The sequence below is a fragment of the Chrysemys picta genome, chromosome 5, assembly GCF_011386835.1.
Source record: "Chrysemys picta bellii isolate R12L10 chromosome 5, ASM1138683v2, whole genome shotgun sequence".
NCBI lineage: Eukaryota > Metazoa > Chordata > Testudines > Emydidae > Chrysemys > Chrysemys picta.
In genome coordinates, this window is record NC_088795.1 from 123,705,994 (window position 1) to 123,778,082 (window position 72,089).

The 72,089-nt window shown below is 44.2% G+C and overlaps 1 protein-coding gene and 1 long non-coding RNA gene across 3 annotated transcripts; one reads left to right on the forward strand and one right to left on the reverse strand.

Annotated features, from left to right (window-relative positions):
- Positions 1-887: 887 nt before the first annotated feature.
- On the reverse strand, positions 888-12,421 carry LOC135983785 (uncharacterized). 2 transcript variants are annotated; one of them, XR_010601588.1, is made up of 4 exons: positions 12,061-12,421; positions 7,866-7,986; positions 7,546-7,771; positions 888-1,129 (listed from the first exon to the last, which is right to left on the reverse strand). It is a non-coding gene; the product is annotated as an uncharacterized LOC135983785 (long non-coding RNA). The 2 variants fall into 2 exon arrangements; XR_010601589.1 differs by lacking the exon at positions 12,061-12,421 and adding an exon at positions 11,589-11,676.
- Positions 12,422-12,815: 394 nt separating this feature from the next.
- On the forward strand, positions 12,816-22,993 carry TNIP2 (TNFAIP3 interacting protein 2). The gene is made up of 6 exons (XM_008175518.4): positions 12,816-13,509; positions 16,859-17,161; positions 19,825-19,914; positions 20,277-20,537; positions 20,977-21,096; positions 21,738-22,993. The coding sequence occupies exons 1-6, from the start codon at positions 13,012-13,014 to the stop codon at positions 22,020-22,022; spliced, it is 1,557 nt and encodes a 518-aa protein (XP_008173740.3). The 5' UTR covers positions 12,816-13,011; the 3' UTR covers positions 22,023-22,993.
- Positions 22,994-72,089: the final 49,096 nt, after the last annotated feature.

Here is a 72,089-nt window from a genome sequence, read left to right on the forward strand (position 1 = left end):
TTACGGGGGGGGAGGGCAAGGTAGAAGTTTCACATAGGGTGCAAAATATCCTTGCACTGGCCCTGACCCTGACAATAGATATTTTCTCAGGTTCATAGTGGGCCTCTACCATTTTAAATACAGAGTGCACCCAGTTGGCCTTGCAACTGCTCCCCGGGTCTTTACCAAAGTTTTTCTAGTCATAGTAGCCTATATCAGGCAAGGTGGCTTCATCGTCTTCCCCTGTCTCAACAACTAGTTTCTAAGGGCAGGTCTACACTACCCGCCTGAATCGGCGGGTAGAAATCGATCTCTTGGGGATCGAATTATCGTGTCTCGTCAGGATGCGACAATTGATCCCCGAATCGATGCTTGTACTCTATCAGCGGAGGTAGGAGTAAGCGCCGTCAATGAGGGAGCTGCGGAGGTTGATTTGCCGCCATCCTCACAGCAGGGTAAGTCAGCTCCGATACGTCGAATTCAGCTACGCTATTTGCGTAGCTGAATTTGCGTATCTTAAATCGACCTCCCCACCCCCACCCCCCACCCGTAGTGAGGATGTAGCCTATGGCACATCAGGAAGCCTACGAGTTGACTTGGTAATGTGTCAGCTACCGTCTTCCCTAGGGGTCAGCATAAACTTACAAAAGTATGTCCTCACTCTGACACAGATAGTAGACTTCATCAGCGCAACCCTAGATTCACTCATGACAAGAGCTTAGTTACGGATGGACACAGGGCCGGTGCAAGGATATTTTGCGCCCTAGGCAAAACTTCCACTTCGCGCCCCTCCCCCCATAACATTGGTGACAATTATTTGCTATTCAGAATTAACTACCAATGTCAGCATTTCATTACATAAGACTGAAAAAAGCACAAATGTGCAATGCAGCAGCTCATGAATATACCTCATGAAAAGCATCTGATAAGCTTGGAGAAATCCAGGAAACGCAGGCACAGTAACAGATGCATGTAAGTGCTGACTAATTCTCCAGGAGCAGTGTCCTCATAGCTCTGCGTGCTAGACTTAACACAAAGGAAATAGTCATCCAAGGACATTCTCAAAAACGTACAGGTCAAATTCTTACTCAGGCCAAATTTCTTTTGAAGTATTTCCTTGAGTAAGAACTGTGGGTTTTCATTCACAGTGCTGTAATGAGAGAGAGCAAATGAAGAGGTCATTCTGTAGGCAATCATTAGGCTTTTTTTATGATGAGATACAGTATTTAATTTTGAACATCTTTATGACATTTTATTCCAAATAAAGGAATCCTATGCAAGCAGTGGAATATCGAAAATATTATGATTCTTAGATTGTGTATCATTTTTTTTAAAGTGCACAGAGATAGCAGGAACAGCAGCAGTGGAATCATTCTCACCAGTTAGTTTTAAACTTGACCCAGGGGGAAAGTCCCCTGGACTTGAGTGGTTAGTTCATTATCCAGGCTCATTTAGGCCCCAATTCAGCAAGGATTTGCAAAACTTCCTTTTTTTTATAATCTAAATAAAGTAAATGCTGGCTTACTCCATCCTAATTGGCTGATTTGTAGTAAGTATAGTGGCAGATGGTCATAAGCAGAGACTTGAAGGAGAGGGTTCTGCCTTTACAGATTAGGTCAGGGAGAGCAGGAGTTCAGATTTGGCCCTGTTGGTACAATGTCGGATCTATGAAAGTGGGGAAGTAAAGAAGCGTATTGGAACTGACAGGCACCTTCCCCTGAGGAAAAAATGAAACTGCCTGGCCCAGTCACACGTTTTAATCATATAAAACTGTGGCAAATGAAATAGCATATTTTTATGAGACTGAAGATGACCCAATCACACTGTCAATTCACTGCCACCGAAACAAACGTTTAAATAAGTAATCCATTCCAGAGACTCTGAGGCCCATCTCAGGGTAAAAACTCTAATCTTGTGCAATGCTGCTATAAATGTCAGGGCCCTAACTTGAATCTTTGTAATGAACAGTATGTTACAGTTTGAGTAGGGGCTTTTCAAAATTGCTTAGTTTTGAAGGACGAGCAGTGATCTATCTGGGTCTTTCTGCTTTTTTTTTTTTTTTTTTTTTTTTTTTTTAAGAGATCTGGTCTACTGAAATGAACACAGAATACATTCTAAATGGAGGTGCTTACATCAGAGTCACATTACTAGGAAGACCAGACTACTCATGCACATAAAGATTTCCAGGATCAGCCTCTAGGACTGAAAAAAACTAGCTCTCTCCTTAGCAAGTACTAGGAACTGGAAAGTTTCAGTGTTGCTGTAATGTAGTTTTTAGGGGCCAAATTCCAGAGTCTTTATGCAGGCAAAGCTCATGCTGACTAAGAACTCCAGAATATGGGTCAAGATTTTCTTGTAAAATTTAACTGACTTAATTAGTTTACCAACTGTATACTTTTTTTAATTGCTGAATTCACCTTACAAAAACACTGAATGTCTCCAGTTCTCCACAGCTTTCTAGTGGGAAAGCTGATTCTGAGGCCATGTCTACACTACAAAATTATGTCGACCTAACTTACATCTGCATCCAGCCACTGCGGTTGTTAAATTGCTTGTGTGTGTGCACGCACTTGGCTCCTCAGAACAGTGCTTGTATTGATTGTATTGTCAGTGTGGGGCACTGTGGGATGGCTCCTGAAAGTCAGTAACAGTCGAGATAAGCAACACAGTGTCTATGCTGACTAATTACATCGACCGTGACTCTCTGGCACTTGGGGAATTGGTGTTACTAAATCAGCATAAAGAAGCACTTATATTGGTAGGATTCAAATTTAAGTGAAGACGCTTCCACGGCAAGGTTGACACAACTAACCCTGCAGCGTAGACCAGGCCTGAGTCCTACTTTGAATTCTGAAATTGTCAAGATGATAGCTTCCCATTTGATTGCTAACTGTAGTTTTACATTTTAAAATGATTTACTCTCCATTGTAATGAGACACAGAATATGTTTATAGTACAATGGAATTTTCCAGGTTTTCCCATCATTTATTATAAGCCTGTGTTGCTCTCCTTTGAATTCCTTCCAGTTGACTTATGCTTCTAGAGACTTCAGTACTAGGACTAAATGAAGCATTTTAGGTGTGACCTTATTACAGTTTGTAAAGAGGGACTATCCTCATTTGGTGCTGCCTCTCCAACATGCAGTCCCAGATTACATCTAGTATATCATATTGCAAACTCTTATCTAATTTGTTATCCACATTCACCCCTTCCATTGAATAGCAGTGGTTTGGATTTTCTCCAGATGTATCTTATATTTGTTACTGCTGAACCTTATTTTGTTATTTTTGACCTATTTTTCCAAACCTATTTTCCTTTATATGACCTCTTTGTCTTCCCTAGCATTGACAACACCTCCCAGTTTGGTATGATCTGCAAATTTTATTAGCATGCTTCTTAAGTGTGGTCATTTATATGCTAACATTAAGCACAATAGTCTTTGCCACCAACTTCTCCATCATAGTAACTGGGCTACAGAGAGATTGGGGATTTCCTTGTTCTTTTAATTCTTTGAATGTTCCTATTTTAATTCCCAGTCTTCCCACATTAGTAGCAACTGAAAAAAATTTCACCTTGGCACCACTTTTGTTTACCTACAACAGGCTTATATTGTGAAGACTGTGTACACAATAGAAGAGCTTGCAAATTAGAGAGGAAGAGTTAAAAAACATGACTGCTTATGCTGTGGCTTCATTAGGAATAAGAGGTGTTCTCTTAACTTGAATTAGCTAACTTGGGTAAAATCCTAGTGAAGGCACAGCAGTTTGTAGTTTTCACATGAATTATTAGCAGGTTGAGTGAAAGACTATAGACAAGACTCTAGAGCAGTGGTTCCCAAACTTTAACAACCTGTGAACCCCTTTCACCAAAATGTCAAGTCTCGCGAACCCCCTCCTAAAAACAAATATTTCCAGGGATCTTCTTTTTTACCTGAGTATAAATGATAAAAGCAGTGATCTTGGAAATATAAAATTTGTTTTTATGACATGCTTATTACACAGTATTATTAATTATTATTTATCATTACACTATTTATTATATTATGAAAATGGCACCACTCTTCCAAGATCTCACTTTCGTAGCTTGTATCACTTGGAATAAGCTTGTTATAAGACAAGGCTCCTATGTTTCATCAAGGAGTATCAGATGTAAAACAGCATGAAGGTATCTAAGAAGCCAACTCAGAGTTCCTCTTACACAAGCATTCAGATCTTGAGCAGTTCAGATAAACAACACACATTACAACAAAGCTTAAACTTGTTCTTCATAATAATTTTAAAAACAATACTAGCTGCCTATTTCATTTTAAAAACAGCCAAAAATATCCACCTCCCTTTCCATTTCTTATAAGGAGTCTTGAAATTTAAATCTCCTCAGTGTGACAGAGATGCTTGCTTTGATCTGCTTAGTTCTTGGAAGTCCAGGGGCTCCGGACTGCTGTTCCCAGGTTGCTGGTCCCTAGGAATAGCTCTGTCTGCCATTAGGGACTTTTTTCCTGAGAACCCCCTGTAACATTTTGTGAACCCCCAGGGGTTCACGAACCCCAGTTTGGAAACCACTGCTCTAGAGTATCTGGTATCTGAGGCCACCCAAGACAGTCTGCCCTAGGCAAAGCTTCAGTCTTCTATTCCCCCCCCACCTCATATCCCATTAGAAGTTCACAGCAGACTTTAGTGCCTCCCACACTGCTGCCACCCCCGAACCTCATACAGCTACACTGGAGGCTGACAGGGCAAACCACAACCTGGGACTGCAGAGGCCAGGGGCACTGGAATAGGGGGCACCAGGGGGCCATGGCCCTCCCACTTTTTACCGGCAGTAAGGGTGAGCAACTGGGGGAAGGGAGCAGAGAGGAGCAAGAGGGATCTTGGAGCGGGAGGGGGGAACAGACGGCACAGGAGCAGGGCCTCAGAGAAAAGGGGCTGTGTGAGGGCAGGAACTCAGTGTGGGGGGTGGAATGGGCAGCGTGAGGACAGAGCCTTGGGGGAAATGGTCAGTGTGAGGACAGGGCCTCAGGGGGTGGTGTGACACAGGGGTGGGGTGGGGTGGCGTGGGGATGGCTGCTGTTCCTGGGAGAGGCCGTTGGGCCCTGGTGAACAGACCTTATCAGATGGAAACAGTCCAACTCCTCCCAGCAGGAGGCAACTCCCAGCTTGTAGGGTCTGGTTAATGGGCACCTCCACCATCCCTGGCTGACTATTTTAAACAGTTCCAGGACCTTATCAAGAGGCTTGTGGATTCTTTGCAGATTCCCTTTGAGGAGGTTCAAGAACCACATCATAAGTTGGTTGACATCCTCAATACAGCTTCATCTGCCTACATCTCCCTACCTGTTATTGAGGCATGCCTGGACCCTGCAAAGATTATCTGGCACACCCTGGCCTCAATTCTTCCTACTTGCAAGAGAGTGGACAAAAAATATGTCCTCTCTGAGGATTCAGAATTCGTATTCCTCTCATCTTTGGTAGCTGAGGTGGTTAACGAATATGGAAGGCTGCATCACATTAAATCTACACCCTATGATAAAGATCATAAGTACCTCGATCAGTTTGGTAAAAAATCATATTTGTCAGTTACTTTACAATTCAGAATAACCAGCTACCAGACATTAATGGCAAAGTACAACCACACAAATTATACCGAGCAGAACTCCTTTACTGAACATCTACCAGCAGAACACAAAGCAATTGCAGGCAATTATTGCAGAAGGCCAACTGCTTGCCAGAACTTCTCCGCAGGCTTCTCTCGATACTGCTGATACTGCCACTCGTTAGATTTCTACAGCAGAAGGTATGAGCAGGGCCTCCTGGCTTCAGCTCTCAGAATTTCCAAAGGAGGTCCAGAACATGATCGAAGACCTTCCTTTTAATGTTACTAAACTGATGGCTGACAGCACGGGTGAATTTCTGCACATGTTAAAGGGCTCCAGGGCCACTTTATGTTCTCTGGGGATCTATACATCTACCCAAAAGAGAGAGTTTAGCAGGCCCCAGACAACACAGAGATCCCAGCCTGCCCAATTCTCAAGTTTGCACAGGTCATATGAACCTCAATGCCTGGGACAGAGGTTCCTGATGAGAAAACCACCCACCTCCCAACCCTCGACCTCACAACCTCCACCTTGAAGCACCAATTTGTATGGGGTAATCCAGGTTTTGAGCTGCCAAAAACTTTCATACCATCTGCAATGTTTCACCTGCCTTCCTCCCTTCGACAACCACCTTTACCACTTCTGGCAGGCTTGGAAGTCCATCACTATGGACAAGTGGGTTTTGGAGATCATCTCCACAGGGTACTCCATCCACTTCACTTCTCTTCTACCTGCCAACCTCTCTTCCCTGTCCCTCTTCAGAAACTCCTCCCATGAGAATCTGCTACAACAGGAAATAGACTCTCTTCTACACCTGGGTTCTATAGAACCAGTTCCCATGCAGCACAGAGGGAAGGAGTTTTATTCCAGACATTTCCTGGTTCCAAAAAAAGAGTGGCAGTTGGAGACCCCTCCTAGATTGAAGGCTATGTGACACCTTTGTGAAGGCACAAAAATTCAAAATGGTGGCACTTGCAGCAATAATTCCATCACTGGACCAAGGGGATTGATTCACAGCCCTCAACCTTCAGGATGCCTATTTCCATATAGCGATCCACCCGTCACACACAAAAAATTCCTATGTTTTACTCTCAGGCCCATTTTCAGTACAAGGAGTGCCCTTTTGGCCTGTCATCTGCCCCAGGATCTTTTCAAAGGTCATGTCAGTAGTAGTGGCACAGCTCCGCAGAAAAGGAATACGGGTGTTCCCTTACCTAGACAATTGGCTTCTGAAAGGTCACTCCCTGGGCCTAACTTCACGGGGCAACTTGCAAAGCCATAGATCTCGATCTCAAACTGGGCCTGCAATTGAGCATTCAAAAATCCACCTGGACCCTCTGCAAAAGTCAGAATTCATAGGAGCTCATCTTGATTCAGTAGCAACAAAAGCCTGCCTCCCAATGCAGATTCATGGCCCTGTCCAATGTAGTCAACCTAATCCAGATCAGCCCTCAAACACCAGTGAAGAACTGTCTTCAGCTGTTGGGGCATATAGCAGCTAATTCTTTTGTTATAGACCATGCAAGATTGTGAATGCAATGACTTAAACAGTGGCTCAGGACTGTTTATTCAGCAAACAGAGACAGTCTAACTACACTACTTTCCATACCCACCTTCATAAAGGAATCTTTAAATTGGTGGAAATACCCTCACAACGTTTGTGCAGGAGTCCCTTTCACCTGCCCTCCCCCAGCAGTTATCATAACAATGGATGCATCCCTGTTAGAATGGGGAGCACATCTGGACACCCACAGGGCCCAGGGCAGGTAGATGCCTCAAGAAACCACTCTGCATATCACCCTCCTGTGACTCAGGGAAGTCAAATATGCATGTCTCCAGTTTTTACCAGTAATCAGGGGCAAACACATAAAGGTCATGTCCTATATCAACCAGCAAGATTCCCCGCTCTTTAAGCCAAAGATGTCAAACTTTGGACTTAATGCATACACAATCAGATCATCATCACAGCAGCTTACCTCCCAGGAGTTCAGAACGTGACGGCAGACACACTCAGCAGGCACTTCTCTCAAGACCATGAGTGGGAGATAGATCTCATCATACTTCATCACTAATCTGGCAATGGGGCACCCAGTTCTGCTCTGGAGGTGGGCTGAACCACTGATCCTTGGGGGATGCCTTTCATCTTCAGTGGTCATAGGGTCTACTGTATGTGTTCCCCTCAGCTCCTCTACCAATGTCCTACTAAAAAAGGACAAAGCCAGAGTTATTCTAAGAGTCCCAACCTGGCCTAGACAAACATTGTTTCCTTACTTGATACAGCTGGCCATTCACTCACCAATCACTCTCCAGGTAGCTCATCTTCTCTCCCAGGAACGTGGGAAGATCCTTCATCCCAAGATCAGAGTTCTTTGCCTCCAGAGCATGGCTGGTCAATGGTTCATGGGATTAGAAATGACCTGTTCAGAGGAAGTAAAAAGAGTGCTATTACACAGCAGAAAAACATGTACGCATTACACTTACTTATAAAAATGGGCACGATTTGGTTGCTGGTGTGACCTCAAACACATTCCACTGACAACTTCATTCTGCTGCAGACATATTGGATTACATTCTAGAATTAAAAAACTTGGGGCTGTTGTTGAGGTTTTTAGCGTCCACCTGGAAGCCATCACGGGTTTCCATTCTCCAATAGAAGGTTATTCTGTATTTGTGCATCCATCAACGATGAGGTTCCTCAGGGGGCTCAGAAATCTCTTTCCACTAGTCAAACATCATACTCCGGTTTGGGACCTCAATCTGGTTCTTAAACATCTTACAAGCTCTATGTTTGAACTGATGGCTACCTGCTCACTCCTACATTTGTCAATGAAAACAGTGTTTCTGGTAGCCATCATGTCAGCTCAACAAGTTGGGGGAAATAGGGGCCCTTATGGCATACCCTCCTTTCATAATTTTCAAAGACAAGGTCACATTATGACCACACCCCAAGTTTTTACCAAAAATATCTTCTGAGTTCAGGGGTGCTGGAACAGAGGGTCCAGGGGGCCATGGCACCCTCATGGCCAGTAAAAAGTTAAGGGTGAGTGAGGGGAAGAGGGGGTGGAGAGGGGTGAGTGGGGGATGGGGGGGGAAGAGGTGGTGTGGAAGTGGGGCCTTAAGGGAAGAGGCAGTGCAGGAGCAGGATCTGGGGGGGAAGGGGCAGCACGAGGGTGGGGCTTTGGGGGGAAGGGGCTCAGGGCAAAGGGGCTGCATGGTGTGTGGGGTGGGGCCACGATTCCGGCACCTGTGCCCATAGCCATGTCCATAGCTTGAGCCAAAGCAATTGTAGCAGAGAGAGCTGACAGTACTATGAATCTCAAATGCCCTGATGGGAGTCCAGATGGCGACCAAGTGGTCTTTTTTTGGTACTGAGTCTGAAGAGGTAGATCTCTTCTTGCTGCCTTCTTGCTCCCCTGTCAGTACCAATGGTCTATCAGAGCCCAAAATTTTGGGGTCTCTAGGCTTAACAGAGCTCTTGGTACCCGAGGAATCAGCAGCCTCATGGGTACCAGGTCATAGACCAATAGGAGCCGAAGTGGCTGGAGTCACCAGCAACCTTGACTTCCACTGGCAACCTCCTACCATGAGAACTTGTGGTATGGTGTTTGGAAGACTTATGAGAGGTCTTTGGGGAGTGAGCCTTGGAGATGATACAGGTAGTTGATTTACTTGGAGACTGGCATACGGGGGGGGATCTCCCAGGCTGGATTATAGGCCAGGTGCAGTGAGCTCTCCATCATGAGGAGCTGAAATGTGATCTCCCTGTTTCTTCTGGCTCTAGATTTTAATGCCACACAGAAGTTGCACTTTTGGGAAATATGAGATTCTCCAAGGCAACAGAAGCACTGGGAGTGTCCGTCACTCATTGGGATTGCCTCCCGGCATGACAGACAACATTCAAAACTGGGAGAACCAGGTGCACCCTCCCACTAAAGTAAAACTCCCAGGGGAGAAACGATCTAAAAAACTATATATAAAAAGTTGCGGGAGATTAATTTTTTTTTTAAACTACTACAGCTAAAACTACTACTAAGTACCAACTACTATTAAGAACAAATATAATAAACTAACTACTAAAAGAGCTAAGGGGACAGAATTGAGCTAAAACTTAACGTGGGCAACTGCTAAGGCTCTGTCTCAGGTTGAGGCAGGAACCGAAGGCAGTTTGCCCATACAGTGCTATATAGCAACAGCACAGAGCAGAAGACTGAGTAACGCATGGGCGGGTCAAACAGATATCGCCAATGAGAGGTGGAGGGGGCAAGAGTGCACCCAGAATGGAGCCCTCACCAGGACACTACTTGAAGAAGAATTTGCAATTACCTCAACTTTTCAGTCCCATAATTTTTCATTGTCCCTGATCATGCTGCAGTAGAGATATTCTCAATGGTATTGAATAGTTTCCCTTGGACAAAATGGACTAAACATCAAACATTGTAATGCTGTGTATTGGGCAAATGCTTGGTATACAGTATGTATTAGTTACAGAAGTCTTCTGTGACCTTACATGTTGACAATACTTGTATAGCTAGTTGTGCCAATAAAGTATTTTTAAACATTACTTTTTTAATTAAGCTCAAGCTCCTTCCTGTCATTCTGTGAGGCAATTGAATGATGTGCTTCTGTTTTCATATAACGACTAACTTAAATCCCGTATGTCCCTTTTCACAGGGTCAAATGCTGAGGCTGTTAGTCTGATTTTACTGAGGGTATGTCAACACTACCGCTTATGTCGGTATAATTTATGTTGCTCAGAGGTGTGAATAAGCTACCCCCGGAAAGACATAAATTACACTGACGTAAGCACTGGTGTGGACAGCTTCTCCCCCTGCTCGTTGGGAGTGGATTGACGGGAGAGCTCTCTCCCATTGGCTTAGAGCTGTGCCACTGTAAGCTCTCTAGTGTAGCCATAGCTTTAGACTCACATGGAGGCCAATGATAGTCGGGCACATTGTCAGTATTATGGAGCCATGCAGTCATGGCTTTACAGTTAAGGTTGGAGTTTCTCAGTGTTTTACAAAGGAAGAGAGAGGCTGCTTTTTTGGCTTGGATTAGATTTATCAGGCCTGGTCAACACCGTTTGTGTACTGGTATAACAATTTTAGTTAAAAGTGTGGATTTTTTTTTAAACTGATGTTATACCATACAGCCCCTGAGAGCGAGCATATTTATACTGATCTAAAGGTGCCGTACATCTTGTATAGTTTATTCCCCTTCCTGCCTGGGAATAACGCGGAGTGGCCAAACTGTGGCTCACAAGCCACATGCGGCTCTTCTACAGTTAAAATCTGGCTCGCAGAATCCCTCATGTCCCCCCACTCTTCGCCTACTGGGAGTGGGGGAGTTTGGGGCTTCTGCCCTACAGGGGGGCTAGGGGCTTGTGCCACAGACGACTGGTGCCTGCTGGGAGCAGGGGGCACAATTTAAAGGTTTGGCCTACTAAAGTTGCCAACTTTCTAATCACACAAATACCAACACTCTTGCCCTGCCCCTTCTCTGAGGCCCCGCCCCCACTCCATTTCCCTCCCCTCCTCCCCCCCCCCGTTGCTCACTCTCCCCCACCCTCACGCAGGGCCGGCTTTAGGCCGATTTGCCCGATTCCTCCGAATCGGGCCCCGCGCCGGCGCCTTTTTAATTTTTACTCACCCGGCAGCCTTCCGGGTCTTTGGCAGCGGATCCTTCACTCGCTCCGGGTCTTCGGTGGCATTTCGGCGGTGGGTCCTTGAGTGCCATGAAGACCCGGAGCAAGTGAAGGACCCACTGCTGAAGTGCCACCGAAGATGCGGAGCGCCGCCGGGTGAGTATGAATCAGGCCCCGCACTTGCTAAAGTCGGCCCTTCCCTCACTCACTTTCACCAGGCTGGGGCAGGGGTTCAGATTGTGGGAGGGGGCTTTAGGCTGTGGCAGGGGGTTGGGGTGCAGGGTGCGAGCTCCGGGAGTTTAGGTGCAGGAGGAGTTCAGGACTGGGGGTTGGGGTATGGGAGGGGGTGAGGAGTGCAGGCTCTGGCCAGGCACTTACCTCAGGAGGCTCCTGGAAGGGGCCAGCATGTCTGGCTCCTAGGCTCACGGGCAGCCAGGCAGCTCTGCAAACTGCCCCTGCCTGCAGGCACTGCCCCCCACAGCTCCCATTGGCCGAGAACTGCCATTGGCTGTGGAGTCAGCACTCAGGGCAGGGGCGGCACACAGAGACCCCCCGGCCACCCCTGCGCCTAGGAGCCAGAGGGACGTGCTGATCACGTCCAGGACCTGGGTGGAACCAGGGCAGGTAGCGAGCCTGCCTTAGCCCCACCCACTGGACTTTTAGCAGCCTATTAAAATCTCCCGGATTGCTTTCAATAGCCACCGACCAGGAGATCAAGGCCGATTCCGGTAGCAGGCGAATTGATACACCGGTATAATGACACGGATACAACTCGTGCATGTGGATGAGCCATTTCATGAAACTCCTGGCGTCCTCAATTCTTTCCGAAGATGGTTGTCAATGTACTGACCTGCCTAGGCACAGCGATCACTAGCAAACGGTCCTAGCAAAGGGGCACCATGCCAGCCACTGCCCAGGGGCCTGGGGCACACCGCGGCTCCCCATAGGGCGATGCTCCGAGTCCCCACCCCTCCCGTACCGTTGCCAACCCTCCAGGATTGTCCTGGAGTCTCCAGGATTTAACGATTAATCTTGCCCCGATTAGGTCACGTGGTGCAACCTCCACAAACACAGCCAGCCCAAACTGGCAACCCTTCGGCCTCCCGCGGGGGCAGGGTCGCTGTCCCCGAGAGCCAGCACCCCCTGGCGGGGCACCGCCAGCCCTGGCCGCCCCGCGCGGGAAGGGGATGAGCGCAGCCCCAGCGAGCACTGGGCAGCCCAGCGCGCGCTGCCGGCTCCGCCCTCCCCCGCAGCCACGCTCACTGCGCCGGCGCAGACTCGCCCCGCCCCTCGCGTCTGCGCGTGCGCCCCAGGCCGGAGCCCGGCGCTGAGGGGAGGTGGGAAGAGGCGCCGCCTGGCTGCTGGCCGGTCCCCGGGGAACGGCCGGGAGCTGCCGCCTAGCGCCCGCTGCGGGGAAGCCCCGCCAGGAAATTCCCGGGGGCAGCTCCGGCTGGGACAGCGCGGGCCTTACGCAAGGCTGGGCTGCCCCCTCCCCCAGCAGCCCCCCCGAGCGGGATCCCAGACACCCCCCCCCCACGGGGGGGCTGGCTTCGCGCCTTCCCCCGCCCCGGGGTTCCCCTCCCCTCGCGCGGGGCTGCGGGCCCCGCCCCCGTGGGCGGCCCCTCCCTGCTGGCGGTGCCGAGCAGCCCCTGGCCGCCTGGCTGGACGATAAGAGGCGGTGGGGGCCGCGCCCAGCTAGCGCCGAAAGGCTCGTATCTGCGCCCGAGCGGCGGCGAGGAGACGGCTGAAGGGAGCGGAACTAACAGCACCTCGGCCCTTGCCTGGCTCCCCTTGGATTTATATGCAGCTGGGGGGGTTATTGTTCACGCTGCTGGAGGAAGAGAAGTGGCCGCGGGGTGATCCGTGCTCTCTTTCCCCCACCATGTGCTCAGTGAACGAGAGCAGCAGCACGGACCCCCTGGTAGCCCGGTGCAGGCAGCTGGAGGAGACCGTGGAGAAGCTGCACCTGGAGAACAAGAACCTAAAGAGCAAAGTGCCTCGGTACAAAGCCATCTGCAACCTGTATCACGAGTCCGGGCAGCAGCTGAAGCACCTTCAACTGCAGCTCTCCGCCAAGGAGGCGATGATCGGGGAGCTGAGGGCGAGCGTGGCCAAGTACCAGGCTGCCCAACTGGGAGCGGCACAGGAAGAGGAGCAGCAGCCGCCGCCACCTGGGGGAAAGTTTGTGGAACCTGCTAAATCTCTAGTGGAAAGTTTAATAGATCAGCTCGGCCAAATGAAGCAGCAGCTTAAAGACAGCGAGAGAATTTCAGCACAGAAGGTGGAAACTTTGAGCCAGGTAAAAACACAAATGTACCAAAATAACATTTGTATTTACAGAGAAGAGTGCCTTCCCCTGGCAGCCCCTTGCAAAGGGCTGAGCTCTATTCGGTCTTCAAAAAGTTGCACACTTGTGAGCTAGGACAGAATTTAACCCCAGTTCATATGAAAAAGAGCGTTATTTCTAAACACCCTCCCCCCTTAGTTTAGGTCACTAATTTAGATGCCTAAATATCGATTTAGGACCCTAACTTCGGATGCTCTAGATGGTGAATTTGGTTTAGATGACTTGCCCAGTGTCACACAACAAGCTGGTGAAGGAGCTTGGATTAGAGCCCAGAAGTCACGTTTGCCAAACCCTCTGCAACCACTAGGTAACCTGTCGTCTTTCAAGACAGCACCATTTAATATAACCAATGTATAATCACCATGCACTTCAGGGCACTGATTGAATTGTGGGAACATGTCATGTTAAGCAAAAAGTAGTTGCCAGAGATGTAGCATATAGAAATTGCAGAGACTAGGAAATCTAAATGGTATTTCTAAATGTAATCTGATATTTTTCATGCTGCTATCAAGATCAGATTTACAGCTAGCACACTAACTAGTGTATATCTTTATGTGATCTCACTAGTTTGCACAAAGAGTGGAAGAGATTATTGGAAAAGATGAGCTCAACATATTTTTTAAATATTTTATTGCAAGCAGTTATTTTTCACTCCATAACATAAATCCAGTGTCAACATTTTTTGATTAAAAGGCATTTAAATGGGATTTTTTAGTTCTTCCTTTTTCCTCCTTTATTTGTCTGCTGCTTGAACTGTTCATCAGCCCATCTGTACAAGAGACCTAGCATTTCAGTTGTAACAATTGCAACGAGTTGGCAATTAGTTGTGGGGGAAAGGGAGGAATCTCAACTTTCCTCCTTTCTGGTTAAAAACATCTTTCTAACACTCTGGAAAAAGTGTTTTTACTGTTAACTATTCATTTAAAATTAAATTGTTTACATTTTTTCTCTTTGTAATGAAGCAGTCTGGTGCGTTTGAAGGGCGTTCGTTCCAAACCAGAAAATATTGGAAACTGAAACAAATAGTCTTGTGACAAAGAAATCTCTTGACGTAATGCCAGTACAAGAATATTTCCCAAATGCTGCAGTTCTCTTTAGACCTGTTTAGGCTTTGAGACTTGTAATAAAACATGATCTCACTGTTCTATACAGTGTGCAACTTGGGATATGTCTAGGTATTTACAGCTCCTCAGCACTCTGCTGTCTGAGTACCTAGTGAGGCAGGTTGATGAATGTCTTATGCCATAAACTACTTAGGAAGTGCAACACCAGCCAACAAAGCATAACTAGAAATAGACTTTTGTGCTTCAAGTGGATTTTTAAGTCTGTCGAATCCTTTTAAAACATTCAGTATCTGTATTGGGTTTGATATAGTTGTGGGTTTGTTCTGAATCCCAGACACATTGTATTCTTTCCCTTAAATGCTCAAAGGCACCAATCTACAGTAAGTACATGGCAACATTTCATTTTCCAATTACTGCAGTTAACATTTAAAATGACAAGTGCTTTCTGCTGCAGCTTTAAAACTGCACTAGTCAGTATAAACTTTGATTTTAGAAATGAACATTTTAAACACAGTTTGTTACAGGGCTCTCGAGAGGTAACCTGTGTCACCATTGCCAAGCTAAAGGCCAAGATAATGCCCCTATACAGGTTTTTACACATGGGGCTTGGAAACTGAGTTTTTGCTCTGCTTTTCCATTGTATTCTTCCATTGGAGGATCAAGATTTGAGCTGAGGAACTAGCAGGGATATTGCATTGCAATCTTCCACCCCCACCCCTTCACCTCCAAAAAACAGGACATATTTTGCAAGATGTACTGTGGCTTTTGCCTCCATAACCTCCGGTCTACCCTGGGATCCAGGGCAACTTGTGGGTACAGTATGTCTAATGTGTGTGGGAGTGAACCTCCCAGCCTGGGTCCACAGACTTATGGTAGCAGGGCTTGTTCTAGCACTTTAAAAATAGCTGTATAGAAGGCACTTTGAAGTTGTGGCTTGGGCTCTGAAGCCCACCCCACTCCCTAGGCTTCAGAGCCTGCCTTGCAACTTCAAAGCACTGTCTAGACAGCTATTTTTTAGAGCACTAGCCTGATCTCTCTCTCCTCTTCCCCCCCCCAGCCCATGTCAGGGCTGGGAGGCTCACTCCTGCTTGCTCCAAAATGCTGTGTAGACATACTAGCAGATTCTGGGAAAAAGCCCATGGAACATCATTCTTTACAGCTGTTGTCCTCCAGTCTCTTTCACCCCCTAACAGTTTAAGTGGGAACATAGGAAGTTAGTGCTCACTGGGTCAGTGTTAATATACAGGTACTCTAAATTTCATTTACAATTTAAGTACACGATGATGCCAGAGATTGGCTGTCCTCTGGACCCCAATAAATCCAAACCACTCAGCGGGGCTTCCATGTGTTAAGGGAGGTAATATGTTACAGAGCTTCCAATTCCATGAAACTTTATTGGTACAATAAGATATATAAGCATTGCCAAAGTTAAGAAAATGCAGATCCCTCGGGTATTTGTCAGGCAGATATAACCCACCCGGGGATAGGGTTACACAGTCTGAGTGGGGTTTGTTCCTCTGTCATTACTGTTCCTGATCAAGTTACTGTGTAGAATACTATCTTTGCTATCTCTCAGGATCAGACATTCTATTTGCTTTGATGAAATTTATGGTCCCTAATAGCTTAAGGAAATTATTTTCTACCACCTTTATAAATTTGGGACACCTGGAGTAGAAGAGCCAAACAGAGGTCTTTCATTGCACCCTAAAAGTGATTGGCACACTACAAGCTGGCTATGCTGCCTGCATCAGAAGCATAAGTTATAGTGCATAAAATGTCATCCTTGTATAAGTATGTAGTATGTTTTTGAGAAAGTGGGATAACTGCCCCAATTAAATATTTTCCTTTAAAAAAAAAAAAAGCCTGTAGTGATTGTTTCCAACCTCTTATTTGATATTTCAGGACAATCTGCAGTTGATAGTGTATTGGCAAATCCTTTTCTGCATACCAACTATTTTCTGACCTAGGATATGTGCATAAGCATATGTTCATGAAAATGTAAAATGAGAACTGGAAAAGACATTGTAAATCAACACCACATTCAGGAAACTTGATGAAAATTTACTTTATATGAGTGGTTTTGTTTAACGGTAACAAAATATGGTATTAATGACATTCCTGAACAGTGGACTTAAGTTATTTTTAAACAATGATGAGAAAATTCACTTTTATAAACCTCTTGGCTTGAGAGTTCATTTTATGTTCTCAAATACATCAACTTTACCCCCAATATTTAGGAAGTGCAGAAGCTGAATCGGCAACTAGAAGAAAAAGACAGAGATATACAGCAGATAATAAGCCAGCCACAGTATGAAAAAGAGAGAGAAATCTTACGACTCCAGAGAAGCTTGGCAGAGAGAGAGAAAGTCCAGGCCACAAGTGAAGTACTGTGTCGTTCACTCACTGATGAAACTCACCAACTTCAACGTAGATTGGCATCCACAGCAGAAATGTGTCAGCAGCTGGCAAAATGTCTAGAAGAAAAGAGAAAAGACAGAGGGTATTTAGAGGAGCATAGTCAGACTGAAAGATCCAATCAGGTACACTTAATACATTTTCTGTCAATATGAATAATTTGGAGGGAGGGATGTTAAATTGTAAGCAACTGTTAATGCAATAGTTCTAAGAGTTATTTCTCACTTTCCCCAATCTCTTCAGCTAAGTGAAGAGGAAAGGAGAATCTTCTCACAAAACCTTAACTGTTGGCATTCGATACTGAGAGATGGAAGCAGTTTTTGATCATTTCTGTCCAAATGTCATGTACATTTTTGCCATCCCTCATCTATCTGTAGTAGTCAGAGCCTTTTTTGGTAGGTGCCGTAAGCATCCTTTCCCAAAGCATAGAATATCAGGGTTGGAAGGGACCTCAGGAGGTCTTCTAGTCCAACCCCCTGCTCAAAGCAGGACCAATCCCCAGACAGATTTTTACCCCAGTTCCCTAAATGGCCCCCCTCAAGGATTGAACTCACAACCCTGGGTTTAGCAGGCGAATGCTCAAACCACTGAGCTATCCTTCCCCCCTCATGAATATTATGTTTACACTCTTACTATTTGGTAAACCAGTGGAGACTAGAGCAGAGCACTAGAGGGTGCTGTGCTGTTGGTGGTGACATTCCTTGGACAGGAGACAAAAACGAGGCCCTTGGGGGTATGTCTGTGCCAGGGGTTCTCAAACTTCATTGCACCACGACCCCCTTCTGACAACAAAAATTACTACATGACCCACAGGGGGGAGGGGCGGAAAGCTCGAGCCTCACTGCCCTGTGTGGGGGAAACCAAAGCCCAAGGGCTTCTGCCCCAAGCTGGGGGGGCGGGGGGGGGAGACGGACCTGCAACCTGAGCCCTGCCACCGAGGGATGAAGCCGTAGGGCTTTGGCTTCAGCCCTGGGCAATGGGGCTTGGGCTTTGACTTCAGACCCGGGGTCCCAGCAAGCCTAATGCCAGCCCTGGCGACCATTAAAATGGGATCGCAACCCACTTTGGGGTCCTGACCCACAGTTTGAGAATCGCTGGTCTATGCAATTAGGCACTCGTGGCTGGCCTGTGCCAGTTGACTGAGGCTCATGGGGTGCAAGCTAAAGGGCTGTTTAATTGTGGGCTCTAGCGCTCTGAGATCTTTCCATCTCACAGCCTCCAGCTCAAGCCCAAATGCATACTCTGCTCTGTGAGCCCTAGTCAGCTGCCAGTGTCTAATTGCACTGTAGATGTATCCTTGGACCACAAAAATCAAGTTGGCTTAAATATAAGATTTTAAAAATTTGCATTAATTTTTTTCTGATTCATTGAGCTTTGGTGTGTGTGATCATTTCCCATTTAAAATTCAGCCCTGCACCCACCATATAGGCCTCACTCTTGCTGTTAGGTTGTGGAAGAGGATTCCTCTTTCTTGGGGAAGGATTAAAACACTGGCCAGGGAAACAGGAAACATGCAATTCCTTGCTCTGTCAGACTTGTGTGTGGCTGTGGATAAATTATTTCATTTCTGTGACTTAGATTTTCTACCTAAAGTGGAAATAATATAAAGCCACAAAGCCTTGTTCAGGTAAATTCCTTAGTGTTTGTGAGGTGCTTAGATACTACAGTGATAGCCAAGAAATACCTAGCAAGAATCCCCACTTCACTGATGGCCATCTGACTTCAGTTTCATTGAAAGCCTTGAGAGATGGCAGTCTTAAATAATAGTAAAAATTTGCAAGAGAAACCCTACTGTTCCCGAAATGAGGAACTACTTTAAAAAAAAATCAGTTGATTCATGACAGTATCATGAGTTGGCAACTCTTGATAATTGAAGATGCATTATAATCCCCATAAGAAATGGGGTATTAAACCAGATGCTGTGGTGACATTCTTTAATCATTTTGTTCATCAAGATTCTTCTTGAAGTTTAAAGCAGATGGAAGTAGTGCTCACTTCTTGTCCTACGCTGCTGTTACTGGATCTTTTAAAAGAGCTGTGAATTTCAGTGATCCCTGTGGAGAGTTTAAATTTGTAAAGTGCATTGGGAGCCTTTGGGATGAAAGATGCTCCAGTAATGTAAAATATTACTGTGTGAATAGACAGAGGCTGACTTGGATGGAAAGAAAAGCAGATTGTTTAATGGGACTTGAAATTTTCAGCAATGTGATGTTTTATGTGTCACAGAAATATCCATCTCTCTAAGTAGTAAATTTTCAGTCTAATAATTAGCTTACCTTGTACAGTGGGGACTTCCCTGTCAAAGAGAAATTCAGATGCGAGTCTGAGTTCATTCTAGGGAATTTTTTACAAAAATGCTTTATTACTCATGTACTTTGGGTGGTTTTTGAACTGATGACATTTCTTAAAAGTCCAAAGGCATGTAATTAAATCTAAAGCTCAAAACTTCTGGTCAAAAATTTATCAAGCAGCTTTATTATTTTTTGTTCTCATTTGCTTAAAGTCGCAGCAAGCCAAAGTGAATGAGTGTTTGTGGCTGCTGGTTGTTTGTTTTTGTGGTTTTTCAGGTGGGCTCTCTCTCTTACGTTAAAGCAAATTTAATTCCTTTGCTTAAAAAAAAAAAAGCTTACCAACAACTGATCTTATAATGAGCTAATCCAAAAACATGTTTGACTAGCTTAGGGAAGAAAAATGGAGGATGTTTGTGCTATTTTTAAAATGAAGCTGTGAATAATGTCTTCAAGGTTTGTGTTTTTTTAATCAAAGTAATGCTTACTTTGTCTGACAGCTACAATTTTCAGAGAATAAAACTTCACCTCAAACAATTATTTGCCAACTACAGGAGGAAAACAGGAAGTTACAACAAAAAGTGTTTCATGTAAGTACATTTTTTAGTTTGTAAAATAGGATTTGATTATACATTTTCAACTACAGTAAATTCCCACTAACAAACCCTAATTTAACTTAACCCTAATGGCATCTATATGCAGACCCTAAATAGTCTCAATAAAAAATATTAGCTAGCATGTAATCTTTGTTCCCTTGGCAAATACAACTCCTCAATACATAACCTAGCTGCCCCATTAACAACACAAAGAAATTGAGTCAGAATGTAACATGTTTAAGACTTCTGTTTCTGCCCTAACAACAGGTTAACATCCCTCACCGTAATCCTTCTCTGAAAGCTTTTGCTTGCAACACTTCATTTTAAGGTGTATATTTTAATCTTTTTATTTTCAGGTGGAAGACTTAAATACAAAGTGGCAGGCATATGATGCTAGTAGAGAAGAATATGTGAAACGACTCCACCTGCAGCTGAAAGAACTGAAGTCTCAACCCGAACAGCAAAGAAATTCAGAGCTGATGCAGAAGGAGATTTCTCGGTTGAACAAATTACTGGAAGAAAAAATGAATGAATGCATTAAAGTAAAGCGAGAGTTAGAGGATGTGAAGAAGGCTAAAGATGGAGATCGTGAACGTGTACAAATGCTGGAGCAACAGGTCATTAGATCTACTCTTTGATCAGATTTGCTTGATTTAGAAATTAAGATTTTCTCAGAAAAAGATGGGAAAACAAGTTCACTGAATCATTCCCTTTTTTAAGTTGATTTTTCTGATTTGGCACTTGGACATAGGGTGGCTGTACAGATTGCAAAGGTGGCAGCAGGACAAAGGGGCACACACACAAGTTCAAGTAAAATTCAGTATTGGAGGAATTCTGTGACAGCTTTATTTTCCTCCAACACAAAATATCAGTATTTTTGTAAATTCTGTATATCTAGTACTGTTAAGTGCAGACATACTGTAGAAAAGAATACCTGCATTCTGAGCCAATTTTTATGGAGTATTAATTTAAATATTAGATGGGCTAATCTATAATTCCTTTACCTGTAACTCACTCTCAGTAAATGGCTAAAATATTTAAATGATTCATTTTCAGGTCCTTGTTTACAAGGATGACTTCACATCTGAAAGAGCAGATCGAGAGCGTGCACAAAGTAAAATACAGGAACTTCAGGCAGAAGTTGCTTGTCTACAGCACCAGCTAACCAGGAGACAGGTAAAGAAATCTAGAAAGGCAAGATATTAAACCAAGTTGTTTTCATTAATAAGAGAAACTCAAGCTGAAAATCAGATGTACCCCAAGGAAACAAAAAACTCCAAAACATACCAATAAATCATGGACAGTTTTGTTCAAATATCTTAAATTCAGAGGTATCAAAGCTGTAACTGCTAAAAATCCCATACCCATATTTCAGAATTTCAGCTCTAGAGGAATTAGAAGTTGTCTTCTCCTATTTATATAATGCCTCCTATTAGCCCCAGTTTCCCTTCTGTGTTGAATCAGCACAACTGGAAATATTTCTTCTCATGGATTTAGACACGGTACCAGTTCAGTACAAACAGGGAATAGGTGGAACTCACTTGTTTTTTAATTTCAGTTATTGTTGTACATGTGATACTTGACCCCAGTCACTTATTTTATGTAGGTTTTATGGTTTGGAACTTGATCACCTTTCAGTCTCTGGCTCTGATTGCTTTGAGTTGCTGCTAAAAATCTTCATATGGAGTATGCATCAGCTTTTAGATTTTGTCAGCCTTATCAAAATATTGTCAATGCTAGAATTTTAGATTAACCCTTTTGGGCTCAAAGTTGGATTTTTCTGATACTGATTTTTTTTAATTATTTTAATTTTCTAGGAATCAAGAGAGACAACTGGTCATGTTAGAGTTCACACTGGGAATCAAAATCATCGTGTGTATGTACAGACAAATGTTGAACATCTACTGGGCAACAGCCAAGTCCAGTCAGGAGTGAGGAGAACAGGTTCACAATCTGAACAACCTGCTACACGCACAGACAGTGGGAGTTCAGGATCAGAGAGAAGAGGACAGGGTGAACTTCAGTGCCCTCATTGCATGAGGTTCTTCAATGATGAACTCAGTGATGAATTTCTCAGACATGTTGCTGAATGTTGTCAATAATCTGACCTGAGAAGTGCAATCAAATATCAAATCAACCACTACTTGATACTGAGAAAATGGCACTTTGAGATGTATACTACAGTACCAATTAATGTTGGTTATATTTTTAATATTTATCCTCCAGTTTGGATGTTTGACTGACTTATCTAAGCATAAATTCAGTGCTTAGTTTCAGCATCGAATCTCTCTGATTTGAGGACAGGTTAGTGAAAGAAGTTAATTGATTACTAATCTACAATAAGTAAGGGCAAAAAAAAATGAAGTAATTCATTTTAAATGGCCATAATGTGGGATGTTAGGAACCAGCACGATGAGAAATGTCTACCTCTTACTTCATTCCACCACCTGTTGGACTGCATAAGAGACTTCAACATAAATCAAGCCATTTTGCAATGAATGGAAATATACAAAATAACACTCCAACAAATGAGTGTAACAAATGCAAACCTGCTACAAGCCAAAAGTGCTGAAGAGCACAAAAGTTGTGGATGGGCTCAGAGCAGACAGACTTACAAGCAAAAGTCTGATTCTTTGTACTTGTGGCAATCCGAAATATTTATAAAGGGTAAAGAGTGACAGTATCTTAACTGGATTTGAAATCGGTATACCTTCCTTTTCACAGATACAGCCCTATAGGGAAGAGTGGCCAAAGGGAGGGGGGGGAAGCTTCACTGTGCCATATGTGGGGTACAGTTGAATAGAGGCATCTCACTTGTCACTACTTTGAGTCTTTTAGGCATTTTAATACAACAGAATGAAATCAATCATGTCTCTGTCTGACAGAGCTTTTATATATCACTTGCATTGAATGTGAGGAAAATGTTAAGGTACTAGTTACTCTGATCTCTCTTTTTGCACTGAAACATATTGCACAAGAAAGTGACTGTACATACGTGAATACAGATTGTATACAAATATTTTTAAATGGTCAAACTTTTATTTTTATAATAAAATAGTGGTGGTGTAGTTGCTTACTGGGTTAGTAATATATTTCAGTGAAAACTTCAGTGGAAAATAGTTTAAATGCAGCTGGACTTAATTTCTGGCTGACTGTTACAGCTTCCAATAAGAGTTCCACATTACTTTATACATAAGCTACTGTTATATGAAATAGATTCCTTATCGCACACTATTTTCTAAGAGTAAGTGTTAAGTAATTGGAGAGGAAGGACGAGCTTGGGCTTAAGGTGCTTGTTTGGGAAATAGGTTTTCTCCCAAGATCAATTCCTTCCATGCCACAGACTGAGGAACTTGCACAAGGTACTTACCTCCTCTGTGCCTCAGTTTCCCATCTGTAAAAGAGGGAAAATAGCATTCTCTGCCTCATAGAGCTCTTGAGACTAAAGAGTAAAGAATGTGAGGTGCTCAGCTACTGTGGCAGTGGGGGCCATATAAGAACCTAACAGATACATAGAGCTTGGGCTTGGAAAAAATGTACCTCACCCTGACAAGGCTGCAGTCTAAGTAAAGTGGGTAGGTGAAAAGCCCTGCACCACCAGGCTGTCTCCCAATTAAAGGAACATCATTCAGTACTGTATAGTGTGCATTTTGCATATCATCATTATCCTAGCTTCACTTCGTTCCTCTCCTCTCATCCCCATTTCCTTTAACAGGTCAGGATAGACAATGTCAGACAAGCTGTTTCTCCTTGCTGTAGTGTACTTGTCTGTCTTTTTGCTCTGCCCTGCTCCCAACATGTCCTATTAACTGCCGTCATATGCCCATCACAGTACTTGTAAATACTAGGTATCTCATAACTAGACAACTCGTAATAAGAGACTGAAGGGAAGGGGAGACACTGTCCAGATGAGATGCTGTCACAGGGCCCCTCTGTCACTATCCAGTGAACCACTGCCCAGTCAGTTCAGGTGGTTTCACAGTCAACCACACCCTGGGGTGTTTCTTTCACCAAGGGGTGTATTTATTCTCTTGCATAGTTATCCCATGCACTGTGGGCTTAAAGCAAGCATAGGTTTCCCTGCAGCCCTCACTCCACAGCCCAGGCTCACCCTGTGAGCTTCCTACTGAGCTGCCCTTGCTTCTTTTCCCTTTCCTTATATTCTCCCAGTTACCTTGTTAGCCCAGTGATTGCTGCCCAGGTGCTCACAGTCCTTCCAACAGAAAGTGTATAATTGGCCTCAGCTGGGCCTGCAGTCTTCAGGCTGCTGCAATGTCAGTGATTATTAAATGTAAATATTTATAGACTAATAGGTCAGTCTATGACTTATTCAAATGAAAAGCTTTATTGAGAGAGTAGAGATCTATTGTTTTCTTAAACTCAGATGTGTTTTGAGTTCGGCAGCAAACCACATTGAATTACATTGATCAGAGCCTTAATCTACTAAATACTTTTTTCGTGTCCTTCCGTCCACCAAAATAAAACCCGATATTTACCCAGAAAAATTAATATTTTTTTCCACCAATTTTCACCTCTTATTACTACACCACCACCAATAAATTCCCGGGAAAAACTAAATGAAATAAAAACTGAAAACAAAGGGCCCTACGCATAGGTCATTGCACCATTCAGTTCTGACAGGTCTGTCTGAATGGTCCCTCTAAGGCCATAATTTCAAGATCCCTCTCCTCCTCTGACTTACCATGCCCCTGGTTTGAGACTGGGGGGATGGGTTTGCCCACCAAGGCCTCCATGTCAGGGCCCTAGTCTCTCTTTCTCTTTCTCTCTCTCTCTCTCCTTCCAACTGGTTCTTTACCCTGTGTCTTGTCCAGCGATTGCTTCTCCTGGACACCTGTTCAAACGTTAGCAAAAAGGCATCAGGCTCATCACCTGGGCCATCTTACAAAGTCCTAGGCCCACTGTTTCATTTCCAGTCCCCTCCCTGGCACTCACTAACCTCTGCAGGAGCTGTTACTGTACCTTGGCCTGCTCCTTGACGAATTCTTGCAAAGTTTGTTGTTGCTCCACCTGCCAATTCAGAATCGCTCGCCTCTCTGTCTGCTGCATCTCCTGTTATTCCACCAGCCAGCACAGCATCTCATCCATGGTGCCCAGATCTCCTGCCTTTGCGCAGGTCCCACCTCAGATATTCTCAGCTGAAGGAGTTACTGCTCCTGGACGAGCCCCCACGGTCGCACAGTTGCCAACTTTCACGCGGTAAATAAGTACCCTGACTTCCACAATAAGCCAGAAATTAAGCTAATCCCATTTCAAAACAAGCCAGTCCCTAAGAACCCCAACACTCTGTGACTAGACCCCCCCGGCCTGCAGTCTGGGACTGGTGGGTCCACTGTGCACCCCTGACTCTTTCCCCACCCCCCTTCCCCCTGCTTGCCAGGAGCCAATCAAAAAAAGCAACAAGCTACAACAAGCCCAAAACTAGCCAACAAGCAACTCACAAGCCAATTAAGCCAAAACACGCCCAATTTCTGCGTTTTTTCCCACAGGTTTGGCGTGACTCAGAGGGCACATCTGTCTCTAGCCAGTAATCTGCACTGTGTGGCCAGTTCAGGTGGTTTCACAATCACAAACATGCACCGGGCTGTTTATCTTTCAGCAAGGGGTGTGTGTGTGTGTGTATTCTTACATAGTGTAGTGAACTGCAGGCTTACAGCAAGAATAGGTTTTTCTGCAGTCCTCACTTCTCAGCCCAGGCTCACCCTCTGAGCTTCCTTCTGAGTTACCATTGCTTCCTGTTTACTCCCCTTATGTTCTCCCTATTACCTTGTTAGTCTAGTAATTGCTGCCCAGGTGCTCACAATCCCTCCAACAGAAAGCATATAATTACCCTCAGCTGGGCCAGCAGTGGTCTTCAGGCTGCAGCACTCTCAGGAATCAGGGTGTTGCTTGTCACAGATGCTAATCTAGAACCTTCCCTGTGCCCCCAAACCCTGCTGAGGTTCTCACCCACATGCTGTCCCTGCATGCTACTTAGGTTATGTCTATACTAGAACTTTTGTCAGTCAGGGCTGTGTGGGGAAAAAACAAAACCACACCCCTGACCGACATAAGTGGCACCAGCAGAAGCACCGGTGTGGAAATTGCTGTCACTGGGAGATGCTCTCCTGCCAATATAGCTATGGCCGCTCATTAGGGATGGTTTAATTATGCCGACGGGAGAGCTCTCTCCTGTCAGCAGAGAGCAGCTACACGGGACCTTACAGTAGTGCAGCAGCAGCGGTACAGCTGTGTCACTGTAAAGTCTCTAGTGTAGACTTAACCTTAGGGGTTATCAAGCTTCTGGCTGGTAGGTGTTTGGTAAATATGAACCCACTAAGGGACCCACTACGTCAACACTAGTGACTATACACATATCCACGTGTGTGATTGTGCCAGAACCCCCCTATTGTCCACACCTACACCCCAGAAGCCTGGGTGAGGGTAAGTAAACTAGCATGCATGAGGGCAGTGGATAAATATGCCTGTGGCATACCCATGGTAGGCTGCAGTGTGGATGGGTGTAAGGGGAGTGTACCAGAACTCAAATTTCAATAGACCTCCACCTCCATTCCCTCAATGCACTGAACCCTTTTCTTCCTGAACCTTACCCAATCTACAAAGGTCCCTGTCCCCCCATTTTCACTGGTGGTAGCAAGCTGCACTGACCACATCAAACCAGCTTTCCATTGTACTCTTACAGACCAATACAGCTGCCTGGCTCGCTGAATACTGATCAGTGTGTGGTTGGAGTACGCCGTCCTCCATGCCTCCTCGTGGAGAAGCATGAATATACACGTGCAATGGGAAGTTTCACAGAGGATGGAGCAGGCAGGCAATTGTCAGACTCCAGCCCAGTGCTAGAAACGCGTGGAGGACATGAGGCTCCTGTACAAGGGCAAAAGACTCCAACAGTCATTCTGGGAAGGCTTGTCATATATGCCCCTTCTCTAAGGAGCCCGACTGGGTGCAATACAGAGCCTGAAGTGGCTCACAACCCCCTCCTTAACCCCACCGGCATTATTGTCCAACAGATACTGGATGAGGGCCAAGGAGAGGAGGCAGCAGAGACCATGAAGGATACCCTGAAAGACTGGAGGAGGAAGAGCATGTGATTTCACACCTGTACCCAGAGGAACCAGTTGAGGAAGCACCCCCCTCTCCCCATGCAGCCGAGGAGGACCCCAAGCCACAGTAGGAATCAGAACCCATGGTAAGTTACAGTGGACCCTACCATACCTCCAATATCCCCTTTTGCTTTGGTGCTACATACCTGATTTTATGATCCAGGACATTTGAAGCACTGTGCACTGACTTTTCCTCCCTGAATAAAATGCCATGCACTGTTATGTTCACTGAGTCTGAACTGCCCCGCTGAAGCACTGTCACACCCCATCCCCTTACCACATTCCTCCAACTTTCCCCACTCCATCCTACCCCAAACTGGTCCCGAAGCAAAACACAGGAATAAATCAATGGTTTTGATTTCTGATGAACCACTATTAGTCAGGCAGTGATGATCCCAAGGCCAAAAAGCAGGGGGAGGTGAGGTGTGGGGCAGGTTAGAAAGGTTCAGGTTTGGAGATGGGACAGTAGTAGAAAACGTACAGTTTGTCTAAAGTTAGTAGCAGCTGTCTTTGGTCCCTTGCAAGATTACAGTTTCAGCGCGTCTCCTGCCACCCACTTCATATGACCATACCCTTACAAACAGAAGCTGGTGGCGGTGGGGGTTAGGTTCAGGAAAGGGAAGGGAACTGAACACTTCGGTTGTCTGAGAAAACTTTAGTCACACTAGTTCTCTTCTCCCTTGAAAGATTACAAAATTTTTATGATGCCTTCAATTTTAGTAGGGATTAGTGCTCCATATCAGCTGCTAAGTGCAATTAGCAGGGCTGACAGACGGATTTAAAAGAAATGGCTGCATACCCGGCTCTGCCCCCTCCAAACAGACAGAGATAAGGCCACTGAGAGATGGAGTACTCCCCATAAAAGGTTTGTAAACAAGTGTGAAGACAAAAGCATTGCCCAATGCCTGCATTACATCTTGGATGCCACCCTCCACCCAAAGCCAACCCAGTGGAGGAGCCCTGTTACAATTGTCTTTATGGTGTGCAATGGAACAAATGGCTAAGGGGAAGAACCCCCTCACAAAGATGTAGCCCCACAAGTATGTGCCAATAGTCCCTCGTGTTTTTTCCAGCAGCTGTGGAGGGTGTGATGGTGTCCCTCAGCACAGGCAGATGTATGTGGACACATCTTGGCACAACAGGGCGGAAGATATCATCCCTGATGTCCCTTGCCTGTTGGGAACCGGGACCAGTATGCACGAGTGGGATCCGGAGACTTGTCCTGAGCCTGCTCAGGGTGGAAGCACTCCTCTTTACCCTCAAACATTATGGCGTGTGCAGCTGGTGATGATTATACAAATGGCGTTTGCCACGTTGCCTATGCACTCGTCCAGATCGCCAGTCGCAACGCGATTTCAGTCTACCAAACATGCGCTCCACAACCACTCTCGGTTACTGAGTTTCTAACTGAATTCCTTTCTTTGAGGGCCATTGACATCAGAATACAGCTGCATGAGCCAAGTTAGGAGTGGGCATGTAAGGTCTCCCACAATGACAGTTGGCAGACACCCCATAGAGAACAATAGCATTTGGGGGAATAAAGTCCCTTCTCCTCCCATCAAGTACAATCCTGATCTCCTCAGCACCCTGGCCTCATGAATCTTTTCAGTATTTCCCACATTTGTATTCATGAATCTGCCTCTGTGATCCACCGAGTTTTGTAGAATGAGTGAAGAGTAACCTTTTTGATTCATATACTCACTTGCCCCTTGTGGTGGACAAATTATTGGGATATGAGTGCTATTGATGGCCCCTGCATAGTTCAAAACCACATCCTGTCCAATCCAGATATTATTTCTGGAACTTTTCCTATGGCAACCACCCCACGGTAGATCAGTATTAATTGCCTTCCAAACCTGCACAACCTCAACAGTGGAGTGTCCAACCCCAAAAATGGTTTGCAGTAGATCTATAACTGTCTAGTGTTGCCAGCTTCCACAACGCAATCGCCACCCATTTCTGCACTAGTATGGCTTCCTTAATCAAGTGTTCTGTCGCTGGAGGTATGGTGCAGGCTTCTCTCACAGCTCCAGGAAGGTCTCTTTCCACATTCGGAACTTCGGAAGTCACTGCTGGTCAGTCCACGTTTCCAAAACAATGTGATCCCACCACATCATGCTGCTTCTGCTCCCAAGAGCATATCATGGCAATACCATCATTCAACATATCTGTACCCTGTAAGCTGAATGAATTGTCATTGACCCAATGTCAGCTGTCTTCAACCTGTCAGAAAGTTCTGCCCACATTCCAGCTAGCATCTCGCTGATGGCCTACTCCACTGCATAACCATGTGTCCCACAATAAGGAGCTGCTCCATGTCTTCCATCCAGTTGGGCAAGGAACAACACTGAGGGGCATTGTGATCAAGAACTGCCATCAGCAAATGTGTGAAGGCGGGGGACACCACTAACATCGCACAGCAAAGCGGTTCCTACAGGGTCTCCCTGTGACACACAGAACCCCAGCATATCACCCCTGAAATGGTAGCACTAATGTCACATAACAGTGGCAAAGTGGATGCAAGTAAACACAGTTATACTCATGTCTAGCACAGCATAATGTGAACACTTGGAATGGGTAGGGGGAGCATGCGTGAGCATGTATATGAGCCGATAACCGAGTATGTGTGCCAATACAGGCGTAACCTTTGAGAAGGAATCTATCCCTTAACCTGCCTCCCTTTTGGGGTCCGCCTTACAAAAAACCTCCAGTGTCTACTTCTCATAGCTTTCCTAAGCACTAACAATGCGCATCCTGGATGATTTTTGTTTCACTGTTTTCCCAGGGGTTCTGAATAGCAGAAGGGAAAAATTGACCAGGCATTCAGTTTTCACTCTGCTGCAGTTAGGTAAAGCTATGAAGCAGGTATAGAAGCACTGGAGCTGCTTCACTGTAGACTCCTGAAGACAGGACTGCATCACTATCCTCTTGGTTTACGTATGGAAGGTTATAAACATCTGAAAGAGGTAGTATCTTTTTCTTAGAGCTTAGATTCTGCTGAAGTTGAGGATATTCACCTGCAAAAGCTTCTTACTCCCAAACCCTGCCTGAATCAGAACACTCGTTCATTTTGTACGAGAGTCCTGTCCAGGATAGTGAACAGTAACAGATATTTCAGTGAAAGGTGTGCAAGAAACTCCATACTGGATAAGTATGGAATTAAAAGCTTCCAATAGCATAGCCTTCTCAACTCCAGGCAGTTAGTAGTTTTATGCCCACAAGATACACTGGAGTGGGGTGGCTTATGCTGCAATAAATCCAATTATAAGCCTTTGAAAGGGAGCTCTGATTGCCTGTCTTCCTCCTCCCCTCCACCCACCAGTGTCCTGCCGACACTTGTTTCTGGTGTGGTTGTACAGCAGTGCTGGGTTGTTGGCATTTAATTCATTTTAAAAATATTATTGAAGCACTGACATCTTTTGTTAATGATTAAAGCTACCTGTAGTTAGCAAAACATATAAAAATAATAAACCACAACACATCTGATGCAGTGGTACAAAGCCGCCTATCTGACTTGATCACAATATTCGTTCCTATGCTTTGAGGTGGGCACGCTGCCCTATAGCTATGTGGAATGGGAGTGAACATAGGGATCACATGGGTAAAATCATATGGCCTGTGATATGTGAAAGGTCAGACTAGATGGTCATAATGGTAGCTTGTAGCCTTAAAATCTGTGAATTACTCCTCAGTGAGAGATAGACCGCTACCTTCCTACATAAAGAGGCAAGAGCCCAAAGTGAATGATGGCACTGCCATCTTGGATCCTCTCGTGAATCTAGTTAAATTCAAATGCATCCTCAGAGAAAACCACACTAGACCAACAGGCCATAGAGATGATAATATGGTGAAAGACTGATTGTATCCTGAGCACAGCGCTATGCACTAGTGCCTAACCACGCCCTCTCCCACCACTCCCCTCGCAGAGCACCATGGTTCTCTGAAGCTCCACAACAAATTAAACTAGAGGAAAAGAAACCTGAGCGACAGTAGCAAAAAGCCAAGGCCGTTTTGTCAGAGACCCCTTGGGACTGTCACCTGACGTGCTGAGCCCGTTTTCCCTGCCAGCTTGGGACTCCAGAACCCTGCCTTGTTGAGCCAGAGATGCTAGCCTGCTGCAACACAGACCCAGGTCTGGTCCATGCCCCCAAAGCTGCAGACTTTAACCAAAAACTGCTCAGCAGGTCACCTATCTCCAGCACCCAGACATCCAGTTACGAATGGGATCCAAACCCCAAATAAATCTGTTTTACTCTGTATAAGCTTTATACAGGGTAAATTCATAAATTGTCCACCCTCTATAACACTGATAGAGAGATATGCACAACTGTTTGCTCCCCCAGGTATTAATCACTTACTCTGGGTTAATTAATAAACACAAGTGATTTTATTAAGTATAAAAAGTAGGATTTAAGTGGTTTCAAGTAATAACAGACAGAACAAAGTAAGTCGCCACGCAAAATAAAGCAAGTCTAAGCTAGGGTTACCATTCGTCCGGATTCCCCCGGACATGTCCGGCTTTTAGAGTTAAAAATAGCGTCCGGGGGGATTTTGTAAATGTCCGGACTTCCCCCCCCCCATGCAGAGCGCGCGCGGCTAACAGGGCAGCCGGCCGGATGGTGCCACTTACATGGGGCTCCGACAGCCAGAGAGAGCCCCTCCTCCACTTCCCCCTCCTCTCTCCTGCAGCAGAGATCACTCCCTCCCTCCCTGTATTCGCAGATCACCAGCTGGCCATTCGCACCGGCAGTCTGGAGCTCCTCCCCCTGCTCCTCCTCCCCGGCACGCTGGTCTGAGCGGCAGGGTAAGGGGGCCAGGGGGTCGGAGAAGGGGCAGGGAGGTTCTGGAGGGGGCAGTCAAGAGACAGGGAGCGGGGGGGTCAGGAGTTCGGGGGGCTTTCTGGGGGGAGTGGATAAGGTTTTGGGCAGTCAGGGTACAGGTAGGGGGTAGGGTCCAGGGGGGCAGTTAGGGTGGGAGGGTCTCAGGAGGGGACAGTTAGGGGACAAGGAACAGGGAGGCTTAGGTAGGGGGTGGGGTTCTGGAGGGCAGTTAGGAGCAGGTGTCCCAGGAGGGGGTAGTCAGGGGACAAGGAGTGAGGGGGGGTTGGGAGTTGTGGGGGGGCTGTCAGGGGGCAGGAGTGGGGAGAGGGATCGGCGCAGTCAATGGGACAGGGAGCAGAAGGGTTTAGATGGGTCGGGAGTTCTGGGGGGGCTGTCAGGGGGTGGGGAGTGGTTGGATGGGGCGTGGCAGTCCCAGGGGTCTGTCTGGGGGTGTGGATAAGGGTTGGGGCAGTCAAGGGACAGGTAGGGGGTAGGGTCCTAGGGGGCCAGTTAGGATGGGGGGAGGGTCTCAGGAGGGGGCAGTCAGGGGACAAGAGGCAGGGAGGCTTAGGTAGGGGGTGGAGTCCTGGGGGGCAGTTAGGGGCAGGGGTCCCAGGAGGGGTCAGTCAGGGGACAAGGAGCAGGGGGAGGGTTGGGGGTTCTGAGGGGGGCGGGGCTGGGGCAGGACCGGGGGGGCTAGGGCGGGGCTCCTCCCCTCCTCTTTTTTGCTTGCTGAAATATGGTAACCCTATCTAAGCCCAATACATTAAGAAACTGAATACAGGTAAATCTCACCCTCAGAGATGTTCCAATAAGCTTCTTTCATAGACTAGACTCCTTCCTAGTCTGGGCCCAATCCTTTCCCCAGTACAGTTAGTTAGTTCCCTTGTTAGTTCCAGCAGGCATTTTAGGTGAAAAGCAGGGGATTTCACATGATTGGGACCCTCCTTTGTTCTCTTCCACCCCCTTTTATAGCTTTGGCACAAGGCAGGAATCTTTTGTCTCTCTGGATCCCCACCCCTCCTTCTAAATGGAAAAGCACCAGGTTTAAGATGGATTCCACCATTCTTCCTGGTCTGGCTTACATGAACACAGGAAGGCTTGCAAGTAAACAGAGCCATTTACAACCAATTGTCCTAGTCAATGGGAGCTATCAAGATTCTAAACCATCATCAATGGCCCACACTTTGCATAATTACAATAGTACCTCAGAGTTATACTTTATATTTCTAGCTTCAGATACAAGAATGATACATACATACAAATAGGATGAACACAGTCAGTAGATTATAAGCTTTGTAATGATACCTTACATAAAGCATATTCCAGTTACATCGTATTTACACTCATAAGCATATTTCCATAAAACATTATGGAACGCAACATCACAGAGCCCACCATTCTCCTCTCACAACAGATGGATGATGAGCAGTTGGCTCATGTTCAACCTAGGAATGACAGATTTTAGTGAAGGGACAGGCATTGTGGAGAACTAGCCATTGCGCTAACTTCACCAACAATGGAGGGTGTCAGACCACAAAGCAACATGGTGGTGCTCGGCTAGTCCTCACTACCCTTAAGTATGCTGATTGCCTTGCAGAAGTGAGGTCCTAAAAAGCACAATCCTGGAGACAACTGTCTGTACTGTTTAGTTATTAGCAAAATTCACTCCTCACTAAAAGCTTTTTAGTTCTCCTTTCACATGTACGTATATGTAACCCCCCCTCCCCAGTGATTTGGGAAATGAACTCTCTTGGTACAAAAAATTCACAATTGTGTCTAAGAAGAATAAAACTTGCTATAAGAATAAGACTTGTGATTCAAGAGGCATCAGTTACCTATGTTTTATGGTACTTTTTTGTTAAAAAAACTTCCACTTCCTGTGGTTTCTACCGATCTGTTTTAAAAAAAAAGGCAAGGGAAATTCCAAGTAATCTGCCACACTCATACCAGCAAGGGTTTTCATTTCAGAAAGGGGAAGTAACCAATTCTTCACTGTAAGATCAATGATTTAATGTGAGAATTCAAAGTACTACTATACTTCCTATCACCATGTTACTATGACAATTTGCACAGCCTTCCTGTGCTTTTAGATCTTTGGATGAAATTAGGGTGACCAGACAGCAAGTGTGAAAAATCGGGACAGGGGGTGGGGAGTAATAGGAGCCTATATAAGAAAAAGACCCAAAAACCGGGACATCTGGTCACCCTAGATGAAATGGGCTAGTTAAGTACAGAGTATTAATTGGATTAAGTAGCCATCACTACATTGTTATCTTTCAAATCCCACCCTCTCTTTCATGATGCTTTCAAATCACTTTAGGAAAGCTGGTGTTTGTAACTGTCTCACCGCTACTTTGTGCTTCCCCACTTCTGGTTGGGGTATCCACCTGTTGCCTGTCATATACTTAGACAGTAAGCTCTTGGGGCAGGAACCATCTTTTCATTATGTATGCACATTGCTTAGCACAATGAGTCTCCTTGGGGACTCTGGGCTTTATCATGACACAAATAATTATAAATATCACAGACATGACTGAAGCGCACGTGGGGTTTTGAGTAGAGATCATCTGAATTGTACTTCCTGCACTTACTAGGAAAAGGCAGGTTAAGACACAACAACATGATTTACTACATTTTTAAATCATGGACGGAATCAGTCCAAAAAAGAAAAAGAGGGTGGTGGGCTGGATATGCTTGTCTCTTTAAATAGGACATCTTTTCCCTTGCTCAGGTACATCAGTGGGGATGTAGATTAGGTATGTTTGGGGAAGTTTTGCTTCATGCTGGGTGTACAGCAGCTCTCCAGGAGTATATATCCCCTGGGTATTACGCTAACAAGCCTGTCATTAGGAGGGAGAAGAACATGTACTGAATGTGCATTGTAACAATCTTAGTGTGATGAACGCTGTGTGTGAGATACTATAGAAGCACTGAAGCAGAAGTCTGAAGTTTGTCTGATGCCTTGCATTTTTGTGGCTATACACGGAGGTTTTACATCAAATGCTACAGCATACTGTCTTGTTTTATATTAGCCATATTTTTTTAACATGTAGTTTAAAGTACTATTGATCTGTGGTGGTGGGGAAGGTAAGTTTTAAAAATATATCTTTTACTGTAAGTATATGAAATCATGACTGATTCCCCCCTGTGGCAAACTACTCTAATGAACCATTCTTATATTTAAAAAGAAACTTACCCAATTTCCAGTATTAAGCTGGTTAGGGATATTCTTAGTCATGAGGGGATCGGGGTGGGGTGGGGGGGTGAGGGCTGTTACTCTACATAATGGAACCAAGTACAAGGCCTGTACACAAGAAACCTATGAAATCATGTGAATAGCTTGCTGATGCTGAAAGTACATTAAAATAGGCCGTGAAAAGTTTACTTTGAATGACCAGTATAGCCACTTTTCTAATGTTAACTTGAGCATTCAATTAGCAAAAAATATTAATCTAGAAGAATTGCTCCCATTATGGACTAATTTCCTGCAAACAGTTCTTAATTTGAATGAAACAGAGCATATTGCACAGCCAGTTGCAGGGGCAGGTCTAAGGCGAGAAGAGAACAAGCAGGAAGACATGACTGCACACAGAGAAGAGGTGGGCAATGAGAGTGATAACAGGATTATGTGGTGGGCTTGGAGAGCAGTGGCTGTGTTTTGAGGGCTACATAGGTTTGCAGGGGGGTTGTTTAAAATTTAGCTATGTAAATGACCATAGGTTCTTAAACTTCTTTGAGAAGAGCCCTCATCCAGGCTGATTACACAGTCCCACTATTGTGTTGAACTCTGTATTCAATAAATAATAATAATAAAAAAATCCATCACAGCTCTTTGAAGAAAAAAGAATATTTTGTGAGCAGGACTCTGCACACAGTGTTCCAGTCCATATGGGTACAGCCTTTTCCCTACAGTTTAGACATTCCTTCAGCTAAACAAACTCCTTTATTTTAAGTGAATTCAAGAGCCATCATTTAAGTCAGTCTGGATGACCTAGCAGAATACATTTATACACTGCTATTCCCAGTTCATGGAATAAACAACAATAGGCAGAGCCTGGGCACAAAATAGTCACTCAGCTTGACACACGAAGGCTGAGTGTATGTGTATTTGTGCAGTATACAAACCACTACATGCACAAAGCAGTGTATCACTATATAATGATTTACATAACCAACCATGTCCAGTAGGCAGACGTGGAATTTTCCCTCGCTTCATTATTGGCTATCTATTAAATGACTGGGTTTTGATCAGTCATGATCAAAAATCAGTACCTGCTTACTGGAGGTGGTGGTTGTCTGTGCGTGTGAGAGTGAATGCTTTACACACACACACACACAATTTCAGCTTTGAACAAAGAGCGAGTGGCACAGACAATTCTCAGATGCCAATGTAACCCACATGCTTTATACTGCAGCATTTGGCCCAAAGAAAGATAAAGAAGCAGTGGGAAGGGGACATGGATGGTAGCTGGAATATCATCTCTGTGCACACGTGAGGAGGGCAGGGCAAGACAATTCAGCTAAAAGGGCCCAGAAACATCCAGAAACAGGGTGTAAGTGTAACACTTTCTAGAAAAGCTCAGTAGCTGCTTCTGAAACTGTTGAGTAAGTTTTCACTGTGGGCAATCTTCCTGGTGGGTCACACCCAGTTTTCATTTAAGAGCTGAGCCTGTGGGAGGTGAAGGGGGAAGAAGGCTGTAAACACAGGAATTAAAGACAGCCCTGGGGACTCAGCAGCTGGATACAGGACTAAGCTTGGCAGTATTTCAAAAGGACTGAGATGCTGTCATTTCTCAAGCTCTGAAGAGTCCGGGTGACACACACTACATAGTATGGCCACTCTATAAAAACCAAGAAATCATCTCTGAAAGAACATCAGAGGGCAATGGGTTTGTGTGCGTGCAAAAGAGGATAGGAGTGTAGATGTTATGTTAAGTATGTTGACTTGCATCTGAAGAAGTGAGGTTCTTACCCACGAAAGCTTATGCTCCCAATACTTCCGTTAGTCTTAAAGGTGCCACAGGACCCTCTGTTGCTTTTTATAGATGTTATGTTGGAACTTATGTTTGAATATATGTAACAGCAACAAAGGCAGGAAGTCTGTCTAAGGAGCACCAATAGATTTATAGCTTAACAGCTTTTGTTTAAAAGTTGTTCATAGTACAGTATTACAAATATTTACAACATTTTATACTATTTATAATGTTTTATGTGAGCATTATATGTTTGTTTTACTAAGAAAGTGTGTGGTACTCTCCCTTGGGAGTTGACTGGGAACAATTAACCTGTACTAATCAGGGTATTACATACAAAAGCCCTGAGGTTTAACTGGCTAATGCTTTCTGAAAAGACAGAATTCTAGCCTATATTTCAACAAAGAGTTAAGGTGCGGTGCAGTGCACGAAGGGTGGTGTAATAGAGTTATACACACTATTACCTCACTATCCCCTTGCGCCAGCAGTTCTGAGGCACTTACGTCTCCCCAAAGGCTTGTCTACAATTCAAAATGTTGGCAACTCCCCTCTTACAGCTTTAAAACCACACACAATGTCTTAACAGTGCACAGTTGTTCCAACACATTGTGAGTGCACTTGTTCTGAGCAAACCCACTGGCTATTGTATGGGCAGAAAATGCAGGTGTGGTAGCTGCAACAGTGTATTTATTGTGGGGGGGGGGGCAGTCCTACAATGTTCCTGTCTATCCTTCAGTGACAGCTTTGACAGCTCAGAGCACTGGCCTGGTTTAAAAACATAAGAACAGTTTTTAGTTGCTCCTTGGGATTCACTGCAAAACACAAGACAAAAACCAGTGCTTAGTTAGCAGAAGGACACACACAATTACTTTATCAGGGCTTGCCCCAGAATTGGAGGTATAGCCTCAGAGAAAACTGGCATGGATCATTAGTTAAAGAACATTTTCCAAGTAAAATATTTTCCAAGTAAATTCACCTATTATCCCATGGGCCACCAGAGAGACAGTCCATCCCAGAAGTGCCCTAGTATAGCAAGTGGGGAGGTAGGGGGCACTCATTGGGCTGCATGGACAGCCCTGGATAGATATCCTCTGTTGATCACTTCCAGCCTTGGATCCTAAAAAGAACCACAAGAAAAAAAGGAAATTATTAGTTTAGCTAAAGAGAAAAGAAAAGACCCCCCCAAAAAAATAATTAAATAAACAAAACAGGAACAGAGAAACCCAGTTAAAAACTAGTTTATTATTTTCATTCATTTATTCAACAATTGTTTAATTTTAAGTTTTTTACCCTCTTACTCCCCCCATCCTATAGGTGGCAGCACTCATCAAAATACACTCCAAACTGCTAGCCATGGCCTGCCAACCCTCCACTATGAATCTGAAAGCGTGAAGGTGTCACAAGGAAAAGTCTCTGCCTTTTTGATGGACTATGGACCCTCGTGCAAGACAGAGTTATTCAAAGCAGGCAACTGAACAGGCACAAATGTTCCTCATGTACCATAGATGTTATACATTATCCACAGAGATGTGTGGGGCATTGTGGGAGAGATGCAACACTATACAGGACCCACAATGCTTACAGGGAAAGTTGTATGTCGATCCATCGCACTGTGTGTACCTGAGATAGGGTACCTATGCAATAGTGCTGTGTAGCTGCACATTACACTTGTGCAAGTTGCAATGGTGCAATTCTCGAGCGTAGACCAGGCCCCAACGGAGAATAAAGTGGAACTTCTTTGAAAGGTGTTTGAAGGAAGAGAGGTGGAGTCAGGCCAGACTGAGGGCCAAGGGAGGGGTTTAAAAACGAGTATTATTTGCATCAAGTCATTTATTAAGCTAAAGTCTGTAACTTAGACTAAAAAAGGCTTGCGAGGGAAGGCAGGCTTCCCCCTCCCACGAGATACACCCATCTAAAATTGAACATGGAATCCCCTAACCAGCCATTCAGTGACAGCTTTTGAGTGAGCTACAACTTTCAGTGGAAAAAGTTGATTTGCACATATACATCATCATAGACACACCAAGAAAGGACCGTGACTTATTCTGTGATTGACTTTTAGACTTCATTCTGTTCGGTACCTACACATCTATTAAATGGCAATAGAGGCAACTCCCACAGAATGTCAAATGTTACAACTTGGACTACCAGTAACCTGTAACCGTGTCTGCAACACACAACTCCTTGTGTAAACTGGCATTTCACTGGCCTTCCCTCACTATCGCTTTCACTATTAAGTCCACCATTTATCCTAACCCTTGTTCTAGGCCTCAGTTTTCTAGGGCAACTGGATCTCCTTTACAAATAAATGAACAAAATGGTCATTTTTTTCTTCATGGTACCCAGATGACTCTCTCAGGGAAAGTTTACTGGAGCTTCATCCTCCCTGAAATGGCAACAAAACTGTAAAACCACTTCCTCTTAGCACAGCTGAGGAAGTTTGAAGCTGCAGTGTTGCACAACAGTGTAAAAACTCTCCTGCCTGTGCTGTACTTTCTCATGTGCATTAAAACCCCATTGCCACGTACATTATGTGGTAACTGACTGGGAAATATTTGAACAGTAAAAGTGGCTTTCGCAGTTTAGGAAGGTGAGGCGACGGTACTTATCCCAGCCTGGCATTCATTTCTGTTGCTGCATTTGTGCCTCTGGCTGTGATGAGAGTTCTTGCAATTTCAGCTGTGGTAAACAGCTACTTTAGAAGCTGCAGCCTTCACATTTTAAGTCTGGGGACTCCTTATCCTTTGGGTCAGTGGGGGACTTTGATTTTGGAGGAGTGCATGTGGGAAGCTTGCAGAAAAGGGCTTTGCAGTTATGTGGTCTTTGGGGGTAAAAATAGCCAGCAGTGGAGATAGCTAGTAACATCCAGTAAAGAGAAGCAAAAAACATGGCTCCCTTGTTGGGGGAAGACGCATAGCTGCAGAGCAATGCATGTGGTTCTCACAGCATCCGGACAAAGGGACAAATAAGTGGCGGGAGGGCGTTAAGCTCCTTTTGTGCTTTTTCTGGATTTTTTGAGGATTTCCTGTTTGGGATTCTAAGTTGTTATATGACTGTCTACCAAGCAGGTGGTTTGGGTTTCGGCTTGGCTTTCAAAGTAGGTGCGTATCCTATTCTGCACTTCACAGCCTCCAACTCCATGGAATCATATGTTAAGTGTTGAGACTACTTGCACTGGCAGAAGCATGAGGGTGCTCTCTGCACTTTTCTGTTGACCACATTAACATCAGTAAGTGACTTCCCTTACCCCTCTACCTACCCACTAGGCCATTTAGTGCAATTATGTGATGGTTTTTGTCATAATTAGCTAGACTGAGATGTTAATATGACCTTGTGGACTTACCATAGGGCTGGGCTACTCATTAATTGTAATCCTAGGTTACCTCTGACATACACACTGCATGGCTATGAACAAATCACTTTCTCTCTGTGCTTCAGTTTCTACCATTTGTTATAATATTTTCCTGCCTCACAGAGATAAATAAAGGTGGCAGAGTGCTTTGGAAAATGCAGCGTGGTAAATATCATATGACTTGATCACAGGAATGATGGAGAATCCCTGTCAGAACCTCTCCTGCTACCCAGCTCAGCAAACGCCTCACTTTCCAGCTGGGTTCTCATTACCAGCTATTTTTTGATATCTGCTAGGGCTGTCAAGCAATTAAAAAAATTAATCGCGATTAATCGCAGGATTCAAAAAATTAATTGCGCTGTTAAACAACAATAGAATACCATTTATTTGAAATATTTTTGGATGTTTACTACATTTTCAAATATATTAATTTCAATTACAACACAGAATACAAACTGTACAGTGCTCACTATATTTTTGCATTTACAAATATTTGCACTGTAAAAACAAATAAATTGTATTTTCAATTCACCTCATACAAGTACTGTAGTGCAATCTCTTTATAATGAAAGTTGAATTTACAAAATGTAGAATTATGTACAAAAAACTTGTATTCAAAAATAAAAAAAATGTAAAACTTTAGAGCCTACAAGTCCACTCACTCCTACTTCCTGGTCAGTCAATTACTCAGACAAACAAGGTTGGTTACAATTTGCAGGAGATAATGCTGCCTGCTTCTTGTTTACAATGTCACCTGAATGTGAGAACAGGCCTTTGCATGGCACTGTTGTAGCTGGCATTGCAAGATATTTACGTGCCAGATGCACTAAAGATTCATATGTCCTTTCATGCTTCAACCACCATCCCAGAGGACATGCTTCCATGCTGATGATGGGTTCTGCTTGATAATGATCCAAAGCAGTGCAGACCGATGCATGTTCATTTTCATCATCTGAGTCAGATGCCACCAGCAGAAGGTTATTTTCTTTTTTGGTGGTTCAGGTTCTGTAGTTTCTGCATCAGAGTGTTGCTCTTTTAAGACTTCTGAAAGCATGCTCCACACCTCATCTCTCAGATTTTGGAAGGTACTTCAGATTCTTAAACCTTGGATCAAACGCTGTAGCTATTTTTAGAAATCTCACATCGGTACCGTCTTAGCGTTTTGTCAAATCTGCTGTGAAAGTGTTCTTAAAACGAACATGTGCTGGGTCATCATCCGAGACTGCTGCTAACATGAAATATATGCAGAATGCGGGTAAAACAGAACAGGAGACATACAATTCTCCCCCAAGGAGTACAGTCACAAATTTAAATGATGCATAATTTTTTTGACGAACATCAACAGCATGGAAGCATGTCCTCTGGAATGGTGGCTGAAGCATGAACTGGCATACGAATGTTTAGCATATCTGGCATGTAAATATCTTGTAACGCCGGCTTCAACAGTGCCATGCAAAGGCCTGTTCTCACTTTCAGGTGACATTGTAAATAAGAAGCAGGCAGCATTTTCTCCTGTAAATGTAAACAAACTTGTTTGTCTTAGCGATTGGCTGAACAGGAGGTAGGACTGAGTGGACCTGTAGGCTCTAAAGTTTTACATTGTTTTGTTTTTGAGTGCAGTTATGTAATCAAAAAAGTCTGCATTTGTAAGTTACACTTTCACAATACAGAGATTGCACTTCAGTACTTGTATGAGGTGAATTGAAAAATACTATTTCTTTTGTTTATCATTGACAGTGCATATATTTGTAATCAAAAATAATATAAAGTGAGCACTGTGCACTTTGTATTCTGTGTTGTAATTGAAATCAATATTGAAAATGTAGAAAAACATCTAAAATAATTAAATTTCAATTGTTATTCTATTATAAGTGTGATTAATCGCAATTAATTTTTTTAATTGCGATTAATTTTTTTGTGTTAATCGCTCAAGTTGACTGCAATTGACAGCCCTAATATTTGCATATTCTGCAATACAAAGGACTCCTAGAAGCTTCGTCTCTTGGCATTCCATCAAGTTGAAGATTCTTGATAGTGTCGGAGAGCTGTCACATGCCCTTTGTGTTTCTCTTTATACATTTACTCATATATTTTGAATCTCAGACAAGAGACAGAACTTCATACAGAGTATCTACTGATTGCTAAGGGGTGCTGAGAAACTGCACTTGCCAGCCTGCTGAACTTGGTATAATTGAGTAGAATTTTCTGCTAGGTACTTCCAAAGATTTTGGAATGTGTCTATTTAATTTCCTCCGCTGTTTTGCTGGGCAACTCTCCATTTTAGGTAGCATGATTAGTGTAGGACTGGAAATTGCCAAATCTGGCACCCAAGTTCCACCACTGGCTTCTGGCATGGCCCCTGGACAAGTCATATGCAGCCACATTTTCAAAATGGCCACTAGTTTTGTGTGCCCATCTTGAGGCATCTAAGGTGTGATTTTCAGAGGAGCTGAAGACCTGTGGTCTAGAGTTGTATCCAGAAGTGGTATTTTTTTGCATACAAGAATATTTTGTAATTTTTAAAGTGTGACTAGTTGGCTCAGAGCTCTTTCTTTTAAACAGACATAAGTCTTTGAAAATAGGTGTTTAAAGCAACCCTCGCTATAGGGTAGATATCAATTTCATAATATATCCTGCATCATTCAAATGCTTGATTCCTAGATACATGCCTTGACTCAACCTTCTATATTTCTTACAACCATGTATTTCCACATATGCATCTTCATAAAAAAATAAAAAATAAACAAACAATTAAGCGATTCACATAAGAAGGTTGTTGTTAACTAGAAAGAACAAGCGAGACTGCTAGCTCAACAGTTGAATGAAATTAAGATTCTAATCTTAACAGGGAAGAGCTATGAAGTGTCATTTAACGTTAAGGGCTATATTTCAGAATGTATATTTTCCCCTCCCCATTATCATTAGAGTTATTAGTGTTTTGTTGGTTGCAGATCATTCTGCAGGAATTTGTATCATCCCTAATTAAATGGGCATGTTGATGCCCAAAAGAATTTAGACTGAAGCTTTGTCATAAAGAAAGTTAGTACTATTCCTTGGGGGCATGTATCATAGGTCACAAGACTTTTCCTCTGGGAGATTGCTCCTATATTAAGGCTAAACTTCGCTAAAAGCAAGGCCTTCTACACCAAGACTTGAAGCTGCACCAGTACAAATCCCTTATGTAGGCACACCAGGACAATGTTCTCCAAGCTGAAGCCAGAGGAAGCTGCATCAATGCAAGTCACTAGAAGTCTGCAACTTGTGAAGCTAGGTCAGTGGTTGAAATCCCAATGGAGGCAAGGTGAAAAACCTTGTCAACTTGTAAAGTAAGAAAAATAAAATAAAATAGAATCCTTGTAAAGTAAACTGGCTGATTACCTGCCAGACAGGGATGATTTAGGAGCTCTAAAGCTATATACTTCTGTGCATGCTTGTAACTTTGGATTTCTAAGATAACTATTTATTTTTGGCTTTTTTTCTCTTACTTAATTGGCCTCTCAGAGTTGGTAAGACAACTCCCACCTGTTCATGCTCTCTGTACGTGTGTATATATATATCTCCTCAATATATGTTCCATTCTATGCCTCTGAAGAAATGGGCTGTAGCCCACGAAAGCTTATGCTCAAATAAATTTGTTAGTCTCTAAGTGCCACAAGTACTCCTGTTCTTTTTGTAAATAAGAGGCCTGAAGCGTAAAAGGGCTAAAGAGGATCACAAAGCAAAACAAAGCTCCTTAATTGCTGATCTGAAACCATGACCATGAAGGATTATTTAGAAAATGAATATAAACAATACAAAAGCCCTTCAAACACATCCAGTATTTTCCTTAGTTTTTTATTGTAATACTGTGGCCTGTTGATGGGAATTTAACCACGCAGAAAAATGATATAGGCATGGAGCCAGTTTTTACTCAGAGAAAGCTTCATGTGTAGGATGACATTTGGGTAAGCCATTTGATCTCTTTAGCCCTTGTTTTCTCCATTCCGTAACGTATCACCTAAAAAAAAAAAAAAAAAAAAAAGAGCAGCAGTAGAAACAGAAAGTATTCCAAACCCAAGAAAATTGCAAAAACCAGTTAAGGTTGCTAAGCGACAAAAATCACACCTCTTACAATGCCCACGTGTAAAGACTTTCACATCACTTACAAAACTCATGTACATAAAGAGGTATAGCTTGTTCAGGAAGGACAGGCAAACAAAGGAGAAGGTATTGCATTATACAAGAAGAATATATAGGCTTATTATAAGGTCTAGAAGGAGATGAGAGGCAGACCAGCTTAAAGGCTCTGGGTAAGATAAAATGGGATGACATGTTAGGGGTCTACTATAGATCACCAAATCAGGAAGAGGAGGTGGATGAGGCATTTCTACAACAAACAAATATCCAAAACACAAGACCTGGTAATAATGGGGGATTTTAACTACCCAAACATCTGTGGGAAAAGTAATACAGCAAAACACAAAATTTCCCATAAGTTCTTGGAGAGTATCAGGGACAATTTTTTGTTGCAAAAAGAGGAGGAAGTGACCAAGGAGACAGCCATTTTAGACTTGATTCTTACCAACAGGGAGGAATTGGTTGCAAATCTGAATATGGAAAGCAATTCGGGTGAAAGTGATCATGAAGGAAAGGAAGGAATGAAAGCACAATAGACTTCAAAAAAGGCAGACTTTAACAAAGTCAAAACCGGTAGGCAAGGTCCAATGGGAAGAAAATCTAAGGGGATAAAGAAATTGAGGAGAGCTGATAGTTTCTCAAGGAGACAATATTAAACACGCAACTGAAAACTGTTCCAATGTGAAGGAAAGATAGGAAGGACAATAAGAGTCCAATATGGCTCCATCATGAGCTCTTTACTGACCTGAAAATCAAAAAGGAACCCTACAAAAAATGAAAACAAATGAATTGCTGAAGAGGAGTACAAGAGAATAAGCATAAGCATGTAGGAACAAAATCAGAAAGGCTAAGGCATAAAATGAGTTATACTTAGCAAGGGACATGAGGCAATAAGAAAAGGTTAATTAAATACATTAGGAGCACGAGAAAGACAAAGGCCTGGTCTACACTATGACTTTAATTCGGATTTAGCAGCATTAAATCGAATTAACCCTGCACCCGTCCACACAACGAATCCATTTATTTCAAAATAAAGGGCTCTTAAAATCGATTTCTGTACTCCACCCCGACGAGCGGAGTAGCGCCAAAATCGATGTTGTCATTTCGAATTAGGGTTCGTGTGGCCGCAATTCAATGGTATTGGCCTCCAGGAGCTATCCCACAGTGCACCATTGTGACCACTCTGGACAGCAATCTGAACTTGGATGCACTGGCCAGGTAGACAGGAAAAGCCCTGCGAACATTTGAATTTTATTTCTTGTTTGCCCAGCGTGGAGAGCACAGGTGACCACAGAGAGCTCATCAGCACAGGTAACCATGCAGGCCAATAATCGAAAAAGAGCACCAGCATGGACTGTACGGGAGGTACTGGATCTGATCGCTATATGGGGAGAGGATTCAGTAATAGCAGAACTTCGTTCGAAAAGACAAAATGCCAAAACTTTTGAAAAAATCTCCAAGGGCATGATGGAGAGAGGCCACAATAGGGACTCAGATCAGTGCCGCGTGAAAGTCAAGGAGCTCAGACAAGCCTATCAAAAAACAAAGGAGGCAAACAGTCGCTCCGGGTCAGAGCCGCGGACATACCGCTTCTACGCCGAGCTGCATGCAATTCTAGGGGGGGCCACCACCACTACCCCACCTCTGACCGTGGATTCCGAGGTGGGGATAATCTCATCAGCTACACCCGAGGATTCTGCGGACGGGGAAGAGGAGGAGGAGGAGGAGGACGAGCTTGCGGAGAGCACCCAGCACTCCGTTCTCCTCAACAGCCAGGATCTTTTTCTCAGCCTGACTGAAGTACCCTCCCAACCCAGTATCCAAGACCATGATCCCATGGAAGGGACCTCAGGTGAGTTTACCTTTTAAAATATAAAACTTGTTTTAAAAGCAAGCATTTTTTAATGATTACTTTGCCCTGAGGACTTAGGATGCATTTGCGGCCAGTACAGCTACTGGAAAAGTCTGTTAATGTGTCTAGGGATGGAGCGGAAATCCTCCAGGGACATCTCCATGAAGCTCTCCTGGAGGTACTCGAAAAGCCTTGCCACAAGGTTTCTGGGCAGTGCAGCCTTATTCCGTCCTCCATGGTAGGACACTTGACCACGCCATGCTTGCAGCAAGTAATCTGGTATCATTGCATGACAAAACCTGGCAGCGTATGGTCCCGGTGTTTGCTAGCATTCAAGCAACATCCGTTCTTTATCTCGCTGTGTAATCCTCAGGAGAATGATATTGCTCATGGTAACCTGGTTGAAATACGGGAATTTAAATAAGGGGACAGAGATGGCCGTTCCTACTGGGCTGTTTGCCTGTGGCTGAAAAGAAATCCTTCCCTGCAGTTAGCCAAGCGCGGGGGGGGGGGGGGGGGGGGGGGATTGGCCCAGAGCTTTTCGCGTTTGGCTAGCAGGGATCTTCCCTGATACCAGCCACGCGGTGGAAGGAGGGGTAAAGCGATCATCGCAGAGAATTCATGGCGAGGTGGGGGGTGGTAGTTTGGTTCCTGCAGGGATCTTCCCTGATACCAGCCACACGGTGGGGGGAGGGATAAAGCGATCATCCAGAGAATTGGATGGGGGGGGAGGGGTTAGTTTGTTTTCTGCTGCTGAAGGTTAACAGGAAAACCGCAGCACTCAACGGGCTTTGCTTGGCATGTGGGAAAGGAGGGCGCAGAAGCTGAAAGACAATGGCTTACCATGGCCGCATGCAAGCTGACTTCTGTTGCCCGGACCTGCGTCTGTGATCTCTAGCAGCAAAGCCACAGGCGCTCAATATTAAGAGGCAAAATGCGACCTTGCACAGAAATCACATGTGCTATGTAACGTGAATAGTGTTGGTCACCGTGAAAGAGTATAAGCATTGTTCTGCAAAATGTATCTTTTTAAAAAATTCTCTCCTTTTTTCTCTCCCTCCAGCAGCTGCAAATTTTTCAAGCCTCCCTCCTCCGTTCCAAAGGCTATCTCAGATAAGGCGTCAGAAAAAGAAGACGCGAGACAAGATGTTCGCAGAAATCATGGAATCCACCCGCAGTGAAAGAGCTCATCTGAATGAATGGAAGGACACGGTTTCAAAGTATAGGAAAGAAGCCAGTGAACGTGAGGACAGGAGGGACCAACATGAGGAGAGGAGAGATGCTCGAGATGAGAGGTGGCGGCAGGAAGATCAGAGGAGGCAGGATGCAACGTTGGGGCTGCTGCGTGAGCAAACAGACATGCTCCGGCGTCTGGTGGAGCTTCAGGAATGGCAGCAGGATAACAGAGTGCCGCTACAGCCCCTGTATAACCCCCCTCCCCATGTTCCATAGCCTCTTCACCCAGACGTGTAAGAACGCGGGGGGGGGGGCTCCGTACACCCTCCCATTCCACCCCACTGGACCTTTTTAACCTTTTTTTAGTGGCCTTTTTCTTCCCGCCAATCCTCCTCCCAAACCCCACCCGGGTTCTCTCCCTCTTTTTATAATCAATTAATAAAGAATAAATTATTTTTAAATGATAGTGACTATTTCCTTTGAAAGCAAGCTGGGGGAAGGGGGAGGGTGGGTTCCTTACAGAGAATGAGTCAATAAAGGGGGCGGGTTTTCATGAAGGAGAAACAAACAGAAATTTCACACTGTAGCCTGGCCAGTCATGAAACTGGTTTTCAAAGCTTCTCTGATGCACAGCGCTTCCTGGTGTGCTCTTCTAATCGCCTTGGTGTCTGGCTGCGCGTAATCAGCAGCCAGGCGATTTGCCTCAGCCTCCCACCCCGCCATAAAGGTCTCCCCCTTACTTTCACAGAGATTGTGGAGCACACAGTAAGCAGAAATAACAATGGGGATATTGGTTTGGCTGAGGTCTGAGCGAGTCAGTAACGATCGCCAGCGACCTTTTAAACGGCCAAATGCACATTCTACCACTATTCTGCACTTGCTCAGCCTGTAGTTGAACAGCTCCTGACTCCTGTCCAGGCTGCCTGTATATGGCTTCATGAGCCATGGCATTAAGGGGTAGGCTGGGTCCCCAAGAATAACTATTGGAATTTTAACAACATCCCCAACGGTTATTTTCTGGTCCGGGAAGTAAGTCCCTTGCTGCAGCCGTTTAAACAGAGTAGTGTTCCTGAAGATGCGAGCATCATGAACCCTTCCTGGCCATCCCACGTTGATGTTGGTGAAACGTCCCTTGTGATCCACAAGTGCTTGCAGCACCATTGAAAAGTACCCCTTGCGGTTTATGTACTGGGTACCCCTGGTGCTCCGGTGCCAAGATAGGGTTATGGGTTCCATCTATCGCCCCACCACAGTTAGGGAATCCCATTGCAGCAAAGCCATCCACTATGACCTGCACATTTCCCAGAGTCACCTCAGTGATTGCTTTGGCTACTTGCATCACAGCAGCCCCCACAGTTGATTTGCCCACTCCAAATTGATTCCCGACTGACTGGTAGCTATCTGGCGTTGCAAGCTTCCACAGGGCTATTGCCACTCGCTTCTCAACTGTGAGGACTGCTCTCATTTTGGTATTCTGGCGTTTCAGGGCAGGGGACAGCAAGTCACAAAGTTCCATGAAAGTGCCCTTACGCATGCGAAAGTTTCGCAGCCACTGGGAATCGTCCCACACCTGCAACACTATGCGGTCCCACCAGTCTGTGCTTGTTTCCCGGGCCCAGAATCGGCGTTCCACAGATAGAACCTGCCCCATTAACAACATGATCTCCAAAGCACCGGGGCCCGCGGTTTGAGAGAATTCTGTGTCCATGTCCATGTCCTCATCACGCTTGTTGCTGCGCTGCCGTCGCCGCCGCCTCCTCGCCTCATTTTTCTGGTCCTGGCTCAGCATAAACTGCACGAGACCGTGCAAGGTGTTTACAATGTTCATGACTGCTGTCTTGAGCTGAGCGGGCTCCATGCTTGCAGTGGTATGGAGTCTGCAGTGTTCACCCAGGAAAAAAGGCGTGAAATGGTTGTCTGCCGTTGCTTTCATGGAGGGAGGGGTGAGGCTGTACCCAGAACCACCTGCGACAATGTTTTTTGCCCCATCAGGCACTGGGATCTCAACCCAGAATTCCAATGGACAGGGGAGACTACGGGAACTATGGGATAGCTATGGGATAGCTACCCACAGTGCAACGCTCCGGAAATCAACGCTAGCCCCGGTACATGGACGCACACCGCCGAATTAATGTGCTTAGTGTGATGACCATATTCTCAACACAATTAATATTGAGAACAAGGGGGAAGGAACACAAGCCAAATACGGAAAGAACAGGTTAAAGAATATTTAGATAAGTTAGATGTATTCAAGTTGGCAGGTCCTAATTCATCATCCTAATTAAATTCATCCTAAGGAACTAGCTGAAACAATCTTGGAACCATTAGCAATGATCTTTGAGAACTGCTGAAGGATGGGTGAGGTCCCAGAGGACTGGAGAAGGACAAACATAGTACCTATATTTTAAAAGGAAAACAAAGAGAACCTGGGGAATTATAGACAGTCAGCCTGTTTAATGCAGATCATTGTGTATATTTGATTTTTGTCTCAATATTTTAAAGTAAAGTAATCTCAACGTATAATTATTTTGAATAAGAGATAAGGTTATGTTGTCATAAGATTTTTTGTACTCATTAACAGTAACGATTAAAATGAAAATTTAGACAAAAAAAAGTCAAAATTTCAGATCATGGAAAGTTTGTAATGACCTGCGTCTCATAAATAGGTATAAACAGATGAGTTTTCTTCTAATTAAATTGCCTTCAGAGTAAATGTAGCAATTTTCAAATCAAATCAGTTTTCAAAATTGAAGTTATAAGGAGGCTAAAATAAGGCTGTAAAATGGAAGCTGGTTACAACATGGTGGCATGGACATTCTGCCACCTCTCTATAATCAAGTTAGAAATAAAGGGGAAATAGAAATGGTCTTATTAGGAAATTCTGTATTTATGGATCATTGGGTCCATTCCCATCACATACATATAAAATCAGAGTATATGCATCTGTCTGAGTGGAGTAGAAACCACCTGAGATTGTGCACTAGTTGTCAGAGGTCATGAGATCCCTAGCTATCGCACAAGACACAGCAGCATGGACACATAAGGCACACAAGACAAGATATTTCAGCGCCGGCCCCTCACTCCAAAGGGGCCCCGGCCCGGCCCACTCTTCTCTACCCTCCGCCCTCCACACTCTCCTGCGGGGGCAGAAGCTTGGTACTACCGGCTCCTGGGGCTCCTTCTGCAGCACAGCAGGCACCGCTGGCAGCCAAGCTCCTCCCCCGCCTCTTCCCCCAGCATGCTGCGTTCCCGCCCCTCCCCCCCCTGCCATCGAACAGCTGGTGCAAGGGAGCGGGAGGAGTGGAGCCGCAGTACGCTTGCTGCTCGGGGGAGGAGGCAGAGAAGAGATGGGGCGGAGCCTTGGAGAAGGGGATGGAATCAGGGCATACCCCCTCCAGCCCCCTGCCATGAGCCACTCAGGGTAGGGGGCTGGGAGCACCCCCACGACCCCAGTCTGCACCCCCTCACACACCCCCAGCCCTGACACCTGTATCTCCCCACCCCCTGCCCTGACTCCTGAACCTCCCCACCCCGAGCACCAAAGGGGAGCTTCTGCACACACATCCCACATTCCCACCTGTACCCCTCACACCAAATGGGAGCTGCCCCAGGTAAGCGCTCCACACCCCAACCTCCTGCCCCAACCCCAAGCCCCCTCCCTCACCCTAGCTCCTGGCCAGACCCTGCACCCCAATCCCCAGCCTGTTCCTCACCCTAACTCCCTCCCAGACCCTGCACCCCCAGCCCTGTGCTCAGTGCACCCCCACTCTCAGTTCAGTGCAGAGAGAGATGAAGAGAATGGGCTAGAACCAGGGAGAAGATAGGTACCCACTCTATGTGGGCAGGGGGGGGGTCCCATTTACCCCTTCCCCAGCCCTGCTGCACTTGCAGTTTACCCCCGGCCCCTCCCTTGCTCCAAGGACCAACCCTAGCTTCCGCCCCGCTGTGCTTTTGCCCCCAGCCCCTGCCTTGCTCCAGTCAGCAGGGACTAACCCTCCCCCCATGCCCCACTGTGCTCTTGCCCCTGGCCCCTGCCTTGCTCCAGCTGGGGACCAGTCCTTTCCGCCCCCATCCCGACCATGCCCCGCTGTCAGGCTGGATAAAAATCAATGACTTTAAAAAATATATATATTTTTTAATTTAAATCAGATTTTTGAGGAAAACCTATCTAAAGAAAGATATAATGTATCTCATCATGGAATAGGGATTATAAATCCTAATTCTATACTATGAGACAATATATTAATGTAATGTTTAAGAAAAGTTTTGTAAATGAGTTCTAATAGTTCATGGATTAGGAACCCAATTTTATGGGGTTCCACAGGCTTCTGTAAAGATTATTTAGGTTAATCTTTCTATCTACCCAATGCAACTCAGTGCACAGTCTAGAAGATACCATCAGAGATGCTTAGTTTTGCAGTTCTCAAACTGTGGATTTGTCTCCCCAGAGGTAACATGCTTGTTAATAGCAAAAATGTTTTTAAATAAATAAATATATAGAGGCGAGAAATAACAAATCTCAACTCTATTGTCCCTCTGCAATCAGCATCAATCTCTTACCTTTCTTTAAAAGTGAAAAGTTTCAAAAATGAACAGAAGATTGTTGGGGGCTGAATAGATCTGGACAAGGAGAAGTCTGAAAATAAATGCGAGGAGCGAGGAACATATGCTTTTTTGTTAAAATATTATGTTTGCTGTTGAAGAAAAAAATCCAGAATAATTAACGTTGTTGTTGTAGTTAAATAAAACAATTTAAATGTCTGTCTGGTGATGTTCTCCTCCTAATACAGCCTGGCAAGAAAATCCTCCAAATATTAATGATTAAGCTGTTGAATTGGAGATAGTTCACCTCCCAATGACTTCCTAAATATCTGCTTCACTTATCTTTGATAAATGAAATAACCAAACAATCATTCATTTTCTGATATAGCTGTAAAACTCATCTGAAAAGTTTTCAAAATAAATCACTGTTTAAAAATGTATAGTGTGTAACTTCTACAAATGAAACCTACATCTATCTCTGAGTTGTGAAGAATGTGTATTAAGGTTATAACAACCAACAACAATGCACTCCTATGTAGAAAATCATGATTAAATCGAGTCTTCCTGACTAGTGATTTAAATCATGATTTAAATCAAATCCACCCTGCCCACTGTGCTCTTGCCTCTGGCCCCTTCATTCCCCAGCGGGGCCCCACAAATATGTTTGGCGCCAGGCCCACAAAAAATTCATCCAGCCCTGCCCCTGGGCAGCAGGCAGTGGTATGGGGAGTGGGATCTGGACAGAACCCATGAAGAAAGTTGCTGGAGCCAGCCCAGGAGACAGTCAGCAGCCTGCGAGTGATTGCAACCCAGCTACAGGGAGAGAAGGGCCAGCTGCAGGAGGAAACAGGGCTGGCAGAGCAAAAGCAAGTAGGAGTGGGGAAGCTGAGTGAGGGTGGGGGGATTTTGTGTTTCTTTTTTTTTCCCTTTAGTGCCTGAATAAAAATATTAAAAATAGTAAACATGTTTATAAGTCTGGAAACCTCTGCTCTGTGGAATTTCTAGGCATTTGCATCCCAGACTAGTGAAGCGCAGATTTTGCAGGTAACGATTGTGATATGGTAGCAGAGCTATGTGGGTGAGGCTTCCAGAACGTCTTCTTGGTCTTAGTCAGGGCTCTTAGTCCTTCATCTTTGTGAGTAACGGACTCACACAACCATTTGAATGGGGGGATTGTGGGGGAGACATAACACCATTGACTATAAACTAAAGGGATTTTCTCATTATCACCCACTGGTTTTTGTGTGGTTCGATGTGATTCATGCTCTTCAAACAACAGTGCATAGTACACAATGAGATGGAAAAACTACAAAAGAGAACTGACCAGAAAGACCACCCCACTAAACTGTGGGGAAGTGAGAAAAAAGAAAAGAGTGGAAATAATTGCTGCATGGCAGGTTTACTGTAAGGTCGTGAATTTTTTACAAAAATGCCAAATCCTGAGTCCCACTTCTTAGACTGTAAGGCCAGAAGGGACCACTGTGACCTTCCCCTGATTAATTCCCATTTGAAGTAGAGCAGATCTAGGGGAAAAGATCCAATTTTGATTTTTAAAATTGCCAGTGATGGAGAATCTACCACAGTCCTTGGTGAATTGTTCCAATGATTGATTATCCTCAGTGTTAAAAATGTGTGCCTTATTTCAGGTCTGAATTTGTCTAGTTTCAGCTTCCAGCCATTGGATCTTGTGAGACCTTTTTCTGCTGGAGCCCATTATCAAATGCTTATTCCTCATGTGTGGGGTACTTAAACTATGTTCATGTTTCCCCCACCCCGTTCTCTTTGTTAGGCTCAAGGAGCTCACTCTGTTTAGTTTATCAAAATAGGACATGTGTTCTAGTTCTTTAGGCCAGTGGTTCCCAAGCTTGTTCCGTCGCTTGTGCAGGGAAAGCCCCTGGCGGGCCGGGACGGTTTGTGTACCCGCCGCGTCTGCAGGTTTGGCCGATCGCGGCTCCCAGTGGCCGCGGTTCGCTGCTCCAGGCCAATGGGAGCTGCTGGAAGCAGCATGGCCCGCGCCGCATCCAGCAGCTCCGTGCCGCTTCCAGCAGCTCCCATTGGCTTGGCAAAGGAGAACAAAGTGATTGTCTCCAGAGGGCTGGAAATCCTCTCCCCTTGGTTAGATTCAAGTGCAACTCTGCAGCCTATAAACGGTCAAAGCCCAGATAGGAAATAACTAAAATCTTTTTGAAGATTCCCCACTTCAGCAAAGTGGGCTGAATTCCTCAAGAGCATTTTAAAGACAATTTACTGTCAAGTTCTTTGTAGAACATGTGTGTAGATTTTTAAAATTCCTTTGAACCCTGTTGACAATGTGGCTGGATCAACCAATGAGCACCCATTGCTCCTGATGTTCTGCGCACACACACACACACACACACACACACACCCTTTGCCCCATATTGATAACCCTGTAGTCTCAATGCACCAAGCACTCATAATACTGCAAACATTTTAATTCACAAAGCTGGGTCTCCTTGCTGCCCCCCACCCTCCTCAAAGGCCTGTCCTATCAACTCCTTTTCCAGGCTGGAAAATTGTTTTCCAGCTACAACTCCTCCTCCAGGCCACCCGGCAAAGCAGCAGCTACTGAACATATCTTGGCCATCCTCAACTAGCTGATGTTTCTGCCCTCTGGCCTACCTGCCTGTCTGCCTGGCAGCCTCTCTATTCATTTTCTATGTGCCTTCCCAAAATGGCCCCCCCACAAATCACTGAATTGTGGAGTCTGGGTCTGGTGATTTACCCTAAATTGATAGGGCCCTACCAATTTCACGGCCATAGGATTTTAAAAATAGTAAATTTCATGATTTCAGCTATTTAAATCTGAAACTTTGCATTGGTGTAATTGTAGGGATCCTGACCCAAAAAGACTTGTGTGGGGATCACAAGTCTTCTGTGCTGCTGCTGGTGGTAGGATGCCACCTTCAGAACTTGCTGCCTGGCCAAGAGCCACTGCTCTCCAGCCACCCAGCTCTGAAGGCAGCGCAGAAGAAAGGGTAGCAATACCATGACCCCCCTGTTAAATAACCTTGTGACCACCCTGCAACTCCCTTTTGGGTCAGGATCCCCAATTTGAGAAACTCTGGACTCCCCCGTAATATTGGTATAGTATAGGGTAAAAGCACACAAAAGACCAGATTTCATGGTTCGTGATGTGTTTTTTATGGCCATGAATTTGGTAAGGCCCTATTTATACAGCTCTAGCCAACCTGGAACAGCAGGGAAAAAGTAACATCACCAGGCCAGCTTTTAAAGACCAGAGCATTTGGGTTCTTTACTCTGTGGTCCAGTCCCCAAGCGCCACTTCTAGATTTTGGGGGACTTGTCAGTGTGGGAGTTCAGCTCCTATGCAGCTCTTAATAACAGTGATACTGTAGTATTTAAGTATAGTGGTTGGAGTCATTGAAACTCACTGGGTGCTGGAAACTGAATAAAGCATAAATAGTATAATGGGGCACTCATGCTGTCATCTAGGGTGACCAGATGTCCCAATTTTATAGGGACAGTCCCGATTTTGAGGTCTTGTTTTTATATAGGCTTCTATTACCCCCTATCCCCATCCCGATTTTTCACACTTGCTGTCTGGTCATCCTACTGTCATTACACTGTTCTGTCAGAGTGGGACGGACTGGGGTTGTGAATGAAAACTGCAGAATGCTACCACATAGTTTATTTGTGCAGTCATGCTATTCTGACACCCACTTGGTTAGTAAAAATAGGTCAGTATGTGGCAGAACGTACCAGTTCCGTTGCACTCATTATGCAATGTTGGCTGTTCAGCAGCAATGAAGCCAAGGTCAGCTTCAAAGCTCAGAGATTACCTAGAATTCAGTCAGAGTTGCTACAAAGGCAGCTTCAGATCTGTGGTTGGTGTACAGGTGGTGTAAAAATGGCAAGGGACAGTAAGTGTAAGAAAACCTGACAAAAACAAAGAGAATAAGATCACAAAGGAAAAAGTGGACAAAATAAAAACATCACGAAAGGAAAGAACATAATGGAACAGGAGTGATTGAAACAGTAAAAAATTACTTATCTGATGTAAGATTAGAACTATTTAGTGCTGGTTCTAACACCTTTGCACGTCTTGAATAACCCATTACTCCACAAATAGACCCACTGCGGTCGTGCAAGTGTGGCAGACAGAGGTCTTTAATAAATGAAATCAAATTATGTAGCCCTTACTCAGACAAAGCTCTGACACCAGTTTTTAGATATGCCTGTTTTTGATTCAGCATTTTCATACATGAAAGGTTTCAGAGTAGCAGCCGTGTTAGTCTGTATCCACAAAAAGAAGAACAGGAGGACTTGTGGCACCTTAGAGACTAACAAATTTATTAGAGCATAAGCTTTCATGGACTACAGCCTACTTCTTCGGATGCATCCGAAGAAGTGGGCTGTAGTCCACGAAAGCTTATGCTCTAATAAATTTGTTATATGCATCCGAAGAAGTGGGCTGTAGTCCACGAAAGCTTATGCTCTAATAAATTTGTTAGTCTCTAAGGTGCCACAAGTCCTCCTGTTCTTCCATTTTCATACAGTGAAGTCAGCCTGCTGGATCTCAGGGGCTGATTGTTCGCAGAAGAGACCTCATTCGACAATGAGACTGAAGAGCGGATTGATTAGGTTTCCCAATAGAAAACACTGGAAATCAGTGAGTTTAAAAAGCTGTTGTAAAATAAGGGTTTTATTTTAAATTACAGGTTAGTTTAAAGGTTGATTTATAAACACCAAACAACATTATAGTAATTCCTTCAATTTTGATTCCCCAGGCTTTTCTGAATGTTGAATTTTATTTATATACACATTTATATGCCTGTCTTCCAAACACTTCTGCATCTTAGCCCAATAGACTTCATGCTTCAAGTTAGGCACATGCATAAGTGTTGCAGGATTGTGGCCACGATATAAAAACATCAGTGCATATCACTGAAACTGCTAATGTAAACACATTCTATCAAGTCATCTGTGTTCTATTTTCTTGGGGAAAAAAAATAATTACAGTAGGTGAAACCTGGGGCCCACTAAAAGGCAATGGCAAAACTCCCATAGACTTCAACAGGGCCAGCATTTCACCCAATAGTCCAGTCTACCTCTTGACTTGCATTTTGGGAGTATTATGAAAATCTGATTCTTTAAGTCCTGCACAGCATTAAACTGTCAACATTTCAGCTTCCTGTTTGCTTGTTAGTTCCTCTTATATTTAAGACAGCTTTTTTATTTATTTTAGGGATTTGGTTTTTGTAATTAGGTGGACTCTAGTGGCCAGAATCTCATGTACTATTACTTTGGAGTTTCCCTTTAGTTTTACAAAAGAACTCAATATTTCCAGTGGAGACTTTTAAACTTCATTTTCCTTTCCTCTTTTTAAATAATTAAGTCATGGGGGAAAGGACCAATTACTTCTCATATTGCATCTAATAACCCTAAAAGCCATCCAACTATCTTTCTTCAATAACATGCCAAGACCTGTAAAAATTATTTCACGCTCTTTCAGCCACTCATTGCCAGAGAGTGTTTTCTTCCACAAAGACTTGAATTGGCATTTATGGAAGGAGCATCTTTTGTCGGTCATTCAGAAAATATTATGGCCCTAGCCATTTAAAGGTAGTTATCCAGAACAAAAAATGGGTTGACACCATCTTTTGCTTCTTCAAGCTGTATAAAGAAGGCCTGAAATCAATTTCTGTTTCTGCTTGTTTTCATACATTAGAAATTCTGGTCTTTGTGGGTGACTACAGGTAGGTTTGTGACATCTGTGATACCAAGGAAGAGAAATCCCATTACGTGAGAGGGGATGCTATGTTTACTCAGATTGAAACAATCTCCGTTTGTGTGTTTTTGTGGGTGTGGGTATATTTCACATAACTATAGGAAGAAATGCTTTATTTGTTAAGGAATCAAAACCCTGACCTTTAAATTAAGGGTGGAGAGAATTCTCAATTCATTTACTCCTCACCAGTCTCTCTCCAAAAGGATTACCCCAAAATCCAAGGAGTCTTGGCCTGACATTTCTAAGGTAAAAAGCCAACAAACTAACAGCTTTCCTCTTTCTTTAATCCTCCCAAGGCCTTCCATACATTATAAACAAGCAGAACAGGTCACAAATCCATTTCTTTTCCTTTGCAGTTCACCTTCAGCCTTCCTGTCCTGCAGGAGATTTCTTGATTGTTGGATTAATTCCATTCAGTAACATTGGGTCAGGCAGCTGACAACTCTAGCCTGGCCCTGTTGTTTTAAAAATGGAAGTATATTTGGGGAAGGTATATTATACCCCACAATATATGTACATTGATGGAGTAATGCATTTGGTGCAGATACTTTGGGTCAAAAGTCCTGTACCTTAAAGCCATCCACAGTAGATGCTCTTGAAATCAGTGACAATTACACATCCTGATGTTTCTAGCAAAAGATAAAGGTTAGTTAAAAATATTCTTGGTATTTTTGAGCCAGCCCACGCCACCCACACTGACAGATCTTTTACAAAGCCCATGAATGGAATAAAGGAACGCTTGGCTTACATTTTTAGAACCCTACAGGTTTTTTTTCTAATGCCCACTGGTTAACCTGCAGGAAGAGAGAGACTGACTGTGGTTTCCCATCTCTGAGCTGAAGTGAAATTCCCTTTGGTTAACCACTATATAACATGGCATATGTTTCATATTTAACCTTCACCAAAACACATCCAAAAAGTACGTGTACGTTGGAACTTATTCTGTAGAATTGCACAGCCAAAAGACTTTTGCTTTTGAAAATCCAGGTACTACGTAACCCAGTTCTCTAGAAAATTTTGCTTCCCACAGTGACTTGAACCTGAATTCCCCCCTATTTTGCCAGGGTACTTTTGGCTTTTGCCCTCTGGACATGCCATGCAGGAAGACAATATATTCACTTCCTTTCTATGATTTTCTGAAATTCCCTGATTTCATCATATGCAGTGCATTACAAAGGCTTAAGGACATTAAATAGAAAGCTCAGTGCTACATTCCTTAATGACAGCCAAGGCCATCCTATAGGATATACTTTCCTGAATGGTGGTGTTCAATACATGTCTCAACTAAACCTACTTGGAAAAGTTTTGCAAGTAACCCTAGCCCAGTAATGAGACGCATGGCCAGAAAGGGTTAAACAGCTTGCAGGCTAATTGACCCAGATTCCTTTGGGAACATATTGGTAGATAATGTTTGTGTTTTTGTGTGTTTACATATATATTGTTAGATATAGATTGTTAGATACATTGTTAACAATGTAATTAAACAGTCCCTGTCTATGCTGTATTCTGTTAATTCAGAGATCAAAAGGAAAGCTGAACATTTAAATGAACTGTAAACATAGTGATATCACTGTTTATCCCTCTTTGAAATGTATAGCACATCACCTGCGAATGGTGGAAAATGGGATATTGCCTTATGTTAATGCCTATAGCTAATTACCAGTGATGCTTAGGAAATAGGTCTACTTCAAAGTCTCCATGATTGCCTATTGTTCGTCTAACGACTCCAAGCTGTCAAGAGAAGGCCTGGCGCTGTATAAAACCCCCTTGGGTCCTGATTCTTTTTTATCTCACTACGCAAGAGGATAAATGGACACAAGTCAGATATCAGGAATGGCAATATACAAAAACCTGTAGGAGAACACTTCAACCTCCCTGGCCACACAATAGCAGATGTAAAGGTAGCCATCTTACAGCAAAAAAACTTCAGGACCAGACTCCAAAGAGAAACTGCTGAGCTCCAGTTCATTTGCAAATTTGACACCATCAGATCAGGATTAAACAAAGACTGTGAATGGCTATCCAACTACAGAAGCAGTTTCTCCTCCCTTGGTGTTCACACCTCAACTGCTAGCAGAGCACCTCACCCTCCCTGATTGAACTAAGCTCGTTATCTCCATACTGATTTATACTTGCCTCTGGAGATTTCCATTACTTGCATCTGAAGAAGTGAGGTTCTTACCCACGAAAGCTTATGCTCCCAATACTTCTGTTAGTCTCAAAGGTGCCACAGGACCCTCTGTTGCTTTTTACAGATTCAGACTAACACGGCTACCCCTCTGATACTGGGAGGTAATGTGTCCAATCCTTTGGGATTGGTAGAACTTTTTTATATGATGAATAAGATTTTCAGTAATCCTCATCATATTTGACGTGGGTGTCTGGGTGGAGGCCTAAGGCTGGGTTGCTTTAAGAAAACTGTTGGCTTCTGGGCAACCCGTAAAGTATTATAGAAGCTGGTTTGTGCTGGCTTGGTGAATCTAAGTATTGGACTATCCACCAGCTTTGGGGATTGTCTACCCCATTCTTTGCAGTTCATCCTAATTGAGTAACCTCAGCATGGCTCCCGGGGACCCCAATCACAGTAAATATTGTTTTTTTATTATGAGACTTGTTTGTGACGAAAACTAAGAGGAGAGCTTCGCTGTTCCTCACTACAGCCACTAAAGCCTGGTCTATACTAGAAAATTAAGTTGGCTTAACTATGTTTCTCAGGGGGTGTGAAAAATCCACACCCTGAGAGGTATAGTTAAGACAATCTAATTCCAAATGTAGATAGTATTAGGCTGACAGAAGTATTCTTCCATCAGCCTAGCTACCACCTCTTGGGGGAGGTGGATTAACTCTGCCGATAGGAGAACCCCACCTGTAGATAGTATCTACACTGAAGAACTACAGCAGTGCATCTGTAGCACTTCAAGTAGCCAAGCACTTAGCCATTCATAGTGCAACAAATAGCTAAACCTTTCAGGTCACAAACTTTTCTGCAGTAGGAAAACCCCCCCGAAAAACCCTCAATTTTATGTTCAGTTAATGATGACTTGACCAGAGGTTTGCAGACCTCGCTGGGGTTCATTCCGAGCACAGAAATTGAACAAGAGTATTAGGTGAAATTCACCCCTGTGCAGAGGGTCAGCATAATGCCCATGCACCATGTACACCTTCAGAGTAGGTCTTGAGTGGGCCTTAAATGGCGCTTGCCCTCTGCAAAGAAGTTAATTTTGTCTTAAGTGACCTAGGAAATTGTAATATAAAACTTTAGCTTTTCTATCATGATATTTATCCAAGGGTCTCCAACAGGGCCGGCTCCAGGGTTTTGGCCATCCCAAGCAGCCAAAACAAAACAAAAAACAAAGCCGCAATCGCGATCTGCGGCGGCAATTCGGTGGAAGGTCCTTCGCTCCCAGGCGGAGTGAGGGACCGTCCGCCGAATTGCTGCCGAATACCTGGACATACCGCCCCTCTCCGGAGCGGCCGCCCCAAGCACTTGCTTGACAAGCTGGTGCCTGGAGCCGGCCCTGGTCTCCAAGTACTTAATGAAATTTACCCATTTCTCTAACCACTAAAGATGAGGAAACTGAGGCACAGAGGTTTTGGCCCAGATTTTAACAGGTGTTTAAGTGCTGCAGTGCTCAATGTTGCAACACTTAACTGATTTAGGAGCCCAAATATCATTTGATTTAGGCACCTAGGTATCTAAATCCATCAACTGTCAATGGGATTTTGGCTCCAAAGTGCCTAAATCCCTTCTGGAAATGAGATTTGGACTCCTAAATCAGTTAGGCAATACAATGCTGAGCACAGCAACATCTAAATACCATTACAAATCTAAGCCATAGTGACTTGGCCAAAGTCACCCAGTGCATCAGAGGCAGACTGGGGACCTGTGGTCTAACCATCAATCCAAACTGCATCCCCTGTTATCCTTGAGCAAATAATTTCAGGTGTCAATATTCTCAAGCTGCAGTTTAACACCACAATTCTATTCCCTTGTGTTTATGTAGTGCTCAGAGCCGCAGAAGTAATGTCAACATCAGTAGGGGACTGAGGATACTTAGAACTTTTCAGGAGGTCCTCAGAACTTTACAGGATCAGGTCCAGACCTGAAAATGCCTCCAGGGTGAATTATTAAATCAAATATGCTCCCTAGCATTGATATCCTAGTATCAATAATAATTAGAAATTAATTCAAATTAGAATTGATTTTATTAATTAATTCTGTAAGAATTAATCACATTTTGACATCCTTTGGCTGGATTGTCAAAAACAGAAGATGATTTCTCACATTTTCTGTACAGAAATGAGGAAACGTTACTGACCAAATTCCTTCCTTCAGTAAGACCACTGATGTCATATTAGCAGATTACAGACAGATAGCCACTAGGGTTTTTTTCTTTAATATAGGTACAAAAAAAAGGTTAAAAGAAGACTAAGGGACTGACATAAGCCTGGACAACCAAGGCGATTCAGAGTCAATGTGGAAAGTCCATCCTTAACTCATCTGTTGTAGCTACTGTAGTTTTTGTAACTTGTACAGTATGTAATAATCTCTCACTGCACAATGCAGCCACTTTGGTTACTTATTACTTACACTGTTATAGCTAAATTGTTTCTAGTTTACAGTGTGACCAGACAGCCAACAATCTGTGGCCCGTTTTGACAAACTCTTCCAGGACTTTCCCCTTCCCCTACCAGCTAGAGCAGTCTGTACCCAGGGTTTGAGCTACCAAGCGTCAGGCATATCGTCTCTTGCTCATGTGTTTAACAGTCCTGCCACACCTTCACGCAGTTCTGCTAGTATGTCATGCATCTTGCAGGGATTCTTCCTGCAGCTTCTCTTCCCGGGGGATGCTGTGGCAAAGGAATTGCAGGCAGCCAACCTGCCTCTTTCACTGCTCTCCCGGCTGGATCTAAGGGCGTGGTGGGAGTAGTGACAGCCCAAGTGCCCATCAGCAAGAGAGGTGAAGGGGTCAGAGGCTGAAAAGCTGGGGACAACATGTAGGACAGAAGCTGAAATGGGACAGGGCAGAAAGAGGAAGGAATAATGGGGTTGGGGGGCACACTGCTCCAAGATCCCGTAACAAACCTCCAAGTTTACCCTTTTCCAAACAAGTCTTCCACCCCACTCTGCCCCATGTTTCCTCTAAGTACCTGCTTCCCTCTTCCCCTGTGCCTCAACCCCCCCAGTTTAAAATAGAGTAACTCCAGATTTACATGAGTGAAACAAAGAATCAGGCCCATAAATTAATAGCATCTAATATGGGGAGGTCTTGAGCTTTTCTGACTTCTGGTCCTGCCTTTACGTCCGTACTCTTCGCCTCAGGCCCCGTCACTTGGACTGCAGGCAGTAAATCCCCAGCTCATTTTCTAGCTCCTTTCCCTTGTTGGGGAGGGGGAGGGGGGCGGAAAGAGTGTGTTTGAATGTGGTGTTTGTGGAAGGTGCAGGCCTGACAGCCCGGAGGACTGAAGCTCTCTGTTTATTCACAGAGCAGGTATCTTATGGGCAACAGTTCAGCAGGCCTCCACCCGCTGACCTGCCAACACACCCCAAAATCATGATCTGGCAAAGCCACTTGACTTGTAGGTGTGAGAGATAGTTTAGTCTAGTCTCTGTGCCTAGTCAAGTCTACATTTCCTCTGCTGAGGCTGCCAGAAGTGCCAGTTTCAGTGGTGACTATAAAGTGCCTATGGAGAACCGGAGGGTGATCCCCAAACACCTATCACAATGGACATTCAATAGCCTCTCATGCGCCAGCTTTCACTCATCGCAATCTCTAAAGTTCTTTAAAATAGCTACTTTGCCACCGTAGCTGCAGCAAGAGGACTGGACTCTGTATTGCAATGCACTGGCTTTGCTACCCTTCTGGCTGGCTGGGTTTAAACCACTAATTCAGAAGTGAAAAACCCCCAGTTCAACTAATCAGCTACTCTTTAAACCATATTAGCCTTACTCTTGTCTCCATTTCCCCTTTGCATTGGCATTGCAAAGACAGACATTCCAACAGCCTGTAACAGCAGTTAAGCAAAGGAACCTTCAGGCAAAAAGTGAGGTGCCACATTACAACTGCTACAGTGCAGAGATTGCGAAATACAAAGAAAAATCCATGAGTTAAGGGGCAAGAAACCCCCTGATCTCTTCTGTCCCATTACATAGACTGGGAAAAGTCCCGTTTCAGAGAGAATGTGAACAAAGGCCCAACCTGCAGAAAAACAATTGGAGTGAAAAGAAAAAAGACCATTAAATTTAAGTATCAGAAGGGTAGCCGTGTTAGTCGGGATCTGTAAAAAGCAACAGAGAGTCCTGTGGCACCTTTAAGGCTAACAGATGTATTGGAGCATAAGCTTTCGTGGGTGAATGCCCACTTCGTCAGATGCACGTTACTACTCAACGCAGAGAATCTTTCTTGGGGATAATACACAACCATAAAGACGACAGAAATGGACAGTTTTATCTATTGATGGACAAAATAGAGCTGACCACCATGGCTTAGTGGGAGGGTAGAACCACTTATTGGTGACAAAGTGGAATTGAATAGAAAATGGGATACTTTGTATATTCCTACATAAGGATATGATAGAAGACCATCGCTCTTATAAGTGAATTATTTTTAGTTAGTGTTTGTAAATATGCAATTTAGTGTTATATTTTTAATGAATCTATATTTTGGATAAATGTGTTCATGTTCTAACGGAGTTATCAACATATACAATCCTGGGGGAAAATGAGGGCCTACAGTGTAAGAAAAATATGATTACCTTTGTTAGTTTTCTTGCTAGTGTTAGGCTTAATTCGCTAAGGAGACATTGAAAAATAACCTGGGTCTTTAGGTTTGCTTAACTGGATTGTGGTGGTTGTTTTAATATAAAGCTCAGAGAAGACAGTCCTGCCTGAGATGATTTCTTTGGAATTCCCAAAAGACACGGCGAGAACAATTTGGTTGTTTTGTAATATTCCATTTTTGAAATTAACGGCAGCCTCAAAATGGTCCCAACTAGTCTCTGAAATGTATAGTCCTGTAAAAACAAAATACCTACACACAACCGTTTATCTCACCGAGAAGCCCAGATCCAGCAATGTACTTAAAACTTGCATGTACCTTTAAGCACAAGTAGTCCTATTGATTTCAAGGTGAAGAGCGGTAGGGGTAGGGGCATTGCCCAAACATTTTTTTCTTTAAGGGCACCACTTACAAGAGCAAATGAATTGCTGGCCTGAGCTGCACAGACACTGGAAATACTAGGTGGTTAATATTCAGTATGTACATTCCTCAAAAGTCATAGTTCTAAGAATTACACTTGTATGATCTTTCAGGCTCTTTTGGGGTGGGGGATGCAGGTCACCTCGGTGCTGCTAAGAGTTGGCTGAAGATGGTTTCCTGCAAGGCTGGGGTTTCAGTACATATGAGTTTCACAACGGAAAAAAAAAAAAAAAAAAAAAAGAACAGACATTAAAGCAAAACCCAAGCTTAGATTCCACAGGAAACCACACACACAAAAAAGCCACCCTCGAACTGCAGAATCCACATTTTTTGTGCATCTATCATATATTCATCAGGAGAGAAGAGAGGAGCCAGGAGGCTTAGAGCAGAGCTGAGCATGTGCTGCAGTGGAGGTGAGGAGTGGACATATAGGTAGAAATCCTGGCTCCACTGAAGTCAAATGGAGGTTTTGCCATTAACCATAATGGAGCCAGGATTTTACCCAAAGAATTTAAAACTCTCCAACAGGAATAAAGACAGATGAGTTGGGAATATGGATATGTTCTGACTGGGAATCGCCTTATCTGAAAGTAGATACGATATAACAATGGGGACACTGGAATTACCAGATAGTTGGTGTTGCCACAGGAGCAAGTCACCCAAGCAGCATGTCATCAGGGAGTCCTATCACAATAATGTCTTTATTCTAGGTTTTATCATATTTCTATTGTGTTGGGGTTCCAGGAGGTGTACGGAGTTGCTAAAGCCAGCACTGTCTATCCTGTATTTAGCACTGCAGAACTGGGGCTGAAAGGCTCGTTCAAGAAAGGAGTCTGAATATAGGCTGTAAACCTCTACATAACTGCACCAGCTAAAATATTCTGAGTGATGGAGAAATGTGTAGTTTACAAAAACAATGCAGCAGGACAGTTAATCTAGGTCACTGGTTTTGACCCTTAACATTGATCTATGTGTCAGGCTGATAAATTTGAAGAGGGAAAGGATTTATACCAGACTGGTCCCTCTCAAACTGAGATACGATCCCCCCCACCCCGACCCTCCATGAGAAGTCACTGCCTGACTGTGTTTTCCAGTGAGGGAAAACAACATTGGACAATGCTTTCATTGGGCTGAACTCCAACTTTAAATTGAACAATTTTGTTGCTGCCAATTAAAGGCGGCCCAGAGAGTGTTCAGTTTATTACATTTTTTTGCCCTGTGTGCAGCAGAGTCAGACACTAGAGACGAAAATAATCTGTTGGGTCAAAGTGAATCTGGTGGCCAATGCAATATTGTTCCCTACAATTACAACAACAGGAGGGGAAAAAAATAGTTTGAAAGTCTTGGTGAGGAGAAAGCTGCAAGAGGAAAATTAAATTCAGAACTTTTTCTATTATAGTAAACACACACATTTCTAAGAGGTCTGCTGCAATCATTGTGTGTTTTGACCCAAGCAACCCACTCTGTCGGGCTTATTTGTATTCCAACTCATAGCTGTCTTGCATTCAAATAGCAAGAAACAAATACTTATTTTGCAATTGTATTGTAGTGACCTTGTAAAGTACACCCTATAAAGTCTCTCCTCTCATGCAAAGTAATAAATATGGAAGAAATGGAAAAAGATATTTTTGCATATGCAAAAACTACTTTTGAATGAATGAGTACTGTAGCCTAAATTTGCAAATGAAAACTGAAGCTGCTGATTATTAGGCATATGTAACCATTTTGTGAACATTTCCATCATGTAGTTGTATAGCTACTTGTTTTAGCCAGGGACTAAGATGGACTCTGCTTTAGGAAGTAAGGGAGCTTAGTTTAGAGGAGTGGTTTCCAACCTGTGGTCCACGGATACCTACCTGGGGGTCCGCAAACTATGTCTAAGATTTCCAAAGGAGTCTGCACTTCCATTTGAAATTTTTTTAAGAGGTCTGCATATGAAAAGGTTGAAAACCACTGGTTTAGAACATGGGATTGCGACTGGAGGCCTTTTGCTCCATCACTGAGTAATCTTTGGCAATTCATTTAACTTTAGTTATCCATCTTTTAAACTAGTGAACAAACACTGGCCTACCCTCAGAATGAGGTGTTTTATGAAAGGTACACAGCAATGTAAAATATTAATATATTACACAAAATAAACTATGTTAAAAGAACTTTATTAAGGTTGCAAAGTCAAGCACTTGGAAGTCTGGATATGCCAAAAGGTCCTTGCACAACCTTAATTCAGCCTCCATGTGCATATCACATTATGATAAAGTCTTTAATTATATGGAAGATTTTTTCCTGCACCTCTTCTGCAACTTTCATGATATTCCACAAAGTGCTTCCATGCTATCTAGTAGGAGCAAATCCCACAAATTTGGTCTAGGTTATTATAAAATGAACACTTCCCAGTTGGAGCAAGAATGATTATTGCTGTCCTAGGCCTTGTTATAGCAGACCTTTAGTCTCATCTTCTTGTGGAAAGAAGAACAGGAGTACTTGTGGCACCTTAGAGACTAACAAATTTATTAGAGCATAAGCTTTCGTGGACCACAGTCCACTTCTTCGGATGTCACAAGTACTCCTGTTCTTCTTTTTGCGGATACAGACTAACACGGCTGCTACTCTGAAACCTGTCATCTTCTTGTGGGGCTCTTTGCTGCTCCTGATGATGTTCATTGCAGCCAGCTCCTTGGACACACAGTCATGCATCAACCTATTTGGATGACCAAGTTCAGCTGCCCCTGGGTCTCCTCCCCTTCTCTTCTAGATACCTAGCACATTGACCTGAGACCAGCTAACAGGAAATTCCTAGAGTGGTTTCCTCTATGACATGATGGCATTACAATTTGTTGGGTCACAGAAGTAGACGATGTTGGTCACTGTGAAAATAGCTCAGGTGGTATGTGCAGGTCTATTTGGAGAAATAAGTGACTTCTGTCCAATTTGACCTCTGTGCAGTAGAGTGCAGAAGGTAAACCAGACATGCTATTTACATACTGTGGGATTGTAGGAGAGGGGCTATCTGCACTGTTGTAGCTACACCACCATTCATACCGGCACTGCATTGGTGGAGATGGGCACTACATAGAATCACATGGTGGTTAGACTCACTTGAAACAAGTCTAATGTGACCAGTGGTAATGCCTATATCCGATTATGAACACGTGTGTGGGGACTGGTTAATTGCAATGACTGGCTAGTTTTTTGTTTTTGGAAGTTGCTTCCACAGAACCCTATACTTAAAGACTACACAGCACCTACCTTCGGAGAAAGCCAAGTCCATAGTCAAAGAAGAATTACAATAGTGCTCAATAGCAAGTACTCAACCCAGCTACTACATCTAAACAGAAGTGCTGAGAGGAAGTGTGCACGGAGCTCCAAATAGTTGCCTTACATCTCTGTGAAGAGGAACCTTCCTAGAGCATGCACGAGGCGCTACCACTGCCTGGGTGGAATTCACCTGAAGATCTCTGGAGACCAGCAAATTAATTCTCTTATAACCGTAGTTGAATGTATCTGGGCAGAGAGGAGGATGTAGGAGACATGGAACAGCAGTCTTCCAGCTCATGATTTCTCAAACTTTTTCTTTCTGAGGTTCTCCCAACATGCTATAAAAACTCCACGGCCCAGCTGTGCCACAACAACTCATTTTCTGCCTCTACAAGCCAGGGCTGGCGTTAAGGGGTAGCAAGCAGGGCAATTGCCCAGGGCCCCACTCCATAGGAGTCAACGTGAAGCTAAGTTGCTCAGGCTTCTGCTTCAGCGCCAGGGCTCAGGGCCCCAGGCTTCAGCTCCATGCAGTGGGACTTTGGCTTTCTGCTCTGGGCCCCAGCAAGTCTAACACTGGTCCTGCTTGGCAGACCCCCTGAAATCTACTCACGGCCCCCCAGGGGACCCTGGACCCCTGGTTGAGAACCACTTCTCCAGCTGAGGAGAAGGAGAAGGAGGAAGTATGGAAACCAGGAGATGCTGCTCCCCTACATCGGCAATGGGAAAAACAAACAAACTTTCACTAGCTTCCATTTCCTCTCTAACTTTGGAGAACAGCTCTGAGATCAGCTGCTTGATGCCCAGGCCTATAAAAGGGCAACACCTTAAGGGAATGTGAAACCTGTTTAAGGAAACTGACCAGAAATTATTAGGCCAAAAATTCTGCTGTGAAAAATGGGAGGTGTTAAAATAGTAATCAGCCAGCAATCTGCATATTTACACACTTAAATCTGTGTATCAAATGTTAATGAATCCTCACCATACCATATAATCCTGTAGTATCAGCACTTTGAAATGGACTCCCACACTGTCACTATATTGCATTGTATGGATTGCGCCATAATCAGTGAGGCAGGATGCTTTCTGTAAAAAGGAGAGAGCAAAACAGGTGCATGATCCAAGAGACACCCTGGACACATTCCCCCATCCAAGAGGTGGAAGTCCAGAAAGAGCTTTGGCTCTGAAAATCCCTTTACCCCAAAATATCACTGTAACAAAATGGCAGGAAATGCCAATGATCTTGCAGAACCTGGTTCTTTCAGAACAACTGAACTGAGCGGATCAAGAGTGACTACAGGGCTCTGGGAGTACGGGTGAAGGAGTTTGGAGCGCAGGTGGTATTCTCTTTGATTCTTCCTGTCAAAGGTAGGGGCCTGGGCAGAGACAGATGCATCATGGAGGTGAATGCCTGGCTGCGAAGATGGTGTCGCCAGGACGGCTTTGACTTCCTCAACCATGGGATGCTAGTCGAGGAAGGACTGCTAGGCAGAGACGGCGTTCACCTTTCGAGGAGGGGAAAGACCCTATTTGGACACGGACTGGCTAACCTAGTGAGGAGGGCTTTAAACTAGGTTCGACGGGGACAGGTGAGCAAAGCCCACAGGTAAGTGGGGAACATGGAGACTGGGAGATGGGTTGGAAACGAGAGGGAGTGTGGGCTATATTAGCAGAGAGAAAGGAGGGTCAGGACAAAACTGGGAGGCAAGATCAAACCAGTATCTTAGATGCCTATATACAGATGCGAGAAGTATGGGTAATAAGCAGGAAGAACTGGAAGTGCTAATAAATAAATACAACTATGACATTGTTGGCATCACTGAAACTTGGTGGGATAATACACATGATTGGAATGTTGGTGTGGATGGGTACAGCGTGCTCAGGAAGGATAGACAGGGGAAAAAGGGAGGAGGTGTTGCCTTATATATTAAAAATGTACACACTTGGACTGAGGTGGAGATGGACATAGGAGACGGAAGTGCTGAGAGTCTCTGGGTTAGGCTAAAAGGGGTAAAAAACCAAGGGTGATGTCATGCTAGGCATCTACCACAGGCCACCTAACCAGGTGGAAGAGGTGGATGAGGCTTTTTTTAAACAACTAACCAAATCATCCAAAGCCCAAGATTTGGTGGTGATGGGGGACTTCAACTATCCAAATATATGTTGGGAAAATAACACAGCGGGGCACAGACTATCCAACAAATTCTTGGACTGCATTGCAGACAACTTTTTATTTCAGAAGGTTGAAAAAGCTACTGGGGGGAAGCTGTTCTAGCCTTGATTTTAACAAATAGGGAGGAACTCGTTGAGAATTTGAAAGTAGAAGGCAGCTTGGGTGAAAGTGATCATGAAATCATAGAGTTTGCAATTCTAAGGAAGGGTAGAAGGGAGAACAGCAAAATAGAGACAATGGATTTCAGGAAGGTGGATTTTGGTACGCTCAGAGAGCTGATAGGTAAGGTCCCATGGGAATCAAGACTGAGGGGAAAAACAACTGAGGAGAGTTGGCAGTTTTTCAAAGGGACACTAAGGGCCCAAAAGCAAGCTATTCCGCTGGTTAGGAAAGATAGAAAATGTGGCAAAAGACCACCTTGGCTTAACCACGAGATCTTGCATGATCTAAAAAATAAAAAGGAGTCATATAAAAAATGGAAACTAGGACAGATTACAAAGGATGAATATAGGCAAACAACACAGGAATGCAGGGGCAAGATTAGAAAGGCAAAGGCACAAAATGAGCTCAAACTAGCTATGGGAATAAAGGGAAACAAGAAGACTTTTTATCAATACATTAGAAGCAAGAGGAAGACCAAAGACAGGGTAGGCCCACTGCTCAGTGAGGAGGGAGAAACAGTAACAGGAAACTTGGAAATGGCAGAGAGGCTTAATGACTTCTTTGTTTCGGTCTTCACCGAGAAGTCTGAAGGAATGCCTAACCTAGTGAATGCTAATAGGAAGGGGGTAGGTTAGCAGATAAAATTAAAAAAGAACAAGTTAAAAATCACTTAGAAAAGTTAGATGCCTGTAAGTCACCAGGGCCTGATGAAATGCATCCTAGAATACTCAAGGAGCTAATAGAGGAGGTATCTGAGCCTCTAGCTATTATCTTTGGAAAATCATGGGAGACGGGAGAGATTCCAGAAGACTGGAAAAGGGCAAATATAGTGCCCATCTATAAAAAGGGAAATAAAAACAACCCAGGAAACTACAGACCAGTTAGTTTAACTTCTGTGCCAGGGAAGATAATGGAGCAAGTAATTAAGGAAATCATCTGCAAACACTTGGAAGGTGATAAGGTGATAGGGAATAGCCAGCATGGATCTGTAAAGAATAAATGTGTCAAACCAATCTGAGCTTTCTTTGATAGGATAATGAGTCTTGTGGATAAGGGAGAAGCTGTGGATGTGGTATACCTAGACTTTAATAAGGCATTTGATACGGTCTCGCATGATATTCTTATCGATAAACTAGGCAAATACAATTTAGATGGGGCTACTATAAGGTGGGTGCATAACTGGCTGGATAACCGTACTCCAAGAGCTGTTATTACTGGTTCCCAATCCTGCTGGAAAGGCATAACAAGTGGGGTTCCGCAGGGGTCTGTTTTGGGACCGGCTCTGTTCAATATCTTCATTAACGACTTAGATATTGGCATAGAAAGTACGCTTATTAAGTTTGCGGATGATCCCAAACTGGGAGGGATTGCAACTGCTTTGGAGGACAGGGTCATGATTCAAAATGATCTGGACAAATTGGAGAAATACAGGATGAGCTAAACAGGATGAAGTTAAACAAAGACAAATGCAAAGTGCTCCACTTAGGAAGGAAAAATCAGTTTCACAAATACAGAATGGGAAGAGACTGTCTAGGAAGGAATAAGGCAGAAAGGAATCTAGGGGTTATAGTGGACCACAAGCTAAATATGAGTCAACAGTGTGATGCTATTGCAAAAAAAGCAAACATGATTCTGGGATGTATTAACAGGTGTGT

What these genes read in the sequence shown, in the direction of transcription:
- TNIP2 (XM_008175518.4), top strand. Translation starts at nt 13,012, where the DNA reads ATGCAGCTGGGGGGGTTATTGTTCACGCTGCTGGAGGAAGAGAAGTGG. An exon ending in AGGTGGAAACTTTGAGCCAG is followed by an intron (nt 13,510 to 16,858) that starts GTAAAAACACAA and finishes CCCAATATTTAG; the next exon opens with GAAGTGCAGAAGCTGAATCG. An exon ending in ACCAGCTAACCAGGAGACAG is followed by an intron (nt 21,097 to 21,737) that starts GTAAAGAAATCT and finishes TTAATTTTCTAG; the next exon opens with GAATCAAGAGAGACAACTGG.